The 72,089-nt window shown below is 40.9% G+C and overlaps 1 long non-coding RNA gene across 1 annotated transcript; it reads left to right on the top strand.

Annotated features, from left to right (window-relative positions):
* The first annotated feature begins 47,277 nt into the window (after positions 1 to 47,277).
* On the top strand, positions 47,278 to 51,714 carry LOC107202422. The gene is made up of 3 exons (XR_004496582.1): positions 47,278 to 47,812; positions 49,588 to 49,677; positions 51,570 to 51,714. It is a non-coding gene; the product is annotated as an uncharacterized LOC107202422 (long non-coding RNA).
* Positions 51,715 to 72,089: the final 20,375 nt, after the last annotated feature.

Below are 72,089 nucleotides of genomic sequence, written 5' to 3'. Positions count from 1 at the left end.
CATAGGATTGCTCAGAATGATGCTGCCTTATTTTATACTGATGGCATTGTATTTTCACCACTCTAGTAAGGGTTATTTCAGCTGTGAACCTTTATCAGAGTCTGTGAGTTTCTAGAGGGTTATAAACTGGCTTCTGTTGTCTCTGAAGCAACATGAACTCTCAGGCTTGGAGAAACATAGTTAAAAATTTAAGATCCATCAGTGTACCAAATATTTATGCTTATGGATAAATATAGAGGATTCTTTCCAAACATGGGTGGGTGTGCTTGTATGAATGTTCTGAAGAGAGAGTTAAAATTAACAGCAGTTTATCTGATTCTGCTATTTGTTATGTAAGGAGAAAGAGCTTGCACTCAGAACTAAACAGAAATACTTCTAAATTCAGAGAAAGTTGCCGTAAATAGACCCAAACCCCTTCCTTCTTCTGGGAACTACGCAGTGCTATTCTCTCTCACCAGGGCAAGGTGGATGTGTTATTGTCCAGCTGGACAAAATTTTGTCAGGCTGTTAGACTGCAGGAGATCACCTGCAGGTGTAATATTTTAATAAGAAAGAGGGTTTAAATTTCTAGCACAGAAATGGGCTGGTAGCAGTGATGTTAACACAAGACAGAGTGTACCTCCTTTCTAATTCTAATATGCTGGCTTTTAATCAGCAGTGGTTTGACGTCTGCTGCTGAATAACAGTGAAAGAAGAGAGTTGCAGAATCAGGGCCCAAGTTTCTTAGCTATTGTATCTTAGGACAAAAGAGACACGTCAGGTCACTTCAGAGTAAACAGTGGGGTTGGAAAGTGAGGTGAAATGGAGAAAATGTTTTGGATCTTCATCAACCCACAGAAAAATCTCAGCTGTTGAGTCAGCAGTAGAGATTTTTGTACCTAACTTTAGCCCTTTTATCCTTCCTGCCGTGCTGGCTCAGCTGCATTTGGAAGTACCACAGAGGCTTTTCTCAAATTCGAGGTTTGTACAAATTTCTCAGATTTTTCTACTTACTTTCTGCTATTGCTGCTTCTTATTCCCTTAAACAATAACTTTCCCTACCCCACAGTGCACATGTATATGTGTGCATATATATGTGCCTACACCAGCCCCCTGTGTGCAAAGACAGTGTTCACACTCTGATGTGCTGGTGTCTAGGCAGGTCAATTTATAATTGTCTCTAAGTGCTTACTCCTGCAAACAGGAACATTGTTTATCTGCTGCTTGGTGACAGTCAGAGATTCTTCTGAAGCATCACAGAAAATCAAATAAATTACTTCAAATTTTATCCTTACTGGAAGAATGTACATTGATCAGTGTAAGTGAGGAGCCAACACATCCCTCTCAGCAAGTAATAGCCTCTGGGAAGTAATTTTTTGAGCTAAAAAGGTGAACAAACCCTGTAAATGGTGATCAGTAAACAAAAAAAATTCCCCTGTACTTCAATATCAACAAGGATACCATCAATTCTCCTGCTGTTCATTTTTACCATCTCTATTATTCTGTGTTGTGCTGTCCTTGCCTGAGATGGTGGTAGTTCATTGTGTCAGATATTCTTGCTTTTCAGTAAAATAAAATAGATTTTTGATTTAGAATAATTTATGTTTAGCAATAGAAGGGAGTGCTTTATTTTCTCCTTCTCATTAGTTACAGTTTGTTAAGTCATTTGCATTTGAAGAAGAACTTTTTCCTCTCTCTTGACATCTTCCTGCCTGTTCAGGCACTTGAGTGCCTTCTCATTTGAAAAAGCTTCCCATTTATTTATTTATTTATTTATTTATAATAAAAGGTCTTAAAGGCTAATAATCCCCCAAATTACAATTATCAGTATTTATCAAAGTAAAACATGGTGTCATGCTGCATTTGATACAAAAGCATCCAGCTGAATATTCTATTAGACAGATCCTGTGAAGTTAAAAAGAGGACCGGGTTGAGTTATCTCGCCATGGGAGGAAAAAGGCATGAACAATCAGATATTTAACACTCCTCTGCAATTATGGGAATTTTTATCCTCTCCCTGGTAGGGAACATAGCATTTTACTGCAGTGTTTCAAGTTTGCCTCCAATGGTATCTGATAGAAGTGCTTTTATCCCCTGAAGATACAGTACAAAATACAAATCATCATTGGTTTTATCTCAGCTGGAGCTGCCTATTTTCTAAATGAGTTTACTCTGTGCTACTGCCCATCAGGCACATTTTTCATCCTTCATCCCCACTCTTTTACTATAGCTGGGTTTAAGTCCTTTCTTCTGTCCTTTGTTCCTTCAGCTCAGCGAAGTAAACAGCAGGATTGATCTTACACTGCATTTTGGTATTGTTCCAACTGCTCATCAATAGACATGGGCTGGGAATGCACTGACTGGAAAAGAAGGGCAAGATTGAAATTCACTTTTTGTTCTTTGTGCCTTTTAGTGTGCAGCGGAATGTCCCTAATCTGAAAGCTGCTACACTGACTGCCTATCAACATGCAAATTAATCATCAAGTGACGAGTCCCATATTCACTTGAAGTAAAAGTCTTTAAAGGTATCTATGAAAAAAAACCAAAACAACGAAACAAAAATAAAAAGGTGGGGGGAAGTAAAAAGGCTTTTTTTTATTTGTTTTTCTAATGCAGCTGCTAGTGACTGGTATGGAGAACAAACATTATGGGTTTCGAATTTACTCCCTTGTTTAGTCACATGCCTAATGCTTTGGAAGTGTCTAGGTAGGGAGGGTAATCTTTTGGTATCCTTATAAGCAAGAAAACTTAAGATTACCTGTGGTTAACAGAAAAGCAAAGGAAGGATTCCAAACAAAAGCAATATCACAACTGCAAATTATTTGTACCTGCTTTCTTGAGGAGAGGCAGTAGAAATAAACTTACAAATGCTGAATGCCATAGTTTCTCATTTTTTTTAGCACACAGTGTTTCCACTTGTAACTTTTCCCTGGGGTCTTGAAGGATTATAATTGAATTCAGGGCTGTAGCAAGAATATACAGGACTAGTGTGTTTTAATATCCATTGACTTTTATATGGCAGTTTGATAAAATGTTTGAATGCGGGAAAAATGTAGGTATTCTTTATGGAAGACTAAACAGCTGGCAGAGAATAACTGAGGGCTGGAGAAGAGCTGGCTTACATGTATGAGAGCTGTTCTAGTGTGTTTATCCGGCTGTTGAAGAGCAGTATTTCAGACAAGGTTTCACTTTCAATCATTGTTGGATTGATATGCCTATAAATACACTGCACAAGAAATGGCACCAACCTGTGTCCCTAACTGAAGTAGTTTAATTAATTATCACAGCACTGAATGTATTTCATCTTCCTTTTCTTACTAGTTCTGCAGGACTTATTCTTCATCCTTGCCTGTGTGATTAGAGTCCCAACCACAGAGCTGTAGGTATTCTGCAATCTCGAAAACTTTATTTATTTATCTGTCTTGCCCACTATATGATCTGAATATCTATCTGCATCTTAGAAACAGAAAGGAGGGAGAAATAAGAAAGGATTGCATGCTGGTCTCACACCAGAGACCTACCCACATCCAAAGTTGCTCATAATTTTTGTGTTAGCTTACATTTCTTTCAGCCTTCTTGTTCTGCACCCAGGGGTAAAGTATCCTTTGCTATGTAGATAGGGTTGTAATTTTCATTCTTTCTTGGAGGCAAAAATGCTTCCTCCTTGTCTATCTCTGGAGGAATCTTTCAGAAAAGGGGAAAGGAAAAAAAAAAAAGAGAGAAAACCAGAATGCTTTATGCTGAGCTGGGTCTGAGCTGTGAAGTGCATGTAAGAGTCCCAAACCTCCCCCAGTCTCCATCCCTCAGTCTGGGGGGTGAACACACTGCTTTGTGCCAGGGTGCCTGATTTCTGGACTTATGGAGAGCCTCAGGAGGGGAGGGGGCAGTGTGGTGTGAGATGGAGATATGAGCAGGGAGGCCAAACCCAGGGAGAGGAGTTAAAGTCCCAGCCTGGACATGGATGTGAAGGAAGGGCTCTGTGCGTGTGTGTCCCTACAATAATCTGTTAATAGCTGGGGCTCTGCCTGTAGGCTCTGAGCTCACCTTTGCCTTCCCATTGCTGTCTGGGCTGGCTGTGTCACCCTCCTGCATGGAAACAATGGTGGGTGCACAAGTGGATTTACACCTGGGCAGCAGGGAAAATGTTCTCGTAACTAACCTACCTCAGCACCAGTTGGGAGTGACTTCCAAGCCAGCTGAGAGCCTGGCTGCAGGGCCTGGGGCTCTGCCTCAGCACTCACTCTGGGGGCAGACTGGGCTGGAGGTGAGAAAATCTGAAGACACTCAACAGAGTCTCTCTGTGGCTTTGGGTCCAAAAGAATTAGTGCCTTTTAAAAATAGAGAAGAGGTTTCTTCTTACTCAGGAAAAGAATAAAGGCTCCTGAAGATTTCCATTGGAACAAATTCTAGTATTTTTAATTTGTAATGCAGTGGCATGTTATGCCTCTGCTCAGTTTTAGAGGTTTTTGGGGTTGGTTTTTTGTTTGCTGTTTTTCTTAAGGGAAGGTGAGTGGCCAGCTTTCTCTGACCTCCCACAGGCTCAAACCAGCAAAGTTTGCACAAAGTTTGCGAAGTGTCTCTTTTAAGCTGGAAGTGGCTAGCGTCATCCTCCCTTTCCCACTGTTGTCCTTTGGCAGGGCTGTCACTGAGTTAGGATCCCAGCTTCCTTCCCAGCTGTCAGCAGGCACTGTAAGGTCCACATGCCATGAGGAGAGCTCCTGCCCATACGTGGATGTGTGGGCAGGCTGTCGCAATGGAGCTGCATCCCAGTTCCACCTGATCCAGTGCCCCACTGCCAGAGGGCACCTGGAGCTGAAGCTCTTCTCAGCTGGAAGTCACCTTCTATGCAAGATACCAGGCTCTTGACTCTCAGCATGAAAGGGCACAGAGTTTTTTGCGAGCGGCCAAGCCAGGTAATATCTGTACAGACACAAACATAGGCACATGCTGGTTTTCCTCTCAGTGGGGTTTCAGGCAAACCTTTGGTTGCAGTAGCATGTCTGTAAACTGCTGACAGGCAGTAATGTAACCAAGACCTGCATCTAGGCTTGTTGGAGTCCAACAGTGCCTGTAGCCAGACTTGAGGTTTGAAATGGGCCTTGGTCAAGGCTCTGACTAGTCCTTCCCAGCAAGGATGTGCTCTCTGCTGAGAGACAGCTTATTCAACAAGGTTGGCAGGACAACAGAGTGCTGACATGTCCATTAAAATTAGTGAGATGTCCTTCCCTCTGCTTCTGCTGCTGGCCTGATCTTTGTGAGCTGTCTTTGCCAGGAGCACCATAGTGGTAGGCGAATCAGTGCTGCATATTAAGAAGGATGTCACATAAAGCAAGAAATCTTACGAGGTCATTGCCTGTGCAGCCTTTTGCTTTCCTTTAAGCATGCAGGTCATGGGCTAGGAATGGTACTCCCCAGTTTAGTGTTCCTATTGAGAATCTCCAAACCACGAGTCTCCTGTTCCCTCCCACTTTACTTCCCTCTGCAGTGGGATGGAAAGGAGAATTAGAGTCACAAAAGATAAAGCTTACATATTGAGATAACAACAATTTACTGGAAACAGTCAGTGAGATAAGAGAATAAACAGCAGCAGTGATAATGACAGAGTGTACAAGAAAGAGGTGAACGATTCCCAACAGATGGACATCAGACAACACCCAACTGCTCCTCTCCATGCTGTGCCAGCTGGAAGAGACCCCTTCTCCCTGGAAGAGACTCTCTTTCCCCCAGCCCTGGCAATGACATGAGGTGGTATAGAATAACCCCTGGATCCTGGCCATACGTGGCCTACCCTCTCCTGGTTACTGCAAAAATTAACCCTGTCCTAACTGGAACCAGGACTACATGTTGGACTAGGACAGAGGCAGGCATTACTAAACCCATACCCAGACAGAAGTAGTGGGAGTAATGAGTGGTAATTTTACTGTCTGTCACTCTTTTCCTAGATGTTTATGTGAAATGATGATGTTAGATGGTTTGTGGTACCAGGCCTCAGTGCTTTGTCTCTAAGCCTGTCTGGATATACACTTCCTTAAACAACAGCAGGCATTTTTCACTTACTTGTGCAGGGTCCCTGTTTCTGTAACCTCTGAATTTTGTGGATGCCAGTGGCATGGAGCTTCCTGGCTTCTCTCCGAGATGTATTAACCCAGGAGTGCTCTCAGTCGTTACAGCTCAGCATGTGGGTATTGATTGCTGCTGCCTGTCCCACAGCCAGTGTGGATGAAAGCAGGTTGAAGAGGGCAGTGCTGGCTTGTGAATGAGTGTGGGTGATGTTCTGGCTCTGTGACATCAAGCTTGTCCTGTGAGAAGCGGTCTTCTACTCTTTTACATTATTTTGTAGCATGTTGCCATGCTACTTTTATGCAGAAAACACTGACTACAGGTGTCCCTACTCACGTTCCCTTCTCCCTGTGATTGATTGTGTGCTGAAGTACTGTTCCTTACAGAGTTGTGTGTGTATCTGTGTACATGTATCCATATAGGGGTGTCATCTGGCTTGCATAACAGCTGCATTCCTGCATGCTTCTGTACTGGTCTTGTAATTTTCATTTTGTAACATTACAGGTGGGTGGGATCTTTTTCTCCTCTTAGCTGCATGGGCTGCCCATCCCTTTTCCTGAGGAATTGGGCAGTGATGGTGAGGGTTCAGCATCTTTGGACATAAGGTCAGAAAGGGAATCATCCCCAGCTGCTGACTTGCTGAAGCTGGTCACATGCAGAGTAAGTAAGTTTTGCTCTTCACCTTGATTGACTTCAGAGGTCAGTAACTTGGGGCCAGACAATTGCCTGGGATGTCACTTGCTGTTCCTGTAGCTCATGGCAAACTTAATCTTACAGTTGAAGCATTTCACTGATAGTAGCACAACTTTCTTTCAGTTAAACAGGATGCTTTTACAACAGCAGGACTTTTTAAAGCAATGTAGCGCTTTTTCTTTGACTTTTAGGAATTGCCCACTGTGCAGGCTCAGTGTTTGTAGAGTAGGTTGTCCTGTACATGAGTGCAGGAGGTCAGGTGCTAATGGAGCTGCATGTGGCTTCTCTGTGGCACTTAGCTCAGCTGGTATTTAAGAGATGTTTTGGAAGACCTTGCAGCAAGGGAGAAAGGTAACTGTGCTTACCACAGGCAGGTAAGCCCAATGTCTACAGTTTAGGTGTAGGTGGGGGTTTTCCAGCAGAACGATGTGTTGGTCCAGCCAGTCTGCTGACATCAAAATGTTTCAGCAAAAATGGAGATTTTTATTACAACCTTCCAGGGCCATGAGGACTGTGAGGCCTTTTTCATTTTTCTGTCTGGTCTTGTGTCAGTGCCAGGCTGCATTGGTAGAGTTCAGAGTGGGGGCTGATATACACTGGGAGCTTGGATATTAGGCATACAGCCTCTGCTTTTAACTGATGTTTTTTTTAAAATGTGAGGGTTTTCTTTTTGCATGGATGTGTATTTTTATTTTTAAATAATTCTTTTTTTCAGGTCATTAGCGGTAGAGAGGGGGAATCTTACAGCCCAACACAACTTGAACCTGAAGGAATCTAGAAAGATCCTCTGACTCCTTTCTTCCATATTAGTATAAAAGGTTTGGTTATATTTAACTTCTCATTGAAGTTACCCCTGGAGATGGCACGTATAGCCGTAAATGTTACCAGATCAGCCATTTAAAGGTCACTGTCTTCTACAGACTGTCACTTTTCTGAGCCTCTCAGGCTCTCATTTTTGCTGGATCTTTCCAGTGTGTCTGGGAGGAGATGGTCACCAGCCCCAGCCCAACCTACAGCCTCACTGTGAGGGCCAAGGATTCAGCTGTGGTGGTCTGCAGTGGTGAATTTAAAAACCAGACAAAAATCTTTTGGCAAAACTAATTTTCTTCTGAAAGTGTTCTCTGTTACGTTTACCCCCATCATTTTTATAATGGAATGCGCACAACAGTACGCATATTGACTTATGTTTTCAGTCAATATCAAGATTTATTGTCCCCTGAGTTAAATGAATCACAATATTGACCTCATTGTAAGCCAATACCGGCTTAATGTATTTTTTTAGAGTATTTTGTATTCATTTTTAGTAATAGGGCCCATACAGTAGTCTATAATATTCATTTGTATTCCCCTTCTTGCTCTTTCCCCCTTTTTTTTATTTCCTTGTCTGTGTCTGTTGATGGCTATCACAGCAGTAGACACTGGATTCATTTAATGAATGAGAAATAAAGATGTCCAATAGCTGGTGTATCTCCATTATAGAGACGGAATGAGTCATTTCCACAATCAGCTTGCCTTTAGCTTGGGCCAGGAAAAACAAGGTGCAGTGCCTCTAGCAGGCACTGATATAGAGACAATAGCCAAGTGTTACTTGTATTTTACCACTTCTTTCTTTCCTTCTTTTTCTATATATATATATTTTTTTTTTTCCTTTTCTTTCTGCATTTAAATTTTCCACAGGAGGGGAAAAACCCAGTATTTCTTTAATATTGAATTCCATTTATCTCCATAAATTGGTTATGGTATACGATCTAAAGGACTCAGCTGTTTTTAAAATAGGTTTATTCCTTTTCCTTTAAGATTATTTCAGATTATTTCCACACAGTATAGGCGAGTTATAAGAAGACTCATTTTGCAGACTTCAGTGAGAGCTGCACATTTGCAGTGCATCGTTTCAGATGTGGAATGTTGAACAAAGAAATTAAATTTATATGTATCACCTAAATTATTTCAGATTCATGGTTCAGCAAAGAGTTCAGATCCTAATCAAATATGTAGTTTGCATGGGCACTACACCTTTTCTCAATAATAATATGGCAGTTCTATTTACAATGCTTGACTAGATTTTGTAATAATGCTTTTACTGAAATTTACCTTTTGTTTTTCTGCTGCAGTCTTGGCTGCCCATTAGACATGTGCACTCTTAGAGCAAAGATAATGATTGCAAGTAACTTTTCTTGAGAGAAGGGGTGAGAGTGAAATCAGGGCTCCTGTCAAATATTCCTGCCTTTCAGACTTTTCCCGTGACTAGTAAAATACATGCTGATATATGGGCAAGTAGATCTGTATTCTGTGTTAAAAGGAATGATTTGAATATCAAGGTTGTGAGAAATTATCTGAAAAGTTGCTTTGCTAGAATTGCCCCAGCTATCACCTCATCAATATCTACTGCTTCTACTGCAGCATGGAGGAAAAAAACACCAGTAGGAGATGTAGAGGAGGAGAAAGGGGTGGAAGAAGAGGAATAATATATTATTGGAGCTGAGCCCAGGGTGAGAAAAGGTAAAGGAGCATCTTCTTTCATGTGCTGGTCCTGACCAAGAAAGGAGGAAACCCTGAAGTACCTTTTTTTTCTTTTTTTCTGTGGCCTGTGCAACAGTGCATCAAGGAACTTTAGGGTGTTCTGCAATGCAATGCCCTGTAAATTAAGAATGTAGAGACAAGTAATAAACAATCCTTCCCCATTTTGTTTTTGTAGTGGACTGCAGCTTCCCCACTTGTGCCTGATCAGTGCCTGAATCTGTGAGAACTTGGGTGACTGTCCCAGTTTTGGGTGACTGTCCAGTGGAATGTCAGCAGCCCCACTGAATTAGTACTGAGCTAGAGCTGGGCCACAAAAAGCTGCCACAAAAAACTTTGTTGCCCGAGCTTAACTGACACACTGTATGTGTTCTAGAATTGAGATTTTTAGACAGCAAGGGAAAAGTATCAGTTTCCTTATCTTTTCCTTGAGTTATTGCTACTGGTAGATGCAGGCATGGGCTTTTTCCTGTGTCCTAACATAAAACACCTGCAGAGCTGGGCATGCAAACACTCCAGCCTGTGTGAGCAAATCAGCCATGTGTATTCCCCTGAAGGACATTTCTGTGATGGGCAATGTGGATTTACAAATGTGCTCCCTGAAGAAAGCCCAGCTGCAGACCCTCCAGGGCCTCTGAACAAGACCCAGATCTTCTCTTAGCCCCCATTCACAGGAGCCAAGGCTGCCAGGATGGTTCCTGAAGCATCCTTAGGACAGGGATTATTGGTGGGGTTGTGATAGTGTGAGAATGTGTGTGTGTATGCCCCTGAGAGAGGAGATCCGGGGTGTTGGAGAAGCACCAGGCAACATGAGAATTACTTGGGGTAGTTTTGTTTTTCTGCACTGAGAGTTGCAATATTGTTCTGAAAGGTTTTGTGCTGAACTCTGAGGTAAATCCTGTAACTGATGTTTTGATGGGCTCTTTTTTTGCTTGGTTGTTTTCTTAAAGACAAAGGAAAATTCCTGCTATGAAAACAGCAATGGGCCTTATTTTAGTCCATTACTCAGAATAGGTTTGGGTTGTCCTGCTCAGTGATTTCCACTGGTGTTACACAACTCTAAACCTGCTTCATGCCCTGATGGTGGTGGTTGTATTTATTTTTTTTTAAAGTTGTGTGATTTTGTTTGTTATTTGAAACATGCTCTCTGTGTGCATCCAAAGATCTGAAAAAAAAAAGAACAGAATTGTTTCCTAATATAGGAGTTTCTCGCTTCTCCAGTCCTTGTTAGGAGGAAGTGGGAAACCCAGAGGGGAAAACAGTCTCCCCCAAAGCAGTTTTTACATTCCTCTCAGACTTTTATCACTTTAACTTTCTCTTTTTTTTTCTGCTTGTCTAAAATTCTTATTCTGACACTGTGGGTACCATAACATCACTGCTTCTGGGGAATTTTGATGCTGAAAATAGGCAGCTAGGGAAAACATGAGAAATTGTTATTTATAAGGCTAACTTCCTGCTGGAAATATCTTGCCATCTTGCCATTCCAGTGTCTTTTCTGTTTGAAGAGCTCCAGCTCCCTGGGCAGCTACTCTTTCTTTGGCATATATTCTTATCTGGAACCAAGTAATCCAGAAAGCAGACAAAGGGTGTTGTTTTACCCTCTAAATCCTTCCTCTCTTCTGCAAATACAGCTTCCTTTCTCCTTGGTTGGGTGAGTGAAGACTGAGAGAGGAAGTAGATACGAATGAAACATGGAGTTCCTCTGTTTGTTTCTAATTTTATGTTTTTCAGGATAGAAACCATAAACTCAGAGTCCCCAGGAATAAGAAAAGGGAACAGAGGAATTACATAGGAAGGGAAAAAGGAATTGCTTGGAGATGACTGTTCCACCTTATGTACTGGGGGTGAGATGCCAGCTGTGTAAATCTTTTTGGCAGAACTTCCTGATTTCAGAGGTAGAAATGAATTCTTCCTCTCACTCACAGCTTGAAAACTGCAAGGTGAAAATACAAATACAAGTTTAGAATTAGATGAAAAAAATTTCCTTCTGAGTTCTGACATTCCTGAGGCTGCATGAGCAGTGAAGGGTTTTCTGTGAAGGAAAGAAAAAAACAAAACGAGTAAGATACTCAAATGCTCAAGCAGACAGTGAGCTGTGATGATGTTAACAGAGAAGCTGTGAAGGAGCACATGAGAAAGGGCATAGAGGATTTGGATTGTGTACCCTACAGCAAAGAGAGTAGATCTCTGTTAGCTATACATTAATTGGAACAGGAAGGCAATTAGGCTCCAAAAATGGCAATATGCTGTGCTTCTAAATGCAATTTTCTGTCCAGAGGTGTGTCTTTGAAAAATCCCTGGCTTGTTCAAACTTTGATGTCATTGATCAGATGTTAGCACCAGGTAATTAAATGATAAAATAGAAAGAGAAGGTCCAATAAAAGCCTTTTTTTTTTTCCCTTAATGATGATGAACTTAACATTCTCAGTAGCTGTTTTCAGGCAGAAGAATTACATTTGATATCTGGTCAATAGTGCATTTGCTTATTAATAGAGTAAATGATTTAAAATTAAACAAATGACCATTCAGATATTTATTAGTAGGCATGATAATGCCTATAGTTCTAATACAGTGCTTAATTTATTTTAAAAAAGAACTTCTAATACTTTGTAATGCTTCCTGGTAGATGTTGCTCTACTCAGAGAAGGAATGGCAAAAGAAGTGGTTATAGCCCCTCCTTTTTATACTTTTCCTGCTTGGTCTGGCACAAAATGTCCTTTTTTAATTTTTTTTAAAATTTTTTAGGTTTTTTTGTTCTTTACCACCATCTATGTACTGGGCGAAAAAACCTGATTTCAATCTTAAGAAGGGATTTGTAGAAAAGAAACTAATAGGAGACAAAAATAGCCAAAACCATCAGTTCTTCTAGGTGTGGGTTTCTTCAGAATAAAAACATTCCGTGGCTTTTGGGATTGCTGAAGTGAAGTGAGTTCAAAAAGGCAAATAGCAGTCTCCCACGGACTGAGTTAAGCTTTGGAGGGTTAATGTGCAGCTGATGGCAAGCTGAGAAGGGAGGGGGCCTAAGGTGCTGGGCAGTGGTGCAAGGGCATGCAAAGCTCTTTGCTATTCTGAGATCCTTGAGGAGTGCTGGCTCATCCCCGTTTCAGTGGCACTGGAGGTTTGCTGGGAAGAAATGCTCAGGAAGCACTTGGAGCATCCTGTGCAGCGGAGGTAGGAGTGCAAGGCAGCAGAAGTAATACGAAGGAGTTAAGTGGAAAGCTTTTTCAGTGCAGATGCCAGGCTGAACAGACCTGTGACACAAGATGTGAGTCTGTTAAAGGAGGTAATGCCACGGTAGCTAGGTCATACCAAAAAGCCTCATTCTCTCTTTTGCCCTGACCGTGTTGAGTCCTGGCTCCCCTCATATCTCTGCTGTGATCTTTAGAAGCCCCAGGATGGGCTTTTCCCTCCTGTAGAATATGACCAACCCTTTCAGCAAGCACCGTGGAAGGAGTTAAGGATGCTAGTTCAGCCTGAAGCTCGGTTTCCTGGCTTATGTTGGTTGTTGCCAAAATCTTAATGTTGTTTTAATGCATTTTTGTGTTCATGAATCCATTTTCCAGAGCTGCCGATTGCACACACTAACCCTTTTTATGTGACTAAAAGCCAGCTGTAGTATCCTTGAAGAATCAAATGCTCTCATAGCTCTGGAAATTGCTCTGGGTGTGCATGCGTGTTTATTTGTGCGTCAGCTCTTTTAATCTTTCTACTGAAAACCTAATATACTGTAACTGGGACATTTTCAAAAAAGAGAACACTTCAAAACAATTCTAAATATAAATTAAATCCATTTCCAAATGGCTTGTTAAAAAATGCAGATGGTTTATATTTATTATATCATTTTTTTGTTTTATCACCTTGCAAAATTTTACAGCATAGAATCTTATTTAACGCGGAGGCATTTTAAGCAGCAATATCAGACAGCTGTATGTGCGTCATACTAAGATTTTTACAGGATATTAAAGTTGGTTCTGATGTAACCTGGTGTTTTGAGCAGCATAGATTAGGCATTTTCCAATTTTGTAATTTTTTTTTTTTTTAAGTAGGTACTTTTTTTTTTTTTTGCCCCTCCCAAAATAACCTTTTAGTCCTTGATTCCAATTGTTCTCAAGGTGTAAGGAAATTCAGGCCAGACTGATTGAGAAACTGCTCTCTGAGATTATATGAATAACAAAGAGTGGCCCAGATATTATCTCTGCTGAAATTAGGGGTAATTATACTCTATAGCAAATTATATACATAGTTAAAATAAATAACAAAGCACAGTGTTCATATTCTGGTGATTAATTTTTTTCCCCCCAAGTTCTGTTTGCCTTTAAAATTTTTCCATTGCAATCAACATGAGAATATTGCTGGGTAGCAGCGGCACCTGAATGAGTGCCAGCCCGATTTGTTGGTTTTTTTCCTTCTCAGCCTCCAACAGGCACAAGCAGGTTTAATGTTAACTCGACTCAACTCCAGCTCCTCTGCTGGTTCTCACACCCTCCAGGTCAGAGCTAAATCCCCTATTAATTAAACAGAAATTATATCCGAAATAAATCACTTGGCGCAAGAAACCCACGGTGGAATTTTTTGAAAGATGTTTGCAATAATTAAACATTCTGTGACTGGTGACATTTTAAATAACTCTTAAAATACCAACCTGTGTTGATATTTAAAATAGGCTCTTCAGTGAAAGGCAGTGATCCCGTTGAGCAAATAAGATAAACCACGTCATCGTATAAGAAAGGGGGGAAAAAAAATCATCCAACAGCAGTGAAAAACTCCCAAATGTTTTCATATGGCAAGAGTCTTAAAACTGCTTGGAAGGTACAGGTTGGGAGTGATTCTGTCCATGCCTGTGAAGGAAAAGCTGATAAACATTCAGTATCTGTGCACTCCGTCTCTGCTTGTTGAAGGGTGTGAGGTGGGTTTCCTGGCCCATGGGCACTGGTGTAAGAGTAGAAGGGGTAATAGATTTTGGCTGGTCTTTTAGGGTTTTGGTATCTGTTTGTCACCTTCTGCACTGCACCTTTCCTCCTGACCTGGCAATTTCAGGGGCATTTTGTGCAATCAAGCGGAAGCCCAAGTATTTCATCAGTGTCCCCAGGCAATGTGCCACTTGGGCTGATGGGAGCTAACAGTAGTGTTGCTGCACACTTGCATGGGCTTGCCTCACCCTGTGCCCACTGGCTTTGGAAAACATACAAACAAAATAATACCTTCACCACTACCAAAAAAATCCCACAGTAGTTCCCTTCTCCCAGAGCATGTGGGGAAAATAAATAGTGAGTCTTGCCTGAATGCAGGAAGAGAGGAGGCGAGGGAATGGTGGTGTAGGAGGAGAAGGCACTCTGTGCCTTGTTGGTAGTTGACTGGTCTTTGTGGCCAGCTGGAACACCTCTGTGCAGTGCCTCTTGCAGGCTGGAGAGAGAGGGAGAGGTTTGGGGATCAGCTTAGGTGAATTGGCTTTTACATTTCCCTCTTGTGCTCATGGCCTTAGTGACTGTAGCCACCAGCTGGGAGGAGGCTGAGGAGAGTGGCCATGCCTTCTGCCCTGAGAAGGCAGGGTGTTTGTCCAGAGCTGGGATGACCTAGGGACCACTCCAGGCCTGTCCTTCCCCTACCCTGGTCTGTGTGAGGTCCTGAAGTCTTAGAGCAGGCAGGGGTGCCTTGAGGTTAAGTGCACAACGGGGAAGGGGATAAGAATGGTCTTCCTGTGGGAAGTGCAGGCATCTCACATGGGTCTACTGCTATACTTTCATTAAAGGTGCAATGGGTTTTCTGGAAGTGGGTGGTATCTGTACAGTGACTGAAGACTGTCACATAGTATAGCTGTACTCTAGTTTCTTCAAGATGTCTCATGTCCAACATCTTTTCCAATCAAACTGTCACTGCTGCATGTTCTCTTAGCTGCCTATTGCTCTCCATCTAGATGGACCATGCCCTTCACCTGTAACCTCTGCCTAGAGGAACCTGGGTGCAGCCTAACCTACTTTCTCAAGGAAAAGTCAAGAAATCCTGTTTGTCTTGGTTTAGTCTTTTTTTTTAACTGCATTTTACATTCCACCTGGATTTTATAGCAGGCAATTTCAGTGAGAGGCACAGGAACCAAGAGACTTGGCATGTCTTTACTTGAGGAAAAATTGTCTTTCCTACTGCAGCAGTCTGGCTCCATGTCTGGAACTCCCTTGTGTTTTGCTGGAGCTTCTCCCCTGGCTGCTCACAGGGAGTGCAGCTGAGGAGGGTGCATGGCCAAGGAACCTGGGCAGCATGGTGCTCATTTGGAACAGCTGGGTGGCAGCTCAGACCAATGGCTCGTACCTGTGGGTTGGATTTATGAGCGTTTGGGAAAACACAGCTACTCTACTACCAAAACCACGGCTTTGCCAGTCTAATCCTGTTTTCTCCTTGAAGGATTAGTTTCTAAGATTGGGACAAATCTTTCTGGGGGAAGAAGAGGAGGAGTAAGCAAACACAACTGTCACTTGGAACAAGAATTAAGAAGGTAAAATGTGAAGAAATGCTGTCTTAGATCGATGTAATCACCAAACTGTAGTTCAGGGATGTGAGCTATGAAGCCGAGGATTGGACTACAGAAAACACCTGGACAGGTAAAATACAATAGATCCTCTCTGTGCTGGTCAATGCATGTCCTCCTCCTGGTTTAAGACCTGAAGCTCTGACAGTCGATGTCTTGTGACTGAAGTTACAGTAGTGCTCGACAGCTGTGGCACCACTGCTGCAAGCCTCTGATGGTCTGGGAGGGTTTTCGGGGTCCAGCTCTGCCCCCCGTGCTGAAATCCAGCCGTGATGCTCCTCCTGCCAGAGAGGGTGGGCTGGGGACAGTCGGCCGCCTGCACCTACCAAAGCGGTTTCTTACTGTCTAATAATTGGTACCGGCAGATGTAAATCATTGCTTGTCCCAGTTGCTCGATGCTTTTAGGTGGGGGGTGAGAGCTGTACCCTGAGTGACGGCGCGGTGGTTTATTCCTCGTGCTTATCAATAATTCGGGAAGCACCGGTTAGGCTCGCACTGTGGGCACCACCGCAGGGCCGGCTGCGTGACGGCGGAGCGCCTCGGGGCGTGGGCGCGGCGGAGCCGGGGCTCGAACCCGTGGCCCCCGCTCCGGGCGGCTGCGGCGGGCGGCCGGCAGAGGGCGCCGGGCCCCCAGGCACGGGGGGAGCGCAGCGGGGCTGCCCCGCGGCCGGAGCGCCCCGGGACACCGCCCCCTCCTCCCCCTGCGGCCCCTCCGCATGGGCACGGCGCAGAAAAAGGAGGAGGAGGGAGGATAAAATAAAATTTAAAAAAATCTAGCGGGGAAAAAAAAAACAATTCCCGATTTTGGCCAGACCAAACTTTTTCCGCCGTGGAAGAGTCGCCCTCCGTGGGGGCAGTGCGGGGAGTGCTCCAGCCCGAGGCCGTGGGACTGCAGGGCTGCCCTGCGTGGGCTGGGGGTGCACAAACCCATCCTCGCTGACGTTCGCTACGAGCCCACGCAGGGAGCGCTCACCATCCTGTATATTCGTTGGACCCGGTTTTTGGCACGTTGTGGCGCTTTAAACTTGAGCGGATTCATGTACAAATCAATTCGGAATTGGGAAACCATCACTTCCCTTATGTATACATCTCTCCTGCGTTACCAGTTTCCCAGCTGGGAAGGCTGGCAGGCAGACGGCTTCGGAGGTGGCTGCCAATGCTGATTCATGACCCAACCCACAAAGGATATTAATATGGTACCATAACAACGTTTTCCCCTCAAAGACAATGAATGTGTAATTTCTGTGATGCAAGTGGAGGTCAGTCTGATGCTGCTCTCTTGCCAGTAAGTTATACAATAAGTTTATAAGTGTACTTGTTGGACAGAGCCAAAACCTCAGAATCGCTTTCAGAGCCAGTTTTTTACCCCATTTGGTTTACTGTGAGCCCCTGGGTTTTGGCCAGCTATAGTCATACCATAAATTAATTTTATTCTGCAATTTTAGAAAGCACTAAGGTTTAAGAATATTTTTTCCAGTTGTCACGTTTCTAAATATGCTGTCTTTTATTTTTGCCATATTCAGTGCCAAAAAGCACAGCTTAGGAATGTAGTAGGAACATAGGAATTGCCACAACAGTCCATCTTGTCAGTCTCCTGTCTCTGTCGGCTGCTGGTGCCAGATGCAAATTCTTGAAGTAACTACGTAAAAGAAGTTCTCCTAAAATAAAAAATACTGAGGTGTGGTGGGAGGGTAGGAAAATAAAAGTTGCAGGAGAGACTGGGCAGAAAGCCTTTATTTTATTTATTTATTCATTCCATCTACTTACAGATTTGTTTTACAGAACCTTAAGCTGATTTTCATTTTTCATTCTTTTGCTTACTCGCTCTCAACTGTGCCACATATGAGAGGCAGCAAAAACAGAGCAGGGAGCTTCTGGCTTTCTGTTTCAGGAGGAGAGAGCTCACTTTCTGTGTTGGGAGGGGACATAGAAGGCTTCAGAAGATGCCAATGATTTGTCAAACATCATGGGAAGATGCAGCAAATCATTTAGCAGGGGCGACAGCGAGGGTGCCTTGTGCAGCGCTGTGCGGAAAGCAGAATATGCTGAATATATTTACAGCAAGTTCATCTAGCCTGTCTAATGGCTAGTTGTTGTTTGAAGTGCTTGCATGAAAGCACAGCACCGTGTGAGTGCTAGAAAATTCAATGGTACAAGGGAGTTATTTAGCTTATGCCCTTGAGATTAATCACAGGCTCGGTAACTTAACTCCAGAGCAATCTCTTCTGTTCTAATGTGACTTACTCAGCAGTGAGCAGCCAAGAACCGGGCACTTTGCAAAAATCATAATGTCAGATATTTTTGATGTGGAGTGGAATCCCCAGTTTCCGAAGCTTTGCAGCCAGCAGAGCAGCAGGACCTGCTCCCCACCTCAGTTAATCCGCTGGAGAACGGTGTTCCTTATCGCCCTCGGGAGCCTGCCGGGCTTCAGTGGTGACGAGGCACAGGAGGGAGAAAGCTGGAAGCAGGTACAAATCTCAGGGACACTACTGTGAGGTGTGAACGTTCCCCGCTGATGTCTGTGGAATCATTTTCCATGCTGCAAATCAGAGTGAAATATCCTCCAGGTGTTCGGTGTCGAGGATTGTGATGGGGTCTTTTAGAGGGTTCATTAGCTGGGTGAAGGGGACCCGTGGCATTTCCTGATGCTCTCGTGTGCAGGAAGATTACTGGAGGCTTCAGAAAAGTGTTCGGTGCGAAAGAATACAGAAAATGTGGTGGATTAGAAGAGGCTTGTGTATAATAGTTACTAACCCTACGATGGATCATATTCATAAAGGATTTTAGGGATCAACATCTTCCTCGCTCAGGAATCTTTCCAGCCTCACTGATGAGTGGACTGGATGAAGGACATCATTAATTTAAATGAATATCTTGTGCTTATGTCTGAAGCTTATCCTCGTTCACTGGCAATGAAAATAAATGCTTTTCTCTTCTCTTTATTGCAACTCTGTGTGGCGTGGTCCACCAACATACAAGGAGAGATTTTTTCCGTACACATGTCCCCCCAAAATGTCGCCCTAAATGATCAAGAGGAGAAAAAATAAAAAGGACATTCCACACACATAAAATATGTAATTAAAATGATGAATTATTGTAAGATAGAATATTAGCCTTTTGACATTTTAATCTGAGCAGGAGAGAGTGAGAGAGTGCATTTGGAGCCGCTCAATTAAATTTAGAATTTTTTCCCCTCCATTGTTATGAATAAATAGAAAGATTCTGTAGCAGTCTGCGGAATTATTAATTGCAAGTACTGTAGAAGGTGCATGCACCGTATCATGAAATGGAGTATCATTGTTAGTGACTATATTTCTTGGTAATTAAGGCCCAGACTAATGATGCAAGTTTTCTTCAGCATGATTTTCATCTGATTATGAGGCTGCTTCATTAAGAGCACTCAGACTAACGAGCTGTAGCTGTAATAAAGTAATTTTCTGTCTTGTGCTCTGATTGATAAAGAGTTTCTATAGCTAAAAGGAATTGAAAATATAATTATAATTAGAAATGGTTGAATAAAGTTATTACAGGATTGCTGAAGGGTAGTGCAATTGACACCATAATGTTTTTTGGAAGTGTGCATCTTAAAATTAGACTTTATAAAAGGAAGGGGGAAAAAAAAACAACCCACAATCCTAAACCCTCTGTGCTAATAAATGGGCAGAATGTTGCTGCTTCCATAAAATGAACTGCTAGATTAAAGTAAAATGAGGTTTTCCCACATTGTTCAGAACAAGAAAAACATATGCAGGAAGAATGCTGTTGCCTTTCTTCCCAGCATTCCTCTTAAGTGAAGTAAAGCTTATGAAAGTGCTTTTTACTCCATTTATAAAAAATTTTCATGCTGCCATATGTTACAAAAAAGATCTTTTTGATTAAGCTGATGTGTTTTGAAGCATACGCTATAATTTCAGTGTTTCCCCTTAAAAACGTGTAAAGAGTTATGTGAGTCTTTTCTATGTATTAGCATACAGTAACTAGTGGTTTTTTAATACATGTTTTTGAACAGAGAGATTTTTCCTTTCTTTCTGTCTTTTTAAAAAAAATCTCCTTGCATTGGCCAATATCAAAATATAACTGGGTCAAACGCAAGGTCCTCCTTCCTTTCTCTAGGGGAAGCAAATCAACTTTTTATCCCAGAAACCTTATTCCTTTTTATGATGTTCATATTATAAACAGCACAAACTCTGTTAGAGCAATCCTTTGTGCGTATGTCATAGGATATATATGCTGTATTGATAGAAAAAAACTATAATAAGGGTTTTATTTAGAATTAGCTGATGCACTTTAGTACTCAAAAGTTGTTTGACTTATTTAATTTGGAGGCTTTCTGTATTGCTGTATCTCCCTCTTTGGAAGTCATGCATATATTTTAAGGCTACAGTTATGCACATTTGGTTATGTAAATCTGTCCCATGCAGACTCCAAGGAACTTTATTGTATTGGATTGAAACAAACAGTAGATCATCTAGATGTATATTTATGCTAATTAACTTAAAGCCAGCATTTTGCATTGATTGCTCAGTCATAATGCTTTTTGGAAGATTTTTAGAATTTTTGAAAATCATTCTTAACACATTATATGGTGATAAAAGTGTGTTATTGGAATACCATTAGCAGGAATAAAAAAAAGAGCAGAATTTTATTGGTTGTTCATTGAAAATGTTAGCTGTGATTAGTTACATAATCCTACATTAACCTGTAAATTAAAATTCCTTGGTGCAATTTGATGGCTGATTTAATTTTGTCTTTCTTTGTTTGCCGCAGGCTAATTCCATTATGAATTCTTTATACAGCCTTTTCCCTCAATGATTAGCAGCTTCTACTCAAGTTCTGATTACTATTGTACACTTAGCACTACATAAAGCTGGGGATTAATATTCCCCTGAAGAATTGTTGCTATGGATCTGCTCTATTCCTTCTAAGAGATGTTTCTGCAGCTTCAATTGTCCATAAATTATGATCTCTAGTGAATTATCAGTGGGAGTGAACTAAGCTTAACAAGCTGAAGAGAGCACTCTAGTTCTGAAAGAAAAAGGGAGAGAGAGATAAAAAGATTCTCAATTATTAATTGCAAGGTTTCCATAATACAGAAGTGGTGATATTTTCTCTATCTTCATTCCTGTGAGCATGTAAGAAATCAGGGTGAGTCAGAAATACTGAAGTCCTAACCCCCTCCAGCACTTAGAGATAAAAACCTGCAGGAGGATCTTAATTATGTGGAGACAGAGGTGGAAAAACCAGCCCTATCATCCTGGGTTTTAAGTTTGTATTTTGGCTCTTCTCATTTCTGTTTCACCATCTCTGTCCTCCTGGTATAGTTTTCAGTCTGTCGATAGCATTATTAGTAGCCTGGCTCAACTGCCTTTAAAATATAGTCGGGATTAATAGGGGATTTAATTGCAGATGTCTGAGGAGCTTTCATATTTGGAGAGGTTTTATTAAGAGACAGCTATTCCAGTTCAAGTTTGTGAGCACTTTGCTATGCTCCCATCTGTTCCCCTTTGTTAGGGCTTTAAAGTCATATTTCTCCTACTGATTCATGGCTGTTTTCCTTCTCCTCCCTTGAAAAATCTGTCTTGAAGGCTGCACCGCAGCGTTGTTATTTCTTGCCGGGTATGTTCGATTTTCCTAGTTGAGATGATCACGTCCTTGTGCCTTCCTGCCCCAGCCAAGCTCCCTCTTGCTCAAACTTTAGGCTGCAGATTGTTGGGGTTACAGACTGCAGCAGTGTGCCTCATTTCCAGGGAAGTCCTTGGGGGGCACAAAGCTGGCTCTGAGCCACCGTGCCTTGCTCCTGCCGGGGGGGGAGACAGTGACCTGGCATCACTGCCCAGCAGAAGCAGAGCTGCCTTGCCTTTACTCAGGGCACTAGATCAGAACATCTTTGTCTATTCCACGCCAGAAGGAACACAAATCTCTAGTTCAGCTAGACTGGTGGTGTGTTTTAGCTTGTCTTGAGACCTTTAGGTATTTAAAAAAAAAAAGTTCTTTATGCTAGAAGCGCTGTTGGATTGCATCTGCTAAGCTACCTTATGCATTGTGGTACACTGTCTGTAGTGGTAAATCATATTTAGTTACACACAATGTTAGAGTACCTCTAGGAGTTACTGTACTTTCTTGAGGTCTGTCTGATAACCTCCCCTAGCCCAACAGAGCAGATTAAGCACTGGAGCTGACAATGTTTCAGACCTATTCTAAGAGAAAAAAACGCCAACTTTTAACATGTGACTAGTAGAAGGTGTTTTTTCATCTCCCTTTTCAAAACTCCACTTGATAATATTCAGCAAAATCTATATATGTTTTAAATTAAAACCAGCAGCTGAGTCCAACTGGTGTTTTGTGCTTGGAGCTAGTGACAGAAAGAACAAAGGTGACTTGGTTACGTTACTGGATCTGAATTCTCTTGTCTGCTTAGTCCACTTTGTGCTGCCTACTGAAACTGCTGGAGATGCCCATCAAAAAATTTGCTGTGGAATCAGAGTGTTGCCTCTTGTCTCAGCCTGTAGCAGAACCAACAGGATATGGTGTATACAGAGGGGTTTTGACTATACCCAAATGCTAGAGTTGAGGCTAGGAAAATTGAGAAGTAGTTAGGGCAGTCCCTGCAGAAGGGAAAAATTATTGATTTTTAAAATTTTTGTTTCTTTCTCACCTGTGTGTTCTCTGCAATACTCAAAAACTCGGGGTAGGAGACAATTTGACCTTATAGTTTCCATTCTGTCATGTTAAAACTAACAGACTGTTCTTGAAGAAGCTGCTCTTTTTCTTCCCAAACCATGCTCTTGTCCTCATAGCCTCCTTTTTCATTACCATCTTCAATTTAGTTAGAGAGATGTTGAAATTTTACTCCTTTTGCTAGGATTTTGACCTGCCTAGTGTTATTTGGGTGTTTTGGAGCTCTGTTTTGAAAAATGGTGTCTCACATATTTGCCTCCTGCATCCCTTTCATGATTTTAAATTTTCTATGTCTCCTTTAGATAGCTATTTTCTACCCTGAGGATTACTGCCTTCCTTCTCTGGGTGTCGCCTGCTGTGGTCAGGAGCTGGTTTTCTTTCTTTGCTCCTTCCCCATTGTGTTGGACTCTTCCAGGTGGGACAATCAAAACTACCTGCAGTCCCTCAGACACAGATGTGTTGTGAGTTTGTCACAATCACATTTTCTTGAGCTTATTGGCATTTTTTCGTCCAGTCACTTAGTGCTGAACAAGTCTTTGTAGGCTTTGGGTGGGGTAATCCTAATATTTTCCATCATATTTCTGTTAATTGTTCTATGCTGACAGTGAAGGCATGAGAATGACTGTGAAAAGTTCCTTCATGTGAGTGCTTGTCACTCCTGTTAATTGATGCTAAGGTTGTCCTAGTAAGGGTCTTAGCTTAAGCCCAGGCACAATCATGTCAGTGAGTTATTTACTGAAATCAGTGCCACACTAGGCTGTGGTGTCCATTACTTTTTTTCTTTTCCTTTAATTTGGCAATGAAAATGACCATTCTCCTGACTTCTGTTTTCCAGCTGAGATCCTAGTACTAGGATAATCTCTGGCATTCACCTTACACATCACTGAAAAAATATAAAGGAAATTAAACAATAATTGCTCTTGCTCATTTTTGGGGTTGGTCTAGCTGTGGCTGAAGCTGGCTTTGCTTCACTTTGAGTTCAGTAAGATTTTCACTATGATCCAGATCAGTTGAATAGATGAAATCTTGATCTGAGCTTGTTTTCAGTTCAAGTTTATTTCTCCAGCAGGGATAAACCCCTTAAGTTCTTTGCTTGATCCTCTCTAGCACTCTCCATTTGAGTGCCTGATGTCTCTCCATTGTTATTACTGCCTCTCTCTGCTCCCCAAAGTGCTGGCTTCTCTCTCTCTCTCTCTGCTGTATTCAACTGGACTAAAAGTGGTGAAAGAGGGCAGCAGAGATCCTTTTTAATAGTGTATCTGCCTCAGCTATGAAAAGGAGAGCTCCTAGAGCAGAGAGATGTTGGTAGCAGCCTGGTGCCGGGCTGGCGATGATGCCAGTGGAATTCCAAGGGAGGAAGCACGGGGATGGAGAACGATGCAGCACAAGGCAGAGGTGCTCATGTGTACCTGTGAAGCCAAGCCAGAACAAAGCTAGATCAATCCTGAATAAAGAAAAGGTCTCAGGATTGTGCTGATAGAACAAATGGGATGCAGCCCCAGAATGCTGTAAGCATTCAGGTCTAAATGTGTGTTCCTATTCTACAGGTGTGCCAAGCCAAATTGAGCACTGAAAATGATCAGTGCTCATGCAGTGATCTTTTCCAACACAAAAGTTGCTCTGAATATGAAGGTAAAGGATGACCTAAAAGAGGGGGAAGTGTGAATAATGTTGGAGAGAAAGCAGTTCTCCCCTTACTCATTTCCAGGTGGCTCTTCCCCAGTTCCATGGAGTACAGAATCCATTTAAAATTGGACTGGAAGAAGTCCCTTCTGTGTGTGTAGAGTTACAGCAATCTGGGTAGAATGGTTGGGTGCTTTCCTGTGGCGTGTTTGCAAAACTCATTTTGAGGGGCAATCAGTGATGGAGGCTATGTAGCTGCTCTTTCTTTTGTGGCAGTTCTTCATGGTACTTTGTGCTGTTTCCTTACCTTTAACAGATGTGTCTTGAACCTCCAAGAAACTTCATCCCATTGCTGCTCAGCTCCATCCGCTCTTGAAGAGGATGCAGTGCTCCTGTGACCCACTACTGACACTGCAGAGAGCAGGGGGGTTCTTCTGTGTATTTTGCAGGCTGCAGACCCTGTTTATCTCTTCTAGCATTATGTTTTCTCTTTTCTCACCAGCAGAGCCATGTTGACTCTGATCCAGTAACCCCTAAACGTGTTTCTGGAAAACTGCTGTTTAGCCACATGCTTCCTGTGTTTGGGCAGTTAAAACTCTAACATCACTTTTTACTGGTCCTATTTTACCCTGTTTTTTTCTGTCTGTTTCTGTGATTTATCCAAAGTATTTGAACCTTCTTCATTCAGCTCTCTGCTACTATGAAATGTACCAAACTTTGTACAAATTAATTTTTTGTTCTTCCTTGATTTTAAATTGGGCTGTCAAATCGTAACTATTCTTCTTATACCATGAGCAGCTGACGTACATTGTTCTGTAGGTCCCATTGTCCATGTAACCTTAAAGGAAAAATTTTGCTCCTTTGTTGGTGGCTCTACCTCTTCCTGCGGGAAATAAACCTGGAATTTCAGGGCCAGAGGGCAATTTTTCACATTTAAGCTGTCTTGCCTAATTTGCTGTTTTATTTGTTTCGAAGTCAGATCATAATGGCACTGTGGCATTTTTCATTAATGGTATATCTTCCTGTCAGAAAATTCATTTGACAGTGAAAAGTGACTCTCTAGAAAAATTCATCCACACCCTTGACTGTCCTTCTCAGACATTTTTGAGTTTAGAGATTTACTTCACCTCCACTCCCCTCCTGTCCTCCTTTCTAGCAATGTCAATACTTTCTGAGAGATCTACATGGCAGGGGTACTCCTTCCAAGTTTCTGATTGAGCACCGAAAAATATTTAAGTAATATGACATCAGAGCCAGTGCGTTCTGGAGGAATCATTGCACATCTCACTTAGAAGTTGAGGGCAGCAGGCCCCAAACATCTCAGCTCCCAAGAAGGGCACAGACTTGCAGCTCTGAAGAACAGTAATAGAGACAAGAAAATGAGAGGATACAGGCAGCCTAGACAAGATTTACAGAGTGTTGTAGAAATAAATACACTGCCAACAGCTTGTCACATGCTCCATTCACGCATTTACTGAACTCTGCAGAAATAGATGTGTTTAATCAAAGAACTGGAACTTTTTAAGATCTGTTGGCAAGTGCACCTCTGCCAGATTTGTTTTCTGGACATAAAGCTACGTCTGTAGCAGGGTGGAAAATATTCCTAGATTCAAAGATTTACAGCAAGGATGAATTTACCAGTCTGGTAGATATTACACCACATTTTCACATACATAATCCAAAGATTATCTGTCTGAAAATGAAACTTCTAAACTTTGTGTCTGAAATTTTGTGGGCCTTACAAATGACCTATTTGGCATAGAGATGTTTAGTCCTACTGTATCTCTTTCTTTATAGATGGTTTAACCCAAAGGTGAGGAATTATTTTTGTGGAATAGTGCTTTTAAATGAGAGTGGATGATTTGGAGTGCGTGCATTATATAATAATTCTTGTTTTGCCTTTCCTTTATTTTTATATTCAGCATCTTCTACACCTCTCTGCAGCAACTCTGATGACCAAAGACCTAAATTCTGGTTCGTGTGGTCTTGGTGCTAACTTTCAGTGATGAAAATAGTCTTAGGTCCAAAAGTCATTGTAAAGTATTTGCAATTCCTGTTAATTTCAGCAGTGTGCACCACACATTAAAATTATTTCTGGGACCTCAACTATCTTTCCTATTAAATTGTTTACCTATAATCTGGTTACTGGAGATGTTCCCCAGGGCTCAATATTTGGTCCAGTCCTGTTTAATATCTTTTATCAATGATCTGGATGAGGGGATTGAGAGCAGCTGCAGTAAATCTGTGGATGACACCCAGTTTGGTGGGAGTGCTGACTTGCTGGAGGGCAGGAAGGCTTTGCAGAGGGACCTGGACAGGCTGGATCCATGCCTTAGGCCAATTGTATGAGGTTCAGCAGTGCCAAGTGCCAGGTCCTGCACTTTGGCCTCAACAACCCCCTCAGCACCACGGGCTGGGGCAGAGTGGCTGGAGAGGGCCCCAGAGGAAAAGGAGCTGGGGGTGTTGGATGGCAGCAGACTGAACATGAGCCAGGTGTGCCCAGCAAGGCCAGAGGCACCTGGCCTGGATCAGGAATGGTGTTCCTGGACATGGAATTCGTTCCCTGCACTCAGCACTGGTGAGGCCACACCTGGAGTGCTGTGTCCAGTTCTGGGCCCCCCAGTTCAGGCAGGAAGTGCTGGGATGAGTCCAGAGAAGGGCAAGAAAGCTGGTGAAGGAATGGCTAAGGAAGCTGGGAGTGTTTAGTCTGGGCAAAAGGTGTCCCAGGTGTGACTTTATCACTCTCTATAGCTCCCTGAAAGGATGCTGTAGCCAGGCAGCCAGTGACAGGATGAGAGGACATAGTCTCAAGCTGCTTCTAGGTGGGGTTGAAGCTGGACACCAGGAGAAGTTTCTTCACAAAAAAGGGTTTTTAAACATTGGAATGGGCTGCCCAGGGAATTAATGGAAACACTGTCCCTGGAGGTGCTCAAGAAATGACTGTATGTGACCGTGCCATGGTTTAGTTGACAAGGTGGTGATCAGAGGTTGGACTTGATGAGCTCAGAGGTCTTTTCCAACCTAAATGACTCTGTGGGTCTGTGTAACGACTCCTTGTTAAATGTTAATATCCTCTGATCCTTTTCACTGGGTATTGTTCACCATCTATTATCTTTCTCCAGTTTTCAGCTTTCTGTCCCTGTATTTTTATATTTAAAGATAAACTAAGTAATGATAAGAATCTCTATGGACATACCAACCAAATAAAAACAACTATACTTCTTCAGACGAAAGGTTCAGCAAATCCAGTGTCCTGTTTCTGTTGATAGCTGTAAATGGATGCTTGGAGAAGATTAAGTGTGTGTTAAGATTAATGTGTCCTTATGAATACTCTCCTAGTTCTCTAGTACTTTCCAGTCAAAGGATTTCCTGATCAATGTGTGGTATGTACACAAGGAGTTTTCATCTTGAACCACTGAAAACATAATGTAGTCCCACCATCCGTTTCTAAGGAGTTTGCCAGGTGGCTCTTCATATAAGAAAGGTGTTAGACCTCCTTTGGTATGTTTTGAATTCTGCTTCCACAAGCTTTATTTGATGATCCTTTGCTGTAGTACTGGAAGATTCTGTCCTCTTGAGGTTATGTGCAGTTTTTTAGGCTCTTACCACATCCAATTTCTCCTGCCAGATTGAAATGTCACAGCCTGTTTTATTTTACATAGAAATATTGTTCAATGTGCAAGTGTGTGGATGAAACCTAGCTTCATGCCTGTGGTGCATGGCAGATGACTGAGCTGTGTATGAAGGCTGTTGCAAAGGAGGTAGCTGAATCCAAGTTTCATTCATTCTTTTGTGTGTCCACTCCAAGCAACTAATTTCTGGAACTAGTGAAGTGTTTCTTCTTTCCCTCAACATCATAATAGGGTTTGTTGTTGACCAGGTCATCTGCATAGAAGCTGAATATTTTTTTTCTGTTGTGTTCCTGCTCTGAGCTGGCACAGAGGAATGAACTGAGGACAGTCAGCTCTTGGGCTGATATAAATCAGCACAGCCCTGTTGATTTCAGAAAAGTAGTACAGCTGGATTAGCCAAGTCTTTTGATGTGTATGGGAACTGCTTAGTTTCCTATCATAAAAGTAGTTAAGTGTGTGCCTGACTTCAAGCATCTTCCAAAGAACAGTGCTGAAAAGGAGTTGATGCAATAAACCTCCACAATACTATATTCCTCCTCTGATGTTTCAGTATATGCAGTAGTCAAAGTGTTTGCACATGGGTTATTATTATTATAACCCCCAGTGAACTTGTCTCCCCAGCAGGAGCTCAGATATACAAGATAAAGTTAATTGGGCTCCCTTTCAAATGGAGAATTTAGACCTCCTTCCGGCTTTTCAGGTAAAGGAACGTGTTTTGGACTGTTGTTATCTCTCCCTTCTCCCTTGAGCTATGCTAAGTCAAATACTGTAAGCTGATAAACATTATTCTAACATTGGTAACACTTGTATAAACTCTAGTGCCGTTCCCTTCTTAACACCTCCCACTTCCTTGCATCCGTGTAAATTCTTTGCCCCAGCATGGTGCACAAAGGTCCGATACGGATCGTGTAACATACCCAATACAATGAACGCTTTCTTTCCATCTTTGCTGGACTCTGGAACTCCTTTGCTTTCCTTCTGTTCAGCGCTGAAATCCAGGCCAGCTTGCCAGTGATTTATTGGGTATTCAGGGTTTCCAGTGATTTACATTTTCCATCTTCCCTTGAAGGCATTCGTGCTGCTTCACGAGGATGTGGTGTTTGGTTTTAATGTAAAATATTCTTTGCAGTGATTTTACTTCTGAATTCAATAGTCTTACCTTTTTTGTAGTTTTAAAAGCAGTACTACTAGCTGGATTTGGGCTTAAGAAAGAATAAAAGGAAAGTTTCTCTTTGCAAGCATATAAAAAATGGTAATGATTTTGATTTGGTTTTCCTTTGCCCTGGAAAGAGAGGAAGAAGACTTGGTTTGATAGACTTCAATGAATTCATTTGGAGTATAAAATTAAGTCCATCTTTTCTTAGGTTTTCATCTAATTTGAATAGCTCTGCTCAAGGTCTAGACAGCAAGTAGAACTCTTCCCTTCCATACATACTCATTAGTGAAGGCTCAGCCTTTCTATTTGAGAGCTTTCCTGGGAATATTTATAAGAGATTGCATCTTTGGTTAAAAAACAAGATTAGATCATTCCTTTCTCTCCCCCTGCCCCCTGTTAACTTCCAAGTTAGTTGACTGAAGGTTGCCATTTAGCCTTTGGTTCAGGAAACCTGAAGATACTTGTTTTAAGGGATTCACCAGCAACTTCTGAGTTTTTTCTTTCATCTTGTCTGGTGCTTCAGGCAGTGAACTGCCACAAGTAAACTCCCCACCTAAGAAGTACTACCCTTCCTAGGAACATAAATTAGAGCTTCTTGCTGCAGCAATTAGAGTAATTTCGGTTTTCCAGGTAGCTGTGTGTCTACAGGGCACACCTCCCCTTTGTCTGCAAGGCCCATCTGACCCCAGCATTTTTATCTGCTGGGGAAGTAGTGTGGGCTGCAGGATACGTGACAGGCTGTGCTTCCCTTTCCCTTCTGCTGAGGTGTGTCTTGCCTACTGCATGCATGGTTGGAGAATGATTTATGCATCCCCTGAGAGCATAGGAGACCAAAATGGCAGCTACAGCATAAGGTTTTGACCCTCCCAAGATGCTGGCAGCCTCATGGAACTGGCTGTCCTCCCAGGCTTTCTCCCTTTGTGCCTGAAATCTCCCAAGCACAAATTGGTTGGGCTCAGATCCAGATCCAGGTTACAAAGCAGTCACATTTTTCAGGTGTGACAACTATTGGCCATGGGTAAGACTGTAAGGCCAAGTTAGCTGCTGGTGAGCCTCATCTTGCAGTCCAGAGTGGTTCAGTCTCTTCTTATCTGTTGTACTGCTGACAGACTAGTGAACATGGAGTAGAGAGGGAAGCAAGAGAAGGAATAAAGAGAGAAGTTGGGAGTTAGTACTGCAGAGTAGTGCTGCTCCACAGTAGCATTTGCTTTTGTTGTGACTCCAACAGCACTGAAATGAAACCACAGGAGAACATAATTCTTCCTCTGTGATAGTTCATCTGCTGTAGTTCCACTGGCTTTCTCCAGCCTCATGGCTCAAGCAAATGAAAAGATGTCTTAGAGTGTAATGTCAATTTGTTTTATTTAGCTCTAACATCCTTGGGCCCAAAGTGAATATCTAAAATCCATCAGACAGGATCATTTGTAGTATCTTTGAATAAAGCTGTTGAACTTAAGCTCCTGGAAAACCTATAAGGCAGTTTGTCTTTCTTTAATATCATTGTTGCATGCTATAATTTTAATTGCAATATTCTTTCTTGTGAGGCTTTTAAGGATTGCTTCTTGAAAGGTGTTGGAAAGGTGAGAATGACAATTAAATCTTATCTCAAGTGTAATTTTATGGTTATATTGTACTATTCCCCAGAAGTATGGGTTTGAAATTGTTGTGGGCTGTGAGCGAATCTCTAGGGCATAACTGAGAAGAAAGTGCTAAAACATGACTCTTTAGCCCAATTATTTTTATGTCTGCAATGGAACGAATTTTCAGCTTCTGGAACTTCTTTGATCATTTCACTAGTGTCATTAAGTAATTATAGTAAAAGAAATAGTCCTATCCTTAAATATGCTATGTTTGTCACAAATTTGTTGGAAGCTAGAGAGCTGAAAGGATTCTGTCTGAATTCCTGGAAGCAAAACTGCGTGTGTTCAAATGCAGACTTGCACAGGCATTTGAAATGTCCCATGCAGTGACTTCAGTCCTGAGCATGACTTATTCTTTCTTGGTGTTCCAGTTAGAATTATTTTATTTTTCAGTCAAGATTATTCTCAGCTATCCCAAAAGAGAAATGGAAATTCAGTTTTGTGGTTATTGAAATTATTTGCAAGTCTGGTTGAAATTCAAATGTTAGTTTGGGCTGAGTAAAAGAACAAAATCTCAGGAAAGTGTAAAGAAAATGTTTTAATATTGCTCTAAAGGAAACTTCCCTTTCTTTTTATAACATTTTTCATTCTTAAAGAATATATATATTTAAAATACTTTTGGTGCAATATGATACTTTCATTCTACACCCAGAAATATTTTCTTATTTATTCATTTTTGCTTAGAAAAATTTGGTTTCTGGTCATCCTGAGCCTATGCATTTTAAAACTTTCTTTCATATTCATGTAGCTGTAGTTAAATCTGCAAGGTTAGATCATGGGGATAATTGAATGAAAGGGAGAGTCGGAGGACATTGCCTCTGCAGAAGCTTCTCACAGCATGGAGCTTCCTTCAGATAAAGCAGTTTGTTAGTTCATGCCTGCAACCAGCAGGACCTTGAGCCAAATCTGCCTTGGAGCCCATCCACCCCATGGTCCTGACAGTGTCACTCCTTTGTGGGTGACCTCTTCAAACTGGAGTCAACACTCATGACCAATCTCGAGCTTTTTTTTTTTCTGTGTGCAGTCTGCAGGGGCAACTTAAAAGCTGAGGTTAAAAGGATGACTGAGCCCAGCAAATGCATCTGCAGCTCTTGAGCAGAATGAGACTTTTGTAGAGGGATTGCCAACAGGAGATCCTCTGTCTTGCTGTGAAGGAACTGTCCAGGAACTAGCAAAGATGGATGGTAAATCTCAGATTCCGATCCTAGAAATCATCTGACTTCACTGGTTTCAGAGCTTACTGGTCTGTCAGAACTTACTGGTTTCAGACTCAGCCCTGGGTGTCGTTCCTCTGAGAGCAGGAGGAAACTTTGCGTTTTGGAATGACACTGGTTGCACACTTTGGAAGAGTGTGGTGTATGTGCATGCCTGTGAGCTCAGCTTGAACAGGTCCCAGGTAGAAATACATATGGAGAGGCAAAACCTTGGGAATTATTCCTACACTGCTAAACGTGATATGTACAAGGAACAGGAAACAAATGGAATGTTTCTTCTAATAATATTTAAGCCTGCATAATATTACGTTTTCATCAAAAGCTCATGTGGAATGTAATTTATTCTAACTTTTTTCCTTTTCTTCTTTTTATTTTAGACAGTTCCAAGATTATACTTGCTGTAAAAGTGCTTTACAAATCTAGGGGCTTCTAAATTATTTTTTTCTAAAGGGATTTTTGAAATTTTGTGTGGCTAACTCTTATTTTTTAAAACTTCTTAATGAAATCTAATTCTAGACAGAGGCTGATTTTGTAGAAGTCAGGACATATTTCTTTTTCCCCTTTTGCAATCTCACAATTGAATGACTTGTTCCTGACATTAAGGGGAGTTACACATTAATAAGGAGAAAAGAGCACATTCCCACCCTCTTGCTTTAAAATGTATCCAGGAGATAATATGAAAAGCTTTACAGTGCTAATGATTTTTTTCCCCCTAATGTTTATTTTAAAAAGTGTTCCTCTGCAGGGGGTTGATCCAAAGCCTATTGAAGTCAGTGGGAATTTTTCCATAGAATTCAATGAAGTTTGGATCTGGTCCTTAGATAGCTCCGGGAGGTAGCCTGCTCATTTTTTGCAGCTGTCCTTGGGGGTGTTGGAGGAGAGCTGCTGCACTGGCAAGTCCATTCAGTGTGGAGCATGCTATTGATTATAAAGCATAACTTCTGCAAAATTTCAGCTGGAAGGGAGTGGGAGGTTCCACATAATAATCAATAGCACAATATGAGACTATATCAAGGAACTGGCTTTTTAACAAACACTTTTAAAACAACAAAGGAGATGAGATGGTTTTCATTTAAAGGGCAAACTCCCCTTTATTCTTGGGATTCCAGGCAGATTAGCCCTGGTATGTCCTCAAATGCTGTACTGAACACATTCATGATGCTTTCTGCTCTCTTTGCAGAAGCAGCACATGGAAAACTTGCCTTTCTAAATGTACTGGTTAAGTTGCACCTTGTTGTTTGCGTTGTAAAGCTTCTCAGTGTCTTGTGAGTGAGAGACACTTTGGCAAAAACCAGAAACAAGATGGTTCAGAGAGAGGCAAACTGAAAAAGGTGATGAACCTGTACAGTATCTGCTTCTTCTTGACTCTTAGTGGCATGAGAGTCCTCTGAAGCTCTATTTTCACATCTATACCTCTGCTTATTTGTTCAGTGGTCACTTAAGTGTGCTGGTGAAGGGCAGGTAATGCATGTTCACTGTTAGAGTACATTAAGGTAAAAATCCCAATTCAGACCCAATGTTAATCTTGAAAGAGATTGGTTGTGGACCCACTGATATTAAAACTATAATTAATCAAATGCTGTGATGATTCCATCCAACGCAGGGTGGAAAAACCCCTTTGTTTTTCTGTGCACTTCTTGTTTTTTACTGAGACATAATCATGCAAAGCCCTGGATCTTTTCCCTTTTCCACCACTCATGGAAATATGTAACTATGGCCCCCAAACATCTGGATCCTGATGTTAAGGTGTTAAGGAAACTAAGATTAAACAGGTGTTAGAAAGCAAATACTTAATGGTGATATTCTTCCCAAAATCAATTATATAAAACATAATCAGACAAGGCTATAGCTCAGTTCCACCTGGTGCAGCTGCTTGTCTCAGGCAGCAGGAGATATCTGTGAGCAGGCATTTCCTGGACAGGTTCTCCTAGCCTACACCAGATTGTTTTGATGGGGTTTTCTGAAGTGCTAGCTGTTATTTAAAACTTGCCAGTGGGGAGCTTTTGTCCCTTTGTGTCCTCTCCCATAACTTTTCCATTCCTTCTTTGGCTATTAGAGTTGGTGTCCTGGGGCAGGACCACCGAGGTGAGAGTCTCGCTTTCATCTTTTACCACTTCTTTTGAAGTTCATTTGGCATCCCTCAAATCAGGGTTGGAAAAGATTGACCATCCTAGTCACCATCTTCATGACAAAATTTTATCTCTTTTTCCATATAGGCAAATGTCAGGAGGGTAGGAATTGGAAGGACCAAGTTTAACACTTATATATATATAGGCTTGTTCTGAAACAAAGACATTATTTTGAAATTAGTGACTTTATTTACAGAAATCTGTAGTAACTATGTATTATTAACTGGGACTTTTGTACTAAAGAAGTTTCCTGTAACTTAAAACACATTGGTTTTTGAAATTTAGCTCTTGGGAGTTTATTTAGTTTTGACTGAGAAACTGTTAAATTCCTTATTACTGTCATTTTGTTCTCATCTGATAGAAAAATTGTCCCATTTTATTAATGTTCTTATTTGTCACAGCAACATTATATACAATAGATTTGTTTGTATCTGTTTTGTATTTCTGCTTCTTAAGTCACTCAGCCTTCCACAACAAATGTTCAAAATATTTCTTCTCTCCCTCTTTATCTGTCTTGGGTTGGAACTGAATAGAGCTGATTAATGGTTGTGGGGGCGAGGGGGGATAGGAGAAGGGACCGTGTGAAACCTCTAATTACTTTAATCCCTTTTCACATAAAATTTAGAAAAAAAAATAGACCAATTCCCAAATGCAAAATGAAGAAAGCCACTGTCTCAGAAACAGAAAAGCAGCCTCTAGGGCTCTGGGTGAATGGATGCAGCAGACTGGCTTGGCCTGGTGCTCCACCAGTCATGTGGTGGGGTGGGCCTAGGTGGTAAAACACTCGAGTAAAGTGCTTTTGGGGAACTGGTGGTGTTCCTGCTGGTCATTTACTGATTGACACTGATTTATTAGAGATGGGTTTGGTCCTTGGGGCAGGGGAATGCAGGTAGGCAAGCACAGGTTCTGGACTGAATTCTGTGTTGAGGGTTGCCAGGTTCTGGACTGCAGTAAGGATTGGAACAATGTCTCCTGTGGCTGTGTGTGTGCTCCAAGTCCCAGTGAAGATACACTTGTGCAGATGTTGCAGAACAGATGTTGGTCAGTGGGATAGGGTATTCCCCAGTGAAGAGAGGGTGGGTGCTGCAGTACTTCTGAAGGCCTTGTGCTCCTTCTAAAGGTCTGCCCTGCAGCTGAGAGGGCACATGCATTGTGCATTTTTCTTGATGTTGCATGGTTTTAATGTCTACATTGTCAGTCTGACCTTTGTGTGCATGACATACCATATTTATTGCATGCCTGCATGTAAATGTAATATATAGTGTCTGCATATAAGAGGCATGCAGTATGTCTTGGATTTAGCCTTTCCCTTAATTTGTTTCTTTATCACATGTAGCTCTCTGTTCTTGTATGTGCTTGGCACAGTTGACTGTCTTTATTTCCAGAAGATGAGTCTTTTCCACCATCACTGTTGAGGTGTGAAGGATCAGTGCTCTCAGTTGTGTTTAAATGGATTTAGGGAGCCAGTTGGCATTGACTGTTCTAGAAGTGTGATAAATATTTACTTACATCTATAGATACATTTACATCTCACTCCTAAGACCCTTCCCCCCCGCCTCTGTTGAAGACATAAATGGTTTCTCTTTTTTCATCAATAGTTCTACAAAAGAAGGAAATTTATATTTAATGAGGGCCTGTCTCCTGGTGTTTACAAATTCCTCTGTGACGAGACTACAGCGCTAGCACATGGAGACATTTATACTCTAATAGGATTTACCTTTACAAGTATCTGAAAACCTTTTAAAGCAGAGATTAAATTGTTTAGCTCAATATTTAATCTGTTACTTCCTCTTTAAAGATGCCCAGTGGAATTTGTCATACACTGAGCTGATAACACGTAATATTGATCAGTCATAAACATAAAACAGAGAAATCTCAGGAAGTCTTCTGCAATCCTTTTCTTTTTAATTAAATTTTGATCTGAACTGCTTTTGATTAATTTTCTTATTTGTAAGTATGTGAATTCTGGGGGCCAGCAAGTTTCTTAAGTTGCCTGGCATTGGTCTCTGGTGAGTGGCTCAGCTCAGGAACAGTATGATTGCATTTTTATGGTTTTCAGATATTTAATAGCTTCTTCCTGTCATTTTCTGAATGAGTGAATAAGGTTTAGCCCTCTGGGAGCCAGCGCAGCATCAGAGAGTGGAGAAAATGACTAGAATCTGTGTACTTGACTGATTGCCTTAGTCTTAATTGTTCTCTTAATTAGCTGCAGTAGCAACTGCATCTGGGGAGAGATCACGGTATTGGTAAACAGCCCCACCTTGGAGCCCTGTGTAATGCCTTTTGGAAACATGACAATGAGCTCTGCATCTCCACTGAGACACAAACCTGCCAAATCTTCTGCCCCTGAAGTCTTTGGTTTCCTCGTGTGATCTGTCACTCTCGTCTGTGAGATGCAGGCCCCCAACTGTTTGTTCTTAAACAAATTAAGCTTTAATATGCCAAAAGCCAGCTTTAGTGAGCAGAATAAGGGAAGGGGAAAACAAAAGGGTGTCGGTAGAGGGTTGTTCAGACAACTTGAGGGTGTTATCCAGATTAGGAGTGGGAGACAGATGTGCTTTAGGGAGTCAAGGCAGGCTTGAAATGTTTTATGGTGGGAAACACAGGCAAAACTGAGGTCAGAGAAGATGTCTCGTGTCAAAGCAACCTTCTTCCTGTGGGGGTCAGCTCAAGCCTTCAGTGTGAGCTGCTGGCACAACCCAGCCACATCCTCCAAAGAGAGGTATCTGGCATGTCTGTGGAATGAAAAATATTGGGTGGTGGTGGAATTGCCCACCAGTCCAACTTCGTTTTTCATACACTCAGTGATTCTCTGAACTCAACTCTGGGACTTGAAATGAGAAGTGTGAGGTTTAAGGTTTAATCTTCTGTATTAAGATTTGTGTCATTTAATCCCTACTCCAGCTTTGTAATGTAGTCTTGTTACAGCACAGAACCTGCAATAATAGGCATAGTGGATCCCTAAAACTGGTGGGTTTGAAGAATATCTAATTCTTTCATTGCTGAATAGCTGGCCCAAGATTTAGACTGAGATTATACTGGGTTTATTCATCTCTGCACCCATTTCAGTGCCTATGGCATTTCATGCAACAGGGCACTGGAAGTAGGAAGTGTGAATTAATGGGATTTTTAAGTCTGACTGAGGCAGGTTTGGAGACCAAAAATGTTTTCCTGCTTTTAATTAAATTTTTGTTTCTTTAATCCTTCAAGCAAATAAATTTGCTGTCATATTGCAATATTTCCTTTTCAATACAGTATTTTCCTTTTTATGTGCCTATCCAAACAAGGAGAACACTGCTGGATTATTTGGTTTTGGTGCTGCCAAAAGGAAATGCATAGAAGGGCAGGAAAAGTTTTGTTGCTCTGTTGTACCTGGCTTTCCAATGGCCTATTTGTAAATTAGTGAGTATCTCTTTCTTAAGGGCCATGAGTGCCAGAAGTTGGGTGTTTTCTATCTCTTACAGAGGGTTTAGTTCTTAGCATCATTTGTTATGTTACTATAACTCCAACCTGTTTATTACCAAGATTACACTTAATCTGCACAGTTCACCTGATCCCTAATTAGCAAAAATTTGTGATCATTTTGCATTGTAGAGGTGTGAGATTTGGAAGACTTCTCCTGCAGTAATATTTTATATATCCTTCCTCTGGAAGCTTTTCTGTGCTTAGAAACCCTTTCCAACTCTAAATCTTCTGTTGAACCCCTTACTGAACTTTAAGCTGTGGAAAGAAGGCAGGTTCAGGTGAATGATGAGCAGATAATGTGCATGGGATAAAAAAGGCCGTTTAGGCAGGTTTGTAGTAGTTAATTCTGAAATTAGTAGTGAAGGTTAAACTACATTTTATTATATTAGGGGCAATAAAATTCTGTAGGGAGCTATGGATGCTGGAATCCAGGATCAGCAGTGGTTAAAGTTTTATTGCAAATTAACTCATCCTATGAAACAAGCAGAGATTAAATCTAAGTAGAAAATTCAAGCTATTTATTCTAAGCATGGCTTTACTAGTTTTAAATTCCTGTGGAATACTGAAAGGGCAAAACAGATATTTACAAAAAAAAAATATTGTTGAAGTGAAAAAATGAATACATTCATCATAACTGTAGCAAGAATCCTTCTTGCTGTTCTGAGAGCAGCATAAGCATGAAAACCATTTGCAGCTTCAACTGAGAGATGTGAGGTGAGCGTACATTCAACAGGGCATTAGAATTTGGAGGAATGTGACTCTAAATGGGTCATCCTTTCCTTGATACTGATGCCTTGAGAGACTACCTAGAGCAGAGGCTAGACAGTGTTAGGGGAATAAAGCAGGTATTTATTAAAAAGGCCTTCACAGGATACACCTTGGGCAGTACAAGAGCCTGGCTGTGGCTACACCCAAGATGAACAATGGATCAAATGTTTTCACACTTGTGAAAGTTTTGGTCCATTTACATATTTGGGTTAATTTTTCAATTACAGCTTCAGGTTATGAAGTCCCATCCTCCCAGACTGCTCTCCTCGATTCGCTGTTTATACTTTTTGGGCCTGAAGCTGTAACTGTGTCCTTGGTTCTCAGGCTGGAAAAGGATTATTTTGCCTAGCTACACTATGAGGAGAACTTGCTAACACTTCATATGAAGTTCAGAGTTATACACCAATGCAGTACAGAATCTGGAAAATATGAAAGTTAAAACTTGAGGCATCATTACTGCTTAGCCCTTCTGATCAAGCATAAGACGGATGTGAAGGTGGGTGGTAAGCATTGAAGGAAAAAATGCAGTGGATTCTGTATCATGGCTCTGAGATGAAGTTTTGTTGTATAGGATGTGTAGAATAGAGGTGAATAAATTATCAAATTCTGTTTTTTATTAAAAAAAAATATGTTAAAGTGATTCCTCCTGATACAGCACCCAGTTATTTCTGTGTGTATTCACTCTTTGAAGACACTTATGTCAGCTTATTCTCTTGTGGTGACTAATGATAATATTAATACTCTACTGTTTAAACCAAACCTAAACCCTCAGAGCCAGTGAGTGGATTATTACCACAGCTGTACTAGTATGAGTCCAGAGTTACCCCTGCTGACATCAGTAAAATTAAGACTTATTGGAGAAACTTGTAGCAAGATCTTAATGTGATCTAATGTTAATATCACTTTTAAAAGCCTTAGTTAAAAGCCATGGGTTACTGAGTAATATGTTCTAAAGGCCAAAGATAGTTAGCAGCAATATACCTAAAACTATGTTTTCTGATTTTTGCTATCAAACTGAGATTGCAGTTTGCTTTCCACTTGTTCTACAATGTTTTTAAGCTAACTTGGGCAAATTCTGCTTCAAAATTTCCTATTCCCAGGTGGGTGGAGATAGATTTTGTTGGAAATAGACACTTGTGCTCATTAGAAGTTTTTTTTAATAAAGTGAGACTAAAGTGAGATTAAGAAATAATTTGCTGGAGATTTCTTGTTGCTTTATTAGCTGTGTGTCTTTCTCGCATCTCTACCTCAAAATTCCCCTTTGTGTTAAGGAGGATGATTCTGAAGAGTTTTGTCTGCTCTGTGAAACAAAAAACATCTGTGCCCTCCTAGTTTCCTGTTTTCCCCAAGCCCCTTCTGGATGTGCTTGTCTGTGCTGCTCATGGAGAATTATGCTGTGAAATCCCACAGTGCTTAGAAACCTCAAGGGCCATAATCTTAAAAAAAAATATAAAATAAATTGATTATTGGGAATGCCAGATATGTTATGAGCACAGCCATAGATTCTTTCCCTGCCTGTGGTCTGGGAGTGGCAAAGCCACTTTTGTGGACTGCTGTGCTGCCTGGTGTGGCTTTGGGGTGTGTTCAGGGATCCCCATGTTCCACAGTCAGCAGCATCACAGATGTTCTTTTTCTGTTGAGTGTTCATTGTATGTCCCAAATAATGGATCATGCAGTTAACACTGTTCTTTTTCTGGATTATTTTCTACTATGCTATTACCCACCATACTGAGAGTTCACCAGAACTTAGAGTGCTATTTCTAAACCAGTGTAGTGATCATAAATGTTAGCTACAAAGGCAGAAAGTGTAGGTTAATCAAGAAGGGAGGTTAAAAGCTGCTGTTTGTGAACCTGTTTTGTAAACATGATGCTCATTCCTACAAGGCAAAGTCCCTTAATTTGGCTTTCAACCTTACTATTTGCTGTTCATCTTAAGCCCTGATCAGCCCAGTGTGTTTGTTCTCCAGCCCAGAGAAGTTATCTTCTTTACAGATTTGGGCAACTGAGGCAAAATGAGAACAGGTGAGCTCAAAATTGCCGAGTTCACCCAGAAGGTTTTGGAGGGCAGGGGATGACTTGGAGGGCATGCTAAGCCAATCCATGCAAAAAACCTCTGTTCTGTTCCATCTTCTAAAGAGAATAAAAAGCTGATCTTATTCTCAAATCTGTTTATTATTTGTTTCTGCAAGTAAGAGCTATAAATATATGCAGTTATAGTCAGGCTTTCTGAGGATGTCCATTAATTACAGGTATCTGAAATTCCTCTCATATATCATTGTTCTTCTAAAACACCCAAAATTTCACTTTATGGTGAAACAGATTATTAGATTACAGTTTGAATGACCTCAATATCTTTCTGCCATGTGCTTGACTACTTCCAATAAAACTATAGGTAGAGGGTACATTTTAATTTACACCATGGCAATAGAATTAGGCAGATTTTTTGGTTAACTTTCATAGTGATTAACTATAAAAGAAAGATTCAGATCTGAGTGAATACTTGAATCACAATTAATAATTTATTCAATAAATTGTTTGTGCAGATTGCAGAATTCTCTGATTTATTTGCTGTAGGAAGTTGCTCACAAAGTTCTTCAATTAATAATTCATTGTTTGAAGATTGTTCATAAATACTTAGGTTTGTGCACTTGTGATTTGCAATTCATATTTTATAATTGTTAGTCTTTTTTAGCCTGCTGTCTGGTTGGACAATCAGCTTTCCTGATTAATAAATGTAACTTGTGAATATTGCAATTCTGTATTGAGGTAGAAATAGAGATAATTTTTATAGTTTTGTTTGTTTGTTTTTTTATTTAAAATATGGTACTTTCAATATTTGATCACTTGTGCTATTCCTGTCCAAGATTCAAAGCCTGGATTTGAATGCCAACTCATACACTCAATTTCCATGTGTATATTATACTGAGGAAGGATGATACAAAAGGTCAGTCAAATCAAAACTCAAAATGACAGCAAAGTCAGCCAAAAAAATCAGTAAATCTGCCTTGCTGTGTTGAAATGCATAGTCATGAACAGGTTCTCTCCACCTGCCACTGTCCATTCAGCTCTACAAGAATCATATTCAGGTCAGCATGAAGGCCTTTATTTGTCATTGCTTCACAGGTTGATAACAAAGGTGACCAAGGTTTTGCTCAGTACTTAGAAATGAAAATGTACTTGGTAACACTTTGGTTTTTTTGTGGCCTTTCTGTGTCTGGAGATGAAAATCTGGCATCACTGAAGATACCAGCAATCATCATGATTTTTGATTTCCTTCTGGATTGGAAAATCCCAAAAAAGGATTGATTATCAAGGTGGTATAAAGGTAGTTAAATTTATGTAACCTGCACAGCCTGGGTTCTGAGAAACCAAAGTTTTTTACTCAAATACTGATTAATGCAATTTTAAAAAAAATATATGCTTAATGCTGATGCCTGGAAAAACTTTGTCAGTGGGAGCTTATGGAGTAGGATTTGCTTTGTCTGTGACAGATCAAATCTCCTGGGTCTTTGAATGTGCCCACAAAAGATCTCAGTTCTGGTGGTGTTGATCAGAAACCAGAATTTTTGCTAAGATTTGGAAGGAAGAAGAGTATATTAAAAATTTTCTTAGGTGTTTGGAAAAGATCTCCATTTATTTGGGCATAAAAGAGTTTTCAAAACAGTTATAATTGGCTTCCTACTAAACCAGAAGAAAAGATGTAGCATAATTTTTGCATCCAAATGTTAATTCCTGGTTGGATACTAATAATTTTAGATAACCTACTAATGTCAATTTTCTTTATTTTGCCAAGAACTGATTTAACCCACATAATACTTACATAAACAACTGTCCACGCTGGGCCAAATTCCATCCTGACTGAAGGTGCATTTGGGATACAATGGCCCAGAACTGTTCAGTGTAAGTATTCCTGCAATTCTGAACATTACCTTTTTTTCCTCCTGACTCTCCATTGTATTATCTTTGGAAGGAAATAATGTCAAAAGGCTTTAAAATGTGTATCTATTATTTTAGTGATTATGTTATCAAAACCCATCTGGGACATCCTTGCCTCTCTCTACTTAACATACTGCTTCTCCAGGTCCCCCTCCCCTGCTCTCTCTGGTGCTTTCTCTGAGAGAGCAAAGTAAAAATTAAATAACAGTTGACATCATTTGGTTGGACTTGTGCTCAGATTCTCTCTATTATTCATGTGATCTTTCTTATTATTTTTCTTTTTCATTCACCGTTATATTTTATTTACTTTAATGAGCTGGATGCTGTTGTTCAGCCTGGGACTGGAGAGAGACCTGGCTTGCTTTCAAACTATTGTTTTGCTGTGGTTGAGATTAACGTCATCAGGATTTTCCTCTCTGTTATTTATTAAATCTTTTTCTTCCTCTCTCCCTTCTTCTCTCATGTGTGAGGAGTACCTTGGTGATGGTCATGGAATAGAAGCTACGTAAAAATAATGAATACAGGTTTCAAGCCTTTCATTCACACCTTTGTTTATAGAGACAATGTTAAGTGCAGCAGATCTCCAATTTTATTTGTTTCTCTTTTCAAATCTTAGTTGGATTCTAGTGGAGGAAATATGTATATTCAAATTGGACTCGTGTAAACTCCCTGAATTCTCATTTTCTGTAGAAATTTCTGCTCAGCAGCACCTCTGTAATAAGGTCCTTATTAATAAGCCAATACTTACGTTTGGTGTCAGTAAAATAGTGACAGAAGACAGTTAAAGGCTCAGCTGCAAAGGGCAGAATGGGATTGAATTGCCTCTGCAGAACAAGTGTATCTTTTGGTCAATTTGTTGAGCTAAATACACACTTAGGGCTGTAGTCATGTGGCTTAGATCCTCCCACCTGCCTTTTGCTGGCTCCAAGCACTCAGAGGTGCCTATCCAGGAGGAAATGTTACTCAGTTTTAGACAGAATATAGTCTCTTGTGGTTTTTTCCCATAAAGGTATAATTTTGGAGAAGGAAATATTTAAGCCTTGAATTTTGGTATTCAAAGGGTATTTTTTGTCTGAAAGCAATGTTTTCAGTGTGTCTGGCAAGGTGAAGCATCTCATTTTTGGTTGTTGACCATGAAAATTAAGAGGATTTATATCTGAGAATTCAGAAAATACTTCAGTTTTTCTTGGTCTTGTGATAGACTAGGTATCAACAGCAAAAGGAGGCACATGGGTTGAGTGCAATAGCTGGAACAAGAGCTCTTTCCTCAGAGAGTCCTCTGCCTGTGCATGCCTCTTTTGAAAGGTACCTGTCTGTGTGGGCTCTTTTTATTTACCAGACAGGATTTACTGCATCAGCAGTCTTCAGCACTGGAATAAAAGGACAGGCTGAGAATGTAATGAAGTCCGTGGCACAGTTTCTCTTAAAATGAAGAAATACTATTAAAGTTTTTTGTTTTGGTTTGTTTGTTTGTTTGTTTTGTTTAGTCTGTTTATCACATAAGATATTCAGGTGGGTTCCAGCATTCCCAGGTTGTTTAAATCAAGACTCTTTTGCATGCTTTCAAAGAACTTGGTTCCTAAGGAATCAACTTGAGCCCATTCAGGTGTGTTGAAATACATCCCCTTTTTCTGTTGAACTACATTGCTATCTGCAATTTCAGTCACTGTGGAAGAGTATCTTTGATTCTCTTTGTATTTCTTCAGAGTTAGTCTTTATTCTTTTAGTCTCCTTGACATTTGTATTTGGAAAGGCATTTGTATTGATCCCAACATGTGGGTCTCAGACTATGAAACTGGATCTCAGAGCTGACCTTTGAATGTCTGGTGAATCCATCCTCACTCATTTTAGCAGAAACAGGGACCTGGATATCTGTTCTCATTTATCCTTTGGAATAACCCACTTTTCTCCAGCCACTGCATCTGGGATAGATAATCACTAAACTCTTCCCTTTTCTGAAAAACTCTCTTTGTCTACAAGTCCTGTGGAATAACATGAATTGAAGATCTTCTAGTTAAATGTGGAGTGAGTTGGAGCTGTGTTGTGAAGGCACCAACCCCAGAAGAACTTTTAGGCTTTAAGAAAATTCAGTCTAATCCTAAAACCTCTGGAAAGCATCTCAGAAGAACTCTTTTGAAGGGTTGTTTTGAAAGGGATGACTCAGTGGAAGAGCTGTCAGTTGAGGCTTTCCTTTATGAAAACTCCTCTGCAATGTGATTCCACAAATGTTGCTTCTGCTTGCAATATTAGCATACAAGAACTCTGATTCTTGTGTGTGAAATTACAGATAAGTTGATCCATAATAATTGATCTATACTGCAGCTGGACCAAATTTTCTACTCAGGAAGCAACTCAAGATGCAGCCTGAAAGTTTCTGCCTTCAAGTGATACAGTTAAAGACAAAAGCATGGTAATGATGTTCGTGTTCTGCTAATTATACATTGCCTTGGGCTTGGCACAATGGAGTGCTCAGGTTTTAATGGCTTTGCTTTATTCTGGCTACATTTGCTAGTGTATTATGGGCACCTTCAGTAACACCTTGAGCAAACCAGGCTGTGCACCAGAGCGGTCCATTTTTTGGCATTAATTAATTTAAGTGATGCAGGGGAGTGCAGCAGTTATTGGAGTACTAGTTCATCAAAAAGTACCATTTGTGCATTAACTCTGTTCATGGATAACAACCTGCCATCCATATGTTTCTGGCTTATCCTTGCAACTCATTTTCTAAATAAAGTTGAAACCTAACTAATATGGTATTGAGTCCCTTGCTGTTTCAGTTTGTCAGACTTTCCAATAAAAAGCCTGTGTATGATGGCTTCATGCTTTTGGTATGTGTCAGAAATAGTTCTATGCATATACATTACAAAATTAGGATTTAATTTTTGTTGTGTAGCCATAAAAAATTAGATTATATAATTATTATGTTTTCCTTTCTTATCTTTTATATTTTTAATATAATTTTTGAGGATGCCACAGGGCACTCCTGCTGTGAATTAGCTGCAATAAACTCTCTTAAACAGATAAACATCAAAGAGCAGTAATGTTTTAAAATGAAGCAACCTGCATTCAAAATCCAATTGCTTTATGTTGTAGATCTTGAATGCTTCAGCTGCTAGAAGTGGATGGGGTTTCTCAAGGGCACAGAGGAGTTGCATTACTGGGATTTTAATGCAACAGGGTTCATTCGAGTGAAGTTGCTAGCAAAATCCATTTGTTTTCACAGGAACAGGCTTCCTCCTATTTGTCTTCTTCTTATGGAAAATATCAAGATATGAATAAATTCTCTCCTACCAGGAATCCTGCTCTTGTATTTAGATTGTTCTTATTGAACGGGTTCACAAAATCTTGCGGACTTCATGGTGAATTTTTGTGGATAATTGATTAACTGCAAACTTCAGTAGGAATATTAACTAAATAATTCCTTTTTAAATAGTTTAGAGGATTTTCTGTAGTCTGGCATTCATGTGGAACCTAGAGCTGCTACTAGAACTGAAGTACCAAGCCTAGGTTCTGTTGAAATGCCATCAATGTGACAAAACCCCCAAATTAGCAATTTGGGACATCTGCTTCATATAGCTAAGGCACTCTACTTCCTAAGGCTAAGGCTGCTTGGAAAAGCCACCTCCCGACAATAATGTGAATACAAGATCAGAAAAGCAGGCGCCCACATTGCCAAAAAAATACTCTGAAAGTTAATAAGACCTCACACATAGACTGTAGGATGTTTAGGGTCTTACCATCAAGGGTTATGTTTGCCCTTAACTCCTCAAGATTCTCCAGTTTTCAACCCGTCCTTGGTAACAGTTGTGCTTTGCAGGTTCAAAGGTAAAAATATTTATATTTTTACAGATGCATTTGATTGCACTATGCTTTTGCCTCTTTTGTATAGTTTTCTGATGATCTGGGTGGTAAATTGGTATTTTGTTTAGTTTTAACTTGAAATAGATATGAGACTGGGGCAAAACCAGAGTTGAATAAAGCCCCCTATTTCTTTTTTCCTTCTTAAAGCAAAACCTGTGTTGAAAGATCCAACCTCTCTGATACAGTAATTACAGGGTGCTATCCTTAGTGATGGTAAATAGGTCCCTTTAGTGTATCTGTTTGATCTTGAGCTGTGAATTCCCATTCTCTCGTGGGTGTAACTGTAAACAAGAGGATTAACATTGCTTCAGTGATGTTTTGCTTAAGTGAATCAAAGTTGAAAGGGTGTCTTGAATATCTGTAGAAAGCTTTGTGTGTTGCAGGGTTCCTGTGCTATATATATGCACAGTGCACCTTTCATGGTAAACTCCAGTGATGCTTTAAAGTTTGAGTTCATCTTAAGCTTTTTATATTTTGGTTGTTTTTGTGGACCATTGTGAGTGGGATCCTCTGTCTCTGTGGTAGTGACCACAAAGAGGCTGTGAAGTTACAATCTATTACAGCCATCCTTTCAGCTACCTCACTTTTTTCAAGACCTATCACGGAGAACAGATTCTCACCATAAGATATTTGCCAGATTTTAGGCTTTCCTAAGGTGCAGTGATGGCAAACAGTTACTACACCAGGGATGTGGGTCCCTAGGAGGGTGGAAGTCCTAAACCACTATCTTCTGTTGGTGCTTGGAATGCAAGCAGAGGAAGGACTGTTTCTGGAGGGGAAGGTCTGATGGCATTCCATGGCTTGGTCCCAGTGTGGGTTGTCCATCATATCCATAAGGCTCCTCATGTGCAGGGCTCTGAAAAGGAAAAAAGAAAATGTGGAGAGAAGAGTGTGAATATTTTCAGTTCAGTCCCTACCTGACACGGAGAGGCTTCTGTGTCGTGTCATCAGCTGTGAGAAAGGAGAGGGAGGAGCACCATCCCTGGAAACTTGTCCTTCTGCAGGGCTCACCACGCTGCTCATCCACTCTTCAGCAGCCAAAATCTACCATTAGAGCACCCTCTGCACATGCATTTTTTAAATCAGGACTTTAATTTGAAAATACAGTCCTCCTCCCTTCCCCCAGTTATGCAAGTAAAAGCTTAATATCATGATTCCTTTTTTTTAACCTTAACTCAGCCAGATTCTTACTGTGCCTGACACCTCTCTGTGACATGATTGATGTTTCGAGGGTTTCCCTGTTACCTCCTACCTTCATCTGATATGGCACTCAGAGCTTGTCAGTGTCAGAAGCTACATCTGCCTCTTCAGTTGTGGCAGGAGCCCAAACCATGTCTCTTGGAGGGGACTTCTCCATGATTCCTTTCCAGGTTGTCAATTAAGTCTGTTGTTTTCATTTCAGCATGCTTGGTTGCTCTGATCCGAAGGAACCACTCTGCTCTGCTTGGAGGCAGTGCTTTCAGGAGGACAACAGGAGTTATGTGGGCCCTCCTTTCCTGCCTGAATCCTGTGGAGGAAGAAGCATTCACGTTCACATGCTATTCCTTGTTTCAAGATTATTTAAGAAACCACCGCTGTTGAACTAGCAGGGGATCTTTCCTTCGCTGACCTTTGCCAGAGCAGCTGATTGGTGTGCCCCAGCTGCAGGCCATCATCTTCTTGGGAAAGTTTTAAGATTGCCAGAGAAATGATCATCTTCTTTCCTAGCCCTTACTGATGTGTATGGGCTTTGCTGGCCTTTCCAACTCCAGTGTGGGAGGGGTTGTTTGTTTTCCTTTTAAATGTTATCCTGCCATCCTCCTTTTTTAACAATGCTGTATATACATGAAGACTTGCTGAGTATTCAGTGTGGCACATGGATGGAGTGGATGCTTTGAACTGCTTTTGCAACAATGGATTCTGCTTGACTGATAATGAAACCATGGGATAGACCTCAGGGAGGTGAGTCATATGTTAATTTGTTCTTGACGTTTCCTTGGTATGTTAAAAGCTGTGATCTTTCAGAAAAATATCTTCGTTTATTATATTTATTTTTTTTTAAAGCTACTTCCTGGGGCCATGGCAGATGCTGTTTTGGAATGGCACCCAATGAGTTGTTTAATGTAGTTCAGTGCTTGGTTGGCATTCTGCTATTGTGTGAATATTTTTGATACTTCTTTTACCACAAAGATATTTTATTAAGAGTGGCACATTGTTATACACATGTGGTGCTATGGAGCTCCAGAATATGCATGGGACATAATGTTGAGCTGCAGAAACACAATAGCAATGAGTCACTGAAATCCCTTGTTGGTCACAAGAGTTTGAACAACTGCAGTGATAATCTTTTGAGACAATGTACAACTCCAGTGGTATTTGCTATCTGCTCTGTGGTCTCCCTCAGTTAGCTGCTTGATTGGCTTGGCTTTGTGGGTATCCTAATCATGTTGGCACAGTCACTTTGATTAACAGAGACATGCAACTTGGAAATCTCTAGGCTTGCACCGACCTCAATAAAGTTGTGTGCTTTTTCTCTTTCCAAATTTCAGCAGTTTCCTGAGGGCACAAGAAATGTTTTGCAGAATTTTCCATGGCAGTTGATGAATATTGAAATGTGGGGTTCAGAGGAGTCCACCTGCTTCTATGTGAATTGTAGGCTCAGAAGAAGAGAGTAAATAAATTTATATATTAAAAAAAAGGGTGAATGCAGGACCATTAAATCTGTGTTATTTTTCCATGGCCTTTCCCATAAATTCCAGGTCACTTTAAGCATTAGCTTTAGCCCTTTCTTTGGTAATACAAGAGAGTAGTCGCATCAACATGGCTTCATTGGTGCCCAATCTGGAAAATCTTCTCCTGTTATATCTACAGTTTATTTCTAGGTGTCATGCTGAATGCTCTCTTGATCATTAATGTCTGTAGTACTCTGGCAAAATGGTGGAAAGCTTAATTCCTGTTATGCCTCAGAGCAGAAGAAATAGAAGTTTGATATCTCATAATACACTTAAGGAAGCTGAGGGGATATGAAATCCATGTGGTGGTTTTACTAGTGGCTATTCCTCTGCAAGTTGGTTCTTGACCATAGTCCCCAGTCTTCTACTTGTGTTTTTTAAGGAAATACAATATTTTCAATGGCCATCATCTACTGCTATGTGGTTCTTGAATCACCATCTCCATCACTGAAGGTAAAGATGTCTTCTAAAAGATAGCTCAGTCAAGCCAGAAGGGTATTTAACTTAGATACCATGAAAGGCAAAATGTCCAGTGTTGAAACTTGAAATAAAATGTGATTTTGGAGGGAGACATCCCCATCTATCCACAAACAGGTATTTTTTAAGTATGCTTTAGATGGGGCAGCTCTCACAGCTGTTGAAAGTGTTGTTTGTAGAGAGAGTTTGTAGATCCCTGCAGTTAAGCTTAAGGTAGTTTCCAAGACCTGTTTGAGTGGTCTCTTTGTTTCCAAAAACCTTAAGCTTGTTTCTTGGAGCCTTCTTTCCTCCTTAACTCAGCTCTGCCTTGTCTCACAGGGGTTACCAGGTCACATGCGCATTTCAGGGGAGTCATCTTTCAGACTTAAAACCTTGCCATCCCCTCTCTGTGATGTTGTTGTTTGGGGTCAAACCTCATGTTCCATTTCTCATTGAAGAAATTGTTACTTAAAATATACCACAACACCTGCTTCCTTGACCCACTTTGCCTTAAGCCCTTTTTTATAAGATTTTTTTTTTTTCCCATAGTGGTAAAGAGATGAGGGATCCTGAGGTCACTGTGCCGTGTGGGACATCAACTGAATGTGCCAAAGAATATGAACATGAGTCTTCTCACAAGTGAGTGGTTTCCTGGTGTGGAAATTTCCCCCATTTACAGTTATCCTGCCATTCCTCAAACATTTTTTAGGTCTTTAAAAAATGTCATTCTTCAGTTGGAATTTATAGCAATAACCTGTTCTTGTCTAAAATAATTGTGTTTATTAATGGTACTTTTGAATCATTCAGGATTTGCATTTTCAATCTTTCAGGAAAAGGAAGGGAATCACATTTTTTAGCTTGTTTTGCCTCATTATGAAAAAGCTCATTTCATTCTGTCTTTTTCTGTCTCCTCCTCCTTATTCTCTTTTCATTCACAAGAACATTTGGACTTACAAGTGATTTAAAAATAATTTTGGTTTTTATTGTTATAGAAGCTGCTGTCTTGTCATGCATATTAATTTGACACTGCTAATCCTATACAAACACATTTCTGGTACTGACTTCTTAGGAATGCAAGTATTTTAAGAATATCAGGGTAAACAGAGTTTATTAGACTGATAGTGTAGTGTGTATGTCGTTATTTCACTTGACTGTCCTAAATCACCACTTATTGCATATGACACCTGCTTTTGTGTTCTAAGTTATTTGAGTTGAGGAAAGTTAAGCACACAGTAGTTATGAAAATAATCTTGTTTTCAGCTACAAGTTGTTTTTTTTTTGCCTCTCTTTGAGGACTCTGTAGAATGAGACATTTACTCACTTGGAAGGGAACTGGTGTAACACTACAGAAGAATTTAAGATACTTGGATAAAGTAAGAGAAGGTACATAAGCATCTGTATGAGAAGACAATTGTTTCTTTAAGAAAAGATCAAAAAAAGGGGGAGAGGTGGAGTTTTCCTTTGTTTTGTTTCTGCATGTTTTCAAAATGAACATCCAATGAGGATGCTCCCTTTCTGCTCTGGGCAGGGGCCCAGGGAATTGACACAAATTCAGACACAAATTTTGTACCTTGCTTTTGTCAACTGAAGCTGGAATTGCCCCTTATTTTAACAAAGGATATTCTCCTGTTACAGTGGCTGGGAATTGAGCGTGCAATTTTATCTCAGTGTCACGCTACTGCAGATGCTGGATGGGAAAAGAGGCCTTCAAATGGAGTTGAAAATTCTGCAACCAAAACACTGGACAGCTTGGGCTGCTGAAAACCTTTTGCATGAAGCCCTGGCTCCCTTAAAGTAGCTGGCAGTGCTCCCGTTGAGTTCAGTACAGCCAGGATTTTGCCTTATATATTTATTCTGATTTATGAAAAGCTCAGTCATCGTGGTATCTAAGCACTGAGATACGGTATTTAGTTACAAACAATCATTTTAAGAGTGATGCCAAAATCTACACATGCATTAGACTTGGAGATTAAACAACATGGAGCTTTGGTTGCATGTGCTTCTCCAGTTGTAATTATTCTTCATTCTGAACACTGCAGACCTCCGTGCTGTTGGGCACAGAGGGGCTCCAGACTGAGACAAATCAGAAAGATTATGTGATATAGTAAATAGCAATAAATTAATGGATCTTGCTGAGGTGCCAGTAACTACCTTGGTTTCTCTGTCAGCCCCAGAGGAATTAATAATTCCTCAGATTTTAGCCAGCCATTGTAGGGAAGGATTTTAATCTTCTGCATTTTTTAACTGAAACTGTTTACTTTGCAGTAACTTGTACAGCACTGTGTGCTCTCCACTCTGATGTTGCATTACAGTAACTTGCTGCAGAGGAAAGCTGGTTGAGTTCAAGTGAAATCTATCCCAAGGAAAGAGTATCCAGAGCAGCTGGTTTCATTTATATATTTTATTTCTGAAGCTCATGAGCATTCCAGTGAGAGATGGTATAATTGATTTAAATCAAATTATGAAACATTATACTTTTTATTCGAAAATCCACTTTTCTGGCATTCAATTCTGTAATGTATCACTCACAGGTAATGCTGGTTGAAGTTGAAGAGGCTGAAAAATCCTCCTCTGCATCATGCAGTCCATTGTTACATGCTCTTGCCTCGGAGCTGAAGTCAAAGTTTCTGTTCGTAACAGGATCATGGTATCGTTAAGGAATTGAGGCTCCATTGCTTCAGGTGAGATGCAAAACCTTATTCCTTGAATTTCTTAGTAAGAGAAGTGTTCCTAGGTTTTTGGAGGGACATTTTGGTTCAGTGCTTTTTCCCAGTTGATATAAGTATACACAGAACAAATACATGGCAAGCAGAACAGAGCTGTTTTTAGAAAGGGGTAACATTGGACATTCATTGCAGCATAGGTTAACCTGCATTTTAAAAAGCTAAAAATATTCAATTGTTCACTCAATTTTCTAAGTGTTTGCTGAAGCTGAAGACCTCGTTAGTGTGCTAAAAGCTTGCCAGAGTGTTTGTTTTCCCTAATAACTTCTGAACTGGCCAATTTAAACCAGATTTTATGGAGGTTATGAAATTCCTATAAATTTTCTGAAAAATTTTGGCTGAGCAAAAAGAAGAGGGAACAACTGGTGCTACCATTAATGGAAAGGCTGCAGCTGGAGCTCAGCCTCTCCCTGCTTAGGTTTGGCCACCCAGCTTGGCTGGCTGGGAGAAACATCAAGGCGTGGTGAACGTGTGCAGCTCTGATCTAGGGCCAGCAGATACCTGCCCTTGCAGGGCCATGGGGGAGGGATCAGCTGTGAGCAGGTAGATGTGCCTGCAGAGGAAATGTGTCCTCCATAAGCAGCACAACAAAGGAAAAAAGGTGCTGGAGAGCATCCAGTGCATGGCGACTAAGCTGTGGAAGGGTCTGGAGCACAGTTCTGATGAGGAGCAGCTGAGGGAGCTGGGGGTGTTTAGAAAAGAGGAAAAAAGGAGGCTCAGGGGAGACCTTATCACTCTGTACAACTCCCTGAAAGAAAGGTGTGGATAGGGGGGTCAGTCTTTTCTCCAGGATAATAAGCAATAGGATGAGAGGAAATGGGTTCAAGTTGTGCCAGGGGAGGTTTAGAATGAACACTAGGAAAAAAAATTCTCATGGAAGGGGTTATAAAGCGCTGGAACAGGCCTCCCAAGGAAGTGGTGGCCATCTCTGGAAATATCTGAAAAATGACTGGATTTGGCACTTGATGACACGGTTTGATGGTGAGCGCAGTGGTGGTGCTGGGTTAATGGTTGGCCTTGATGATTTAAGAATTCTTTTCCCACCTTAATGATTCTGTGATTCTATGTGAGCCTTGCACAAATGACACACTTTAGAGATCTCTGCAACTTCACTATTTCCACTGCCTGGTTTGAAGCAGCTTCTGGAGGATGACTGGGGACATGTGCCCTGACCTCAGTGGCACCACACTGCTGCACACAAGCATGTTGGAGCTACGGGTTAAGACACAGGACAGTAGATTGAGAGGTGATATTGCAGCCTGAGAATCAGCTGTACCTGGAGGCAAATTGCTTCACTAGGAGGTGAGTTAGCTTTAAGGAGCCAGTCATTACAAAACACCATGACAACAGATTTGTATTTATTTACTGGCACACACTCAAATTTAATCTGTATCTCTGAGCAGTGTCAAGTTTCAGAAGTGCTGGTGTTTTTTTGTAGATTCCAAGTGCTGGCTGGTGTATGTGAACATGGTCATGGTTCTGTGTTTTGCACTTCTTTCCCTTGCTCTTTGCAGGGCCTGTGGGTTTGGGGCATTCATTTGCTGGGATAGGCCAATGAGGAAGCAGGAGACTCCAGCTTTGAAAAGCATTTTTCTAGAAGCTGTTGAAGCAAATGGTTTGTGCATTGTGCTTACCCAAAGCTTGATGTGGGATGCCTTTTCAAGGTTTCCCGTCTGTTTTCATTTTCCCTTCCAGCAAGAACTTTTCTGCCAGGCTATGTTCACTGTGGGCCAAGCTTATGTCACATTTCCCAGGTGGTCAATTTAAGATGGGAACCACACAGGTAACTTTTGCTTAGTCCTCTGAGAGGTGTCCCTATCAGTGATGATGTATCTGGATTTCCTTCTCAGCCCCTGTTGATGGTGGAGAAAGCATTTGTCCCAGACAAGATGGTTCTCAGCTCCTGTAACTCAAATCTGCACTTATTCTGGGGGACCTTTCAAATAAGTTTCTTGGTGGTCAATAACTGTATTAGCTCTTCCTCTCAGCTTGGGAATAGACTGAGAGACCTGCTTTAAAAAAGGTCTGCAGATATAAATAATACATTCTTATCAGTGTTTATACTCTCACTAGCTGGATTTGAACCTGTTCCCAGTTCAACATCTGATTGCCAATACTTTGAGCTGTCTTTCAAGGTCAGAGAAGCGGCATCATAAATGAAGTATAAAATGTATCATACCAGTGGTTTACAACAAGCCCACAGCGCAGCTCAGTTGGTTGATGGGCCATCTCTGTTTATGTCAGCTGTTAAAAAACTCATGCACACAGCCACGCTAAGTACTGATGCCATCAAATGTGGTCAACACAGACAGTTCAGCCTGCAATAAGAGCCAGAAAAGGCATTAAAATGCTTAGTCTATTGCATACTTCCTTATTTTTGTAATTTTGACATTTATGTGTTGTATCATTGAGGCTTTTGAGAAAGAAGACCCAATTCCTGAAGCAAACTGAACTGAGATGTTCAGTTTATAATGCCACAGCCGTCTGGTTTGCATTTAATTCCAATTGACCACCTGCATGCTGTTAACCTCTGGAAGGTTACTGTGATCACAGTTGTTGTTGTTTATTTAAAAGTTTTGTAGCTCAAGGAAAATATTAGTAATCGGTTACTTAACCTACGCTGTTTACTGATCTCATTGAACTTGCAGATGCAGCTTTGCTGGCCAGTGAAAACTGGAAGTTGTCTGGTGCCAGTAATAGCTTGCACTTATTTTTCAGGCAGGAGTAAGTTGAGCAATTAAAAGAATTTTATTTTTTTTTAATAAATATGCTCTTTGTCTGTTGGCTATTTGTCTTGTATGTCAAAATCCAAAATATAACGTAGAGCATGTGGAAGGTAGCTCTAAATGAGCCAAACCTTCACAGGGGCATGCTTGAATTGTGAATGCTGCTGGTTACACATGCAAACCCCCAGAGCTGCATGTGAAAACATACAGGAATTGCAGAGGTAATTCAAGTGAATAAGACAGATGCATTCATATTAATGTTCTCTGGCCAGGAGTACTTAAATTGCTGTAATGAAGCATTTTACCAAATGACAGCATTCAAAAATTAGGAATTACTTCTTCAAAAGTACCAACAATTTTTAAATTTTTTTTTAAAATATGCCTGTTGCCAAAACCCACCTAAGCCTGTGAACAAAGACCCTGTTGCCCCTTCAAACCTCCCCTTTCCTCTAACAAGAGTAAAATGCCATGACTTGGTGACTTTTAAACTGTGACTTTAGCTGTATTACTCCAAGAGCTTAGCACAAGATCGTAGAGTGGATGGTCTCCAAATAGATGATGAGTGTTTGGTTTTATTGCAATCACCACCTAACCTTTCAGTCTGAGGATGCTCTGTTAGTATGGGCTACTGGAAAAGCTTTTTCAGGTAGGCTTGATTGGGTGTGTAGGGGGTCAGGAGAGAAAGTTATTTCTGCATTCAAAATCATGAATATTAACAGCAAATCAAAGGCCAAATGGTCTTTGCTTTGGTCAGTGCTTTGGTCTAAGATAGTAAACATATATTCTGGCTCCAAATCCATTTCTCTGATGAACCTTGGTTTATCTGTCACCCTGGTTGTCCCTGACCACAGTGTGCTGGGCTGACTACTTGGACTGCAAACTATGGGGGCATGTAATGGTCAACCATATAATACTGCAGCAGCAGTTCTCATTTCTAAAAGAAAGAGAATTTGGTTTCCAGACGAACTTTAGGAGCATTCAATGTCAACACCTTTTTCAGAGACTATTTGGTAGTTGAAAACCAAATTTTCCACCAAAAAGCCATGAAGTAAAACTTTCTGCCAACCTCTCTTAACCTCTCTACTGCTTTATTGGGTTTTTGTTTGCTTGTGTGAGTGTCTGTGGGGACACTCAGGCATGTGGATTCAAATGAGCTGTTCAAATAGATTAAACAACTTTAAACCCCTCTGTGGTCTTTGGAAGTGAATTAGATTAAAGTGAATTAGAGCTATTTTAATTCTGAATGAGTGAGTCCACATGGGCTTAATATAGTTGTATATAGAAACCCACATTAAAATCACATCCTTAGTTAACTCAGATTGTTTTCCATGTAGACAAACCCATCCTGTGTCTGTTTAGCAGGGCATTCAGAGCTTGCTTCATCCTTAACTTGCGCTATCGACAAGCAGAGGAGCTAAATCAAAATGATTTTGTACTGGTATAAATAGTTTCACAAACAATAGGTCGGTAATGCATCTGGCCTGGGATGTGTCCAGAGAAAGAAGCTGGGCCTGAATAGCTTTTAGCTCTCATCATTGAAATCAACAATGCTTGCCAGAAGAAAGCCTTCAGCATTAATTCCATAAGCTATAAATTATTACAGGGCTCTGATTCCTTGGAATGAAATGCAATAGATAGATGGCAGAGAAATATTATTAATGGATGGTTTACTACGTTCCTAACTGCACTGGCTTCATGAGAATACATTATATTACTATCTGGAATAGCAATACTAGGGATTTATTAAAATGACTGAGTATGCATTGTTAGCTAGGATACCGTGCTATATTGGAAACATAAAGTATTCTGCATCAAAGCATGTAATCTACATCTTTCCTTTTCATCCTTAATTTGATTATGAACTATTACCATGCTTTGCCATAAAATAGGAAAGTTGTACGTTTTGATGGTTTCTCAAATGCTGATTTTACTTTCTGCACAAATACTTTGTATCTTTTCAGCATAATTATTTAGCAGCCATTTCGGGTTAATTATTGTCATTAACAATATGAGTCCTATGAGGGAATATCAATTAAAATATGCACAGCTGAACTTTCAAATGAGTAAATAATTTAGTTTTTGAAAATGACTGGAAACAGCAGGGTAACAGTCAAAAGGGGAACAATTATTTTAATGCTTATTTGACAAATGAGTAATTTTTACAGCAAATTAGTTTCTTATTGTAGCACCCCTACTGGTAACAAGAGAGAAACTGTTAACATGAGTTTCAAAAATAAAACCTGCTAAGATATGCATGCAAAGTTAAGGAAATCATTTGTATGAAGAAAAGGTGATTATGATACACATTGTTAGCTGAAGAATGTTGCCATGGGAATCTAATTAGGGATATAAATCACACAAAATTATGTTTATATATAGGGCTGGATACATTAAAATCATATGCACAGTTATCCATCAATTTCGTTATTTGTCAAAGTATTGAAGATAGACCCTCATTGCTCTTCATTCTTGACCCCAATAAAAAGAGCAATTGAAAGTTAATAATTTGGTGGAATTGCTTATCACAGTGGCAAGAAAAGTTAACAAATGAAGCATGGAATTCCAGGTGTGAATATATGATGTTCACTCATTTGTGTAACAAAAAGGAATGTAGAAAAACTTTGCAAGATGATTGAGTTTTATCTCTGTTTTGGGGAAGGTTTTACCATACACATTGACATTTTAACAATACCATCTTGGTAGTTATATGGGAGGGGCAGGGTGAAAATAAGAGAAAATGTATAGAAACCAGAGTTATTGAAAATGTTTGTGTTTTTTTTTTTCCCCAAAGCACAGGTGTTTAAAGGCTGTCTATATGTGTTGAAGTGGAAAGGGAATTTCAGCAAAGATGTCTTTTGTCTTTTTCTTATTAGCATGCTCTGTTTCATTTCTGATTTTCCTGTTCAGCCTGATTATTGCCTGTAAGACAATTCAGAATTTCTCTTAGGTTTTGGTGATTTTTTTTATTAATCCCTCTATCAAGTGTGTCAAACTGCACTACTGAGTTGCACTGAGTGCTGCTGAGGCTTGTGTCCAAAGGAGTCTCAGTGAAGGTGACCAAACCTTTTCATGATACTTGGGCTTCCTGGACTAGGGAGTACAAATTGAGTAGTCCTGGTGTGGTAAGGAATTGAAATGAAATTTAGGGGAAAAATGTGATGACAGTGAAAAACTGAACTTGCCATTTCTTGGCAGGAGTGGGCAGCTGTTTCTAGTCTCACCAGCTGGACAAATCCAGTTTTAAACTTTGTTATCACCAAATGTTTTGCACTCTGTCTATTCTAGTCCAGAGGCACATTTTGGGACTTGATTCTAACTTGCTAGAAAGTAATCTTCCTTTTCCACATGAGCTCTATGCAGTAAAGGGAACTGCAGAGTGGTCACACATTTTGTGTTGACATCCACAGCAGAGCATGTAATTAAGGTGTAGATTTAGTGCTGTCTCATTTGAAAAGCTGCTAGAATTGCAATGTTGCTTTGACAGAGATGTTCCCTTACTGGGGTATACCTTCCACTCTTTTTTTATTTCAGTGATGTAATGAGACAAGGGGGAAGAACCATATAAGATGTTGAGAAACTTCGTATTTCATGCTAGAGTGGCTAGGGCTGTTGAAGGCTGGGATTAAGGAATGACTATGGAAGGAATTATGACTATCAAGGAACAGCCTGTCTGACCTATTTTTAAGGAACTTTTCCAGTTTTTGTGTAAAAATTTATTTCATAGTAGAGCCTCTTTAAGACAGTTTCACCTTTTTTATTTGTCCACTTCACTACAGCATTCTCTCACCCCACCTCAAGCCACCACACAGTTTCTCCCTAAAATCTCACAGCACAGAAATTCCATAGGAAAACACAATGATGTCATTTCAGTCAGACCATAATTTTCCAGCTGTTGGAAGAAGGCACATTGTGGTGTTTATTTCACTACTTATAAAGATTTGTGGCAAGGAGGGAAATACTTTACTTCCAAGATCATTGTTCAAGCAATTGAAACTGTTCATCTGGCGCTTTGTGCCAAAGTGGGGGGAGGCAGAAGGGATGATGCGGGAGAGTGACTGCATGCATGGCCCGTAGGTAACTGTGTGGATGAAGCCTCAGAGGAATTTAGGGATATTTTTCAGTTTTGTTCTTATGGCAAGAAGGAAAGAGGCATCTTTTCAGCATATCTGTGCAGTGTGAACTTCTGCAATTCCCATTACTGGCATTGCGTTTGACAAGGCTTGGTGTGGATCAAGGAAGCTCTCACCTGGGCTGGTGTCAGGTTGTCTCTTGCATCTATCATGGGCAAGCTTTTGTCCTGAGCTGCTACCCCTGCTGTAAGCCAGAGCTCTGTAGTGGTGGAAATGGCTTATTCTAACATTGATCAGTGTGGATTTGGAAGCCTCATGGTGAAGATTTCCAGAGGCAGCTGGGATTTTCAGAAGCTTAGTCTCTACTGAAAATGACAATACTTGGTTGTTGCTTAAAAAACCCCAACCCACTAAACAATCAGCCCCAAGCCCTGGAATATCTCCTCTGTTCAGAGAGACAAAGCTGCATCATGTTGCATTAGTGGCCCAAATGCTCCTCATGCTTTACAAAAGCCCCTGCATGTGTGACAGTCTAGAGATGTGCCCTCTGATCTTTGGAGATGACCAGCTGTTCTCAGGCAAATGAAGGGGGAGGAAGCAGGCAGGTGTCTGAGAGATGTGACATACTTCCATACGCTCATTTCTCATTAGTTAAATAGCATAGTGGAAAGTGGGGTGGCTCTGTATGTGAAACTTTTGGGACAGTCCCTCTCAGTACTTCAGTCAGGAAATGTTAGTCAAGCTTGCCCTCCAGTTCATCTGAGAACTCCAGAAGGGCTGGATGCAATAACGAACAAAAGCCTTTTGGATGCTGCTGTTGCTCATTTTTTCACTGTGTGGGTCCATTAAAGCATTGCAGCCTTTTGGGAACTCAGCTGGAAGAAGAAAACAGGCCTGGAAAAAATAACTGCATTATGTGAGACCACTGGCTACTGCTGGAATTCTGTCAGTTTATAACATGTTAGGCAGGTTCCCTGTGCATCCGCTGCGAAGCTTCTGCTGACAGGACTTGAGCTCTAGCAATGAGAGCAGCCAACAACAGCAAAAAAAAAAGCTGTGGGCTCTTGGATCCCAGAGGTTGTGGGCAGCATAACTCAGTAGGAGAGAAAATGAAACTTAAAATGTTTCCCTGATGTGCCCTGCAGCTTGTAAAGGCAATCACCTGTTCAAGGGGGTGATTTCTTCGTTGGAGGGAAGATGTGTAGACGAGTGATAGACAAAATAGCTGCAGGTTTGATTTAGTCCCCCAGTTTTTCATTATGGTCAATTCCCCATAATTTAATTTCACTCTTTCCCTGCTCTACATGCCTTTTCTGTCATGCTTGGCACCACACTTTCCACTCAAAATGCCAGTTTAAGAGAATAAAAGTAGTCCAGCACAGAAATGTTCTCTAGCTGGACACACAGTAGCCACCCCTCACCGGCTATTGAAGCGTGGACAGAAGCAGAGCTGAAATTTGTCATTGATTGGCTCTAGAAATTGAAACAACCCCTTGAACCTGACACATAAATATAGTCACTTCAGCTTTTAACCCTGCTCCCCATTACCTCATGATATTTTACTATGAAGGAAACATATACTATAATATGTATTCTTTGTCAGATACAGTCTGCACCCTTATGTAAACTGCATTTTCAGTCCTCTTCCCGTGCAGACACATTCCCCAACAGGCATTCCTCAGACATGCCAGTCAACGCTTTACTGCTTAGCAAATCTATCGGATTAACACAATTACAGTAAAAGTGCGGGACAAAATAAATATTCCCCAAAGAACCTTTAGGAGGATTTTGCCATTTCTTGGTTAGTAAGAGATGATCCCTCAACAGACACCAGGCTGACCCTGCTTTCGTTTCTCTTATTTCATCTGTCCCAATGGAGCAAGAAAAATATATCACTTTATGGGCAGCAGGAGAATGAGCAGCCTGGTATTATCTGTACTTTTTGATTCAGTCTGCAGGGAAAGCTGAGAGACAGGGGAAGAATCAGGGAACTCTGTGTTCAGCCAAATTCCAAAGCCTTTGGTGTCTGGCCAGATTTACAAAACTTAATTGTACGTTTGTATTGTGTGTTGCAATATCTCAGAGATTTGCAAAGTGGTTCTCGTGGATCCCTTTTGGGTGCTTGGCTCCTCCAGACGTTCCCACCAAACACGTGCACAGCTTCCATGCTCACAGTAAAATGTCCAGTGTCCCCACACTGACGGGTATGGTGGTCCCTTAGCTGTCTAGTCATCCCAAGGGAGACACAGAGGGAGGCTGAGTTGCTCAGCTGGTCAGCCTGGAGCTGCACTGAGGCACATTTTTCCCTGAGGTGTTGGCATCAACTCCTGCTTCCCCAGCAGGGACCAAACAGAAATGGGTGGGAGCTCGTCATACCTGCCTCAGTGATCTCTTCCAGAGTGCCCTGAGGCAACTCTGTTTTAGTTGTTCACTGTTAGCATTTTCCTTTGAATCCTGTTGCAGTGGATGGCTGCTTTTTCCATACAGAGGAACCACTGATGGTTTTTTGTCCCCTCACCAATCTTAACTTCCTGGTCCAGTTGAGTTATCCAAGCTTGGAAATCTCCAATGAGTTTGGATCTGGATGGGACTGGATTGATCTGTGCTACTGCCAATGCTTCTTTAGGGGATAGGGGGAGAGAGAAAAGGAAAAAATGAAGGCAAACATTGAATTTATAGCACTCCAGATGTCAGAGAAATGAACATAAAAGTGCAGATGCCTTATAGTCAGGCAGACTGCTCAAATGTATGCAAATGGGTGACAAGTTTATGTGAATATGGTTGGAAAAAAAAAAAAAAAGCAAGGGGAAAATGCTTAAATAATCCTGCTCTCATCGCTGTGAGTCTTGGACACTGGGTTTGGTGGAAGTCAAAATTGTGATGATCCAAAGAAAGACAAAGCTCTGGTAAGCGTGGCCAGCTGGATAGACTTTGATTAGTCTTAATGTTCTTGGACATACCATTAAAGTAACATAAATTCATACCTCCTAAGTTATGGGGCCTATTGATCAAGCTTTTCCTTGCACAGCAGTATTTAGATTATTCTGCAAATCATCTTCATGGCTAGCTGTGAGAGATGGCTACAGTGTCTTCAGTTAGGGTGGTGTAAATATATGGATTTAAGTGAGAGCAGATGTACTTGCACGTACATTTCACATATGAGCTTCTCGATTGTTTGGGGGTAACAAAACAATTCTTTCTGTCAAATGTGCTCCCAACTTGTGAATTAATTATATCTGCCTTCCTGCAAACTGTTTAAGAGCAGCTGGTCTTCCTGGCATTTTTATTAGCATGCGAAGAAGCTTCTCCAAAGCATGAAATGCCAGAAGGAAAAACCTCTGGATACACGGAGTTGAGTGCTGTCTGTCTGCAGCCAGGTGAAGGAAAGAGACAGTGGCCATCAGTCTAAGGCATCTTTGTGCAGGACCTTGATTAGCTTCCTTTGCCTTTTTGCTGTTGGATGAACACAACTTAAAATCATAGCAGTAGGCAGCCGTAACGTTGAGGAAAACTGATACAGTCTGGATGATCTGCTGCGAAACAGCTTGTGTGGGTCTGTGTCCAAACCCCATGTCTTTAAATAACATTTCAAGCCAACTAGCTTTTCTGGATTCCTTTGCTTAAAATGCAGAAGGGATTTTTTGGATGGCAACCTCTGTTAATGTTAGTAAGCACTGCTCGGGTGTGTTCTTTGTTCATTTGTGCAGGAAAAGACCTACCGTATCCACAGTCCCATGACGCAATACTAGAACCTTTTAAAAAGTTATTAAACAGGTTGTAAAATCCCCTTTAAAAATATGCTTCGATTTGTACAATTTTTAGAAATGGCAGAGGACAAAACCACATCCTTACCCCCATTAAACTCTCAAACACCCCTGCCATGCCCCTACCCCCCAAACCCTTAATTTACAGTATCTTGGTTTTACTATATAGAAAAGGTGAGAAAAACAATACAAGTTATACAGCACACGTACAAATACCAGCTTATATGAGCTAATACTGGCAGTTAACATCTTAGATTTTTCTCAGCAATAAGCTACATCTGCAGAACTTATGAGTTGGGTTTTATAAAGTTCACAATTCAAAAATGTCTCTGTGCTAAAGGGCTCTGGCTTTCTAGCTCAGGGCAAATTTTATATGCTACAGTCTGTAACCATCTTTGTTTCTAGAGAAGTGTATGCATGGATCATGGATTAAAACGTTTTACTGTGTGCCATGTGGGTTTTATTATCTGAATAGATCATATCCTAAACAGGTCAACTGCCTTTGATTTAAACACATGAAGAATGGGAAACAGCATTTATTCATGCAGTGGGTTTATCATGTGGTACTGCAGGTATTCAGTCCCAGCCACTACCCAAAAGGGAGAGCAGGATGCTGAGCATCCCAAATCAACATCAAACCACCAAATCCCACTTCATTTCAATAAATGCAAGTGTTGGTATAAGGAAATAAGTCTCAGCAGTTGTTGTGATGAGACATTATATATGGCACTGTAAGGGAGATTGATGTAGTGTTCTCTCTTCTTCCTATTTGCAAGATCATCTCTTTGATGAGAGCTTGTCTGTGCACCAAGAACCATAGTAGATACCCATGAGAGTGTGGGATAACTGCACCCAAAAACAGAGGGTCAGGCAGTCCTGGATGCTCCAGGCACCTCTGTAGAGGCTGAAGTTGTGATAGTGTACAGTGGAAAACACAAAAAGTGTGAGTATTCAGAAATCAAAAGGGAAACAGAAGAATAAGTGGGTATAATATCAGTGAATGTCTTTATGGGATGAAGCCAGGAGGGGTAGTGTTACTGCTACATATTTATTGTTGCAATTAGCTCCTATTAAATATGTTTCAGTATTGTATTATTGTTTTCAGTGAGACCAAACTGACTATTATATAGCTGTGCAACAATTTCCCCAGGGAGGTATGGGGAAGCTATTTACTGATTTGCTTAAATCTCTGTTGAACAAAGCAGTGGAAAATACTTTGTAGGAAATAATCACCCGTTGGCAGGAGGCTGGAATAGGTTACATAATAGGGATCATATTTCTGTGACAATGAATTACTCTGTTTATACAATATTCATTGCTGGTCATGTACCCTAGACTTTGTTTATTTTTGTCTCATCCCAAAATGATAAGAAGATAAATTCAACTTACATTTTTGCCAAGTGTTCTATAAAATAGCTCAGTGTTTTTTGTCTAATTTTGCGCATGGCAATATCGCCATGCACACAAAGTCTTGCTTCTCCTGGAGACAGGTTCTTCTGCACTGAATTCTTAACAAACCATAGTATCTATCTATAAGAAAGGGAGAAGGAAGAGGGTCTTGGTAGCTATGCACTGATCAGTGTAACCTTGATATCTTAAAAAGTATCAGATACTAGAACAAATTACTAAGCAATCCATGTGTAAGCACCATCCAGATAAAAAGGTGATAAAAGAGAGTCAACACATATTTGTCAAGAATGAATCATGTTAAACCAATCTAATTTCCTTCCTTCCCAGGGAAACTGGCTTAGTGGATAAGGTGAAAGTGGTAAATGTGATACATCTTGACTTAAGCCAGGATTTTTGACACTATGGGAGATTATATGCTCTCATGTAAACTTGAGAAATTTTGCCTGGATAACAGGGGATGGCCTATTCTTTAAAAACCCCACACTGAGAAAGCAGTTAGCAGTGATGCCCTGCTGAAAGGAGAATTGACTTTTGCTCTTGAAGAGACTTAATTTTGGGCCTGGTTCCCATCAATATTTTCATTGGTGGCTTGAATGATGGGATAGAAAGTGGACATGTAAAATTTAGACTGAGGATACAGAAGCGCTTTAGCACACAGAATTAGAAGAACAAATGGACACAATACAGTGGGAAAAAATATATCAGTAGGAAGGCAGTCAGATTATAGAACTGCAAAATAGTATGTGTCAGAGAATCTGTAACTGCATGGGGACTTGGCATCAGGAGAGAAGATGGAGCTTTAGTGCCTGGAAAGTGGAACAGGAATAAAAGATGAGGTATTCAGAGAGCAACTCTTAGTGTGCAAGACATCTCTGTCCGGTGGCAAGAAGTCAGCAGCTGGATTTTTGGACCTGTGTTTTTTCACTTCTTTTAAAAGTGATGCAGACAAGTGGGATGTAATCTAGAAGAATGACCCAAATGATTTGAGACTTAGAAAACATGATCTGTGCTGAAAGATCTGAAAGATTTGTGTGAGTTTGTCTAGAAAAGGTATGTCTGAGGAAGGGTATAAGTCTTGTAGGCAGCTGCTGTTAGAAAGGGGATGCAGATCTATCAGTCACCGTGGCTGTGGAGCGTAGGATCACAAGCACTATATTTTCACACATGTTTAATAGAAGGCTCTCTGTAAAAACTAAGCTGAACTCAGATTTATCAGATCAGTGCTTTATGTGCTCAGACATGTGAAAAGTGTATCACACACTGAGCTCTCAACAGTGCTGCTGACCCTGATCTGTGCTTGTTGCTCTCTCTGCCCAGATTGCTATTGTGCCTCTGTATTTAATTTGATATCTATAGGGGCAGTGTGTCTATAGCTTTGCATTCAGCTGTCAGTGTTTTCAAAGGGGTGGAGTTACTTAAAGTGTAGATTAACCTAAGGTGTAGGTTAAAGATGTGAAAAAAATCCAGAGACTGGCTTCTCCAGTAGCAAAACAAAGCTTTTGGTAGTTTAAAAAAAATTCTATATGGATAGGATTGTTAATCACTGGAATACGTTACCCAGGGATGTCACAGACTCTCTCTTCTAAAGGTTTTGACAAGTTTGATGGACATATATCATGGCTGCAAGTAAACTTGCTACTGCTTCTAGGCAACGAGATAGACTGGAGGCACTCTCAAGATTCCTTTTGGTCTGACGTCTGTACGATTTCTGTGACATAATATTTTGCAACAATATAATATATTTTATATCCCTGCAAAAAAAGCACAGAACTGACATAATCCAGGCAGTTTTTCTTTATGTTGAGAGATGAAAATGTGCATGTGCATTCATAAAAGCCTCAGGAAAATAAATGTCTGATTTGTCTTTAAATAGAAATGAAAATGCAAGAATGATATGCCGAATAATGACCCTGCAAAAAAAAACCTAGCTCAGTTCCTCAGTACTAACTATCACAGGGCATTGATTATCTATCATGTCTAGTTTGTGTGATAACATAAGAATTTAAATTGTAGCCTCACCCAGAACAAACACAGATGCATTTTCTCTAGGTGTTAATCTCCCAAAGGCCCACAGTCTTGTAATGTAAACAGACCTTGGAGCCCCAGCCTGGCTCACTCTGTATCAAATAAGCTGTATTAATATCCTGGGTCAAAACTTCCTTTAGGCAGCCTGAGGGCAAAAGCCATCCAAATCCATGTGCACTGACACTTCCCAGCGACAAGCCTCTCTCTGCTGGACCCTTGATTTATGACTTGTATGTTTTCTATTTGTGAGAAATGTAGTGTTTATTTGACACATGAGGCTTCTGATAACTCTGCTATTGTTAAATTTCATCCTGCTTCTGCGGGGAATGCTTGCCCTGCCTCCCCAAAAAACCTAAGGAAGGAATGAAGGGGAAGGTTGCAAGGAAACCTAATTGCACTCCTTAAAATACTGCTTTGAGAAAGGGCTTTGGAGTCAAGCCTTCTCATTCCAGCCCCCTCTCTTTGCATTTTCTCTGTACTAGAGAAGTTCAACCTGACAGTGGTGAAATTAGTACAATTTTTGTGTGAAGCTGTTCCTTTTTTTCCTCCTGATTCACCACCATACAGCCCCTGGCTCTTAAATTGGAGTGTGTGCTTACAAAATCAGTAATTGGGGGTGATCTGCTCCAGGTGTCCTCCAGCTCTTCCAGGACGGCTCCTTCCCTTGCTGCCATGCTGGCTGTAGGAATTATCTTGGGTGCTGCTGGAGCCTATTTTGGGAGGGTAGTTACATTCTGGTGCCTTGCCTTGTTTGTGCTGAGTGGCCTCTAAAGACAGAAAGGCAGAGGGCAGTCTTTGTCTTCTCTGCACAAGGCCTGAGAGGCTGTTAATACATGGCACATGTCCACGGAAAACAATAGCTACATGAGAGATGGCTGTGTCCCATGGGTGGCCTTTCAGGAGCAGGGAGATTTTGAAAGAAAAATGCTGCTGTGCCCAGCTCCCCTTGTGTACATGCTGCTACCAGAAGCTCCCCCTATGAATCCCTTTTCTTCAGAGCCAAAGCCAAATCCTGCTGCAGTCCATAACCAGAGGAGTGTCCTGCTGACTTCTACAGGAGACTTGTCTGAGGGTGGCATGAAATGGCTCCCAAACAGCGAATCCTTCCAGCTCCCTTCTTATGAATGCTGTGGTTTAGCTCCACTGCTAGTCTGGAATATGACCCCACCCTCACCCGTCGCTGGTTAACCCTTGGAGATCTGCTAGTCCTGGTGGTGGCTCCTCTGTCCATGGCCATGGTGGCAAGAAGGGGATTGCTGCAGAGTTCAGTACCAAAGATGAAGTGTTGAGGACTTCCTCTACTTTTCATATAAATTCTGTGTTGTTTTATTGAGTCTTTGCTCATAATACAGAGTGCTTACAAGCCCTGAAAAAACTGTGAGTCCTACCTAAAGATCATTGATATGAGTTTTAAGGAAAATCCTTGAAAGATTTGGCCCAAAGGAAAACTTGCACTCATTTTTCATGGTTATTTTTGGCACTGCTTGTCTGACTTCGAGGTATATGAAATGTCAGTTCTGGTCTCTCATGGCTTCAGTGAGGGACCCTAAGCATTTGGGAGGAAAGTAACTGGCAGTTTTCAGCTGGAATAATGTATTAAATTTTCAGACTAGGCTTTCTTCAAGCACAGTGTTGACAGCATGCTCAACTTGTAGCACTTGGAGTTAGATGGATATTTACCAAAGTAACACATCTTAAACAATTTAACAAAAATGGAAACAAGCAAAAACCTCAAAACAAAACGCTTTTCTGACAGTCTGGTAGTTCCCGTCCTAGTGTGAGTAACTTTGCCCCTTCCTCAGTTGTCAGTGTTTTTTCCCTGGGACCTTTGCTATTACACCCCCAAAATTTCCAGCCCTTTAATTACATGAAGGCATAAACAAATAGAAATAAGGACAAATAAAAGGCAAGAGCCTAATGTGTTTTCAGTTGTACATTGCTCCTAATGAAAGTCATGTGTGCAAAAACCTCAGTGATTTTGTCCTGGCTTACTGAAATTAAACAAAGAATGATACCTATTTATAATCCTGAGAGTTCTGCCAGTAATATATTTTATCACTATGGTTGCAAAAAAACAAATAGCTACTGAGGAAGTATTTTTCACAAAAGTGAATGAGCATGGAGGGTTCCATGGAAAGAGTTGCTGCTTGTGGTGGAATAGTGGGGAAATGTGAAGCGATTGAGTAGAAGCAGTTAAAAGCAAAAAGGGACTTTACTTTTATTATGGTGCTGATGTTTTCTGTTCCCTTTCATTTCATCAGCTTGGTTTGCAATAACCTTCTGTCACTTACATAGACTAGTTTTTCTACTGTAGTTTCAGCAGGGAAGAAAAGCGGGATATTTAAAATAATTTTGTTAATTTGTAATTAGAAAGCAATAAATTAATTTCTTTTTTTCTGAAATTGACTTGATTGCATTTAATAAATACAACAGAGGGCTTACCAAAGTGTTCTGAAAGTAACGTAAACCACATGTACCATCCCACAAAGAAAAGACATCAAAATTGAATTTCTGAATGATTTTATGTAGATTAATTTATTGTGGCTAAATACAACCAGCCTCCTTTTCTGCTGCCCCATTGTATTCAGAGCTCACCAGCTGGCATTAACTGCATAATGTGGTCCCTAGAAGGAAGTGCCTGGAACACCATAATCGTGATAGGGTGAGGCTATAGGTGAGACTATGGCAGGAATCCATCCTCAAACTCTACCTAATCAAAAAAATGCCTATTGCAGGCAATATGCTATGTGTGGCAGGTCTGAAAAATGTAATAGCAAGATTCAGACCTGGAGCTCATCCTTTTCAAGGAGCATGCACAGAGCTCCTTGGTGATGGCAGCTATTTTGGGAAGACTTCTGCAAGCTGTTTGAAAAGTGAGACTCCAATCTTTACCAGGGCATTAAGGGTATGAGCAGTACTCATCACCAGTGGTAATAAGCCTGAAGGTGTGGTGTTCAAATCCTGTTTGTCACACCTTCAAGGACTCCTCTAGATGAGATTTTCTTTACACTTGTCATCTTCTAAGAAAAGAAACAAAGTGATTTATTCCTAGGGAGGAAAACTTTTAGAAGAGATTTGCAGCATTAAACCTTTTTTTTTTTCTTAGGTGCTGCACCTCTTTGTCTCTTGCAGATGTGAAGAGCTGGCTTAGGTCTGGCATCTTCAATAACCCCACATCAGTACTTGCCTGTCATATCAGGTGTGTAAAACTAGTCTGCCTATTATACAGTGAGCTGTGATTGAATCCTTTATTTATGACTTCTGCCCCACATTGCATTAATTAGAATGCAAATTAAGTGTTTCCTGGAAAGCTGCTGTTTACTTCTGGCATACTTTACATGTTTCATTAGTCTTAGGACCCTGACAGTCAAGTTATGTCAATTTAACAAGTTATCAGTCAGCAGAGCTGCTGTAATTGTACATACACATGCATGTAGGCATTGAGGGCTGCAACGGGATGCAGACTTGGGTTTGCCTCCAGCAAAAGGTGTTTAAGATATGCTATCTTGTCTTGTCTTAGCTACTGGGCTCAGCTAATTAGAGGTAATTTTTTTTCCGACAGCATAGCTTGATCTTGTGTGTGAGCCTTTAATTTACACCAGTGCTTCTGAAAACTTCAGTTTTTGCGAGAGAGTAAGTTATTTGGCCACTGCACTTGATAGTAACTGAACAGTCTGTATCCCTGAGTAGCAGGGCATGAGAATCATAGAATGGTTTGGGTTTGTAGGGACCTTAAGGGTTATCTGTTTCTAATCCTCCTGCCATGGACCAGGATGCCTCCCACTAGACTGGATTGTTCAAAGATCTGTTTAACCTGGCCTTGAACACTTCCAGGGATAGGGTATCCACCAACCTCTCTGGGCAACCTGTTCCTCTGCTTCACCACCCTCTGAGTAATGGATTTCTTCCTAACATCTGATTTAAACCTGCTCTCTTCCAGTTAAAAACCACTGCCCCTTGTTCTGTCACTATTTTCCCATATGAAAGATCCCTTTCCCTTCTTTTCATAAGCCCCCTATAGGTACTGGAAGGCTTCAATCAGGTCTCCTTGGTGCCTCTCCTTCTCCAGGCTGAACAAGCCCAACTCTCTCAGCCTGTCTCCATAAGATATTCTATCTCTATCAGAATATTCTGTCCCTCTGATATCCCTCCCACTGTCTTCAGTGATCTCTTCTGAACGCGTTCCAGCCAGGTCCACATCTTTCTTGTGCTGAGGGCCCTGTTAAAGACCACATTGAGGTGGGTTGCAACTGAACAGACCATGGATTAGAGGCTTTTTTTCTGTTTTAACTGCACAGTTTAGCACAGTCTGCATTTTCATGTATGTCCCAGTTTACCAGCCTTTAGGAGCTGACACTTACTTGAGTAAAGTGGCTGTGTTCAGTGCCTCTCTAGGCATGAGGGCATCTGCTGAGGTTTGGTCTCTCGTGCAAGGTTCCCTCACCTTCCTGGCACAGATCCACAGAACTCTGTGAGGTCTGATGTCCTATGTGGAGCTTCTCTTGTCTCTGTTTGCCTGAAAAATGCTGGGTCTGGAGGGGAAGCCACATGAGGAGGGGCTGATGTCACTTGGTCTGTTCAGCCTGAAGAACAGGAGACTGAGGGGAGACCTCACAGCAGTCTGCAACTTCCTCATGGGAGGAAGAGGAGGGGCAGGTACTGATCTTTGTGGTGACCAGTGAGAGGACCCAGTGGGAATGGCCTGAAGCTGAATCAGAGGAGGTTTATGTTGGGTGTTAGGGAAAGGTTCTTCACCCAGAGGGTGGCTGGGCACTGGAACAGGCTCCCTTGCTGGGAGAAATGATTGCAGCTCCTAGCCTGACAGAGCTCAAGAATCATTTGGACAATGCTCTTGTGCACCTGGTATGATTCCTGAGGTGACCTGTGCAGGGCCAGGAGCTGGACTGTGGGGACACTGATGTGATCCTTCCAACTCTATGATTCCATAGCTGTGCAAAGGGTAGTTGAAAGGTTACATTTTCTGTTTTGTAAAATCTTGGTAGTTATATAATTTTTGAGGAAAATCTATTTTGAGGGCATGAGGTTAAAGAATGAAAATGGTGGTGTTGCTGGGTTGATGGTTGGACTTGAAGATCTTAAAGGTCTTTTCCAACCCTAACAATTCTATGATTCAAAGATAAGCGCTACTTTCTTAACCTTTCAAGATGCTGTGATGAAAGAGGTATCTCTGAATGTGTTTGAGCCCCAGAGGAAGAATTTTCACACAAGAAGGAGCTTACACCAAAGTAATGAAGAGTTTGGCCCCTGGCACCGTTATTTTCCTCGGCTCCCACAGTGACAGAAGGGGGTGGAGGGAAGTAACCTATCCCATTTCTGTTTGAAAATATTTAGCTTGAGTGATGTGAAGATTTCAGTAGATCTGTGACAAGATCAAAGACTATAAATTATTTAACAGTGGTTCTACTTTTGTGGAATTATTTAAAGTATCATAATTGCAGCTCAGCTTCCCAGCCTTCATTTTCAAGTCTGGAATTCTGTTGGGAACTATCATAATCACTGAAGAGTATAATATTACAGGCTGGGTATAAAAATATCTTTTTAATGACTAGCAAATTAGTGAAATGTCTTGACCTAAATCTAGACCAAACAGAAGACAGTGTTTTTATGGAGGGGTAAGAAAGACTAAATTGTCACCACATTGTTATTCTTGTTAAATTCTCCACTACTTAAAATGTCAGTTGATTAGATAAAATTTGTAACACTGTGCATCAAGGCAAGTGATGAAGGGCTGTGTGTTACATAGTATCTTGGCATTTCTGCACTTTTGTTTTCCTTTTAATGGTAGCATGCGCATTCTGTGACTGAAACTTGGAAAAATAAAGGCTATTCATTACTTTAGTACCCTGTGAACAATAGAGATCATGAAAGGCATCGCGGGGAACTCCTCTGTGTGTTGGCTTTTCAAGAAGCAAGATGAGCCCTTGGAGGGTTTTCTCATAGGCTTCAAGTAATTGTTGTGTGCATGATCTGCCTGGCTAAACTTTTTGTGTCTGACTTAAATAAGATCTAGAAGAGACAGGAATGTCTCACTCCATACTATGTGATTCATAGTGTTAAGAAAATCTCAGTTAAAATAGAAACAGGAATTTATTCTCCAAATTCTCGTTTGCAAATGACTTAAAGGAAACTGAGCCCCTTCTTTTGTGCAGTTTTCAGTAGCAAAAGACTCAGTTTGATGAATTTTGACCATACAGTGAAGACACCATGCAGATAAGAACTCTATTTCTAATTATGTTGACAATTTTCACTGTGATTTGGGGCAAGTCACTGGCCTTTCTGTTGTTCATTGCCCCCAAATCTAGCCATAAGTGA

Source organism: Parus major, chromosome 3 (assembly GCF_001522545.3).
Source record: "Parus major isolate Abel chromosome 3, Parus_major1.1, whole genome shotgun sequence".
In the NCBI taxonomy this organism is placed as follows: domain Eukaryota; kingdom Metazoa; phylum Chordata; class Aves; order Passeriformes; family Paridae; genus Parus; species Parus major.
This window is presented reverse-complemented; position numbering and strand designations above follow the sequence as displayed.